The following is a 71,016-nucleotide window of genomic DNA, read 5'->3' as shown; positions in this document are numbered from 1 at the left end:
CAAAATATTATCTTTGTCTTGTTTAGCATAATCAATTTGCCTATACCATATTATGTATTACTATTCTATGAGTTTTGGGATTTGGGGGTTGCAACTTTTTCAACCTTGATTCAAACACATTTAATATTTAGTATGTTCTATATACTTAGATCATGCATCTTCTTGCTCTATAAATCCTCAAAATATATACTTTTCACTGATGAACACAGTTGAATTCATCTCGATAACATTGCTCATCTCCCGGACGTCGAAAATGCTAAGACATTTGATCATGTCCAATGTATTTTTGATAATTCGAATGGAAATGAACCAACTAATGCATATTTTATAGAATTTCAAGGAAAGGAAAAACGAGAAACAGAGATGGATTTATAAATTATAAGACCGGGAGAATGCCTTTTATGAGGTGTAATTTGACAAGACATTATTATTTATGTTACTCTCTGATCTGGTAGGTACATACATACAGTTTGTTTCATAGTCAATCTAGCCCATGTCAAGTCCATAAGTTTGAGATTTTGTGGGTTCCCACTTTTTTCAAACTTAATTGACTTTCTTTCTTTTATACTCAACAAAAATCTTTGATGACGTTATTATTCAATTAGATTTTCCCATAACTCTATCCTCCCACAAAGACAGAATCTCAAGTCTAATTATTCATATTATTTAAATGTCTATCATTCTTAAATTATTTAATAAAAAGCTCTATTTTTTTATAATGGAGTAAATTATTATAATTAATAGGAACTTAGTTGGCCTAATTTCATCATGCCACTCGTTGATAATCCCGATGACAGTCCTAATTTTTCAAACTAAACAACTATCGATCGTGTTGTTCAAATTATCGAGACGAATTAATTAAAACCCTTCGTTAGATTACTTTACAGTAAGATTTATATACAAGAGTGTCAAAGTTAAATATATATATATATATGTGATGCTAAAAATAATACAATAACAATGTGAGAAACAGAGAGAAATCTACAATAATACTTTTAACATTATACGCATTTCCAGAAGAAGAAGCTGATAGAATCCTGACATTTCAGATATCCATTTCATAACCCCAAAACAAAAAAAGGTACTCCCTATCATCAATATGGAAACACAAAACAAAATAAACCCTTGTCTCTGGTCTGATCATACGAACAAGATCCATTCTAACCGGCATACTAGGATTAATATTCTTCTTCCTATTTAACAGAACCAACCAACCAATAACCCCAACATTGAACTGGACTACAACTACTACTACTAATGATTTTACACCAAAAATTAAACCAGCAAATTTTTTTCTAATAATAATAATTTTAAGTGGGGGCTGTCGACTCCACGATGATATATGATGATGATGATGATCTAGGATTTGCTAGAAGAAGGCGAGGAGATGTTGAGATCAGGGATATTGTTGTTTGCTCCATTTGGCTTGACATTATTATTAGCCTTTGAGAGTTTCTGTTTGAGTTCAGACAAAAGAGCTTGGTTCTCCTGGTTCAGAATCTGTGCTTTCTTTCTTAGCCTCTCGTTCTCTTTCATTATGTAGCAGTTTTGCAGATACAGATTTGAATTCAGCCTTTCCATTTTCTTGAAAGTCTGGTACTGAAATTTCCCCCTGAAACCAAAAATAAAAAAATACATATATATTAGAAAATTTCTGGTAAAAAAAATATATTTTACCATAGACATGAAAGTTACTAGTACCTCTACAAAGGAAAAATTAATCAAACAGAGGAAGATGATGAAATAAACTAAATTAAACTCCTAAGACTAAATTTAGTGATTAAATAGAGGAAATGTAAGGAAGCAGACATAATGATTGAAGAATAGTTGTTAAATAAATCAGTCAAAAAATGGTCTCCTTCGGCTTACCCATCTATGAAAGCAAAGCATAATATTTTTATTTTTCGAAATTAAAAGTTAACTTACATAAATACAAACATATAACTATTCAAATATTACGTCAAATAAAAACTATTCAAATATCCACATATATATATGCACATTAAAATAAAAATCCTTTCAAAAAAAAAAACAAAAATTTCCTAAATTTTTCAAAAGTAAATAGCATTAAAAAAATGCCATTCGTTCCCTAAATTCCTAGGAATGAATGTCTGTTTGTAAAGACAAAGGTACTGATGATCATGTGTTCTGTTTCTAATGTAAGAAAAAACAGAGCATATAACTGAAAGAAGCTCAACAAATTTTGAGAGAAATGGTAAGTAAAGTGGGCCATTTTTACTCTAAACCATGTTTCCAAAAAGAAAGAAAGATCACCTTTTTCGGAGAAGAAGAAGAAGCTTTTGGGAGTCTGGGACTGGTTAGCAACAACTTTGTTAAGCCTCTGAATGTGTGTGAGTGAGGGATTATATGAACGATACAAGGAGAAGATGTTACTAATTTATACTAAGAGAGAGAGAGAGAAAGAGAGAGATGTTCTGTCTGTCTGTCTGTCTGACATAACAATCATGCATGGGTAAGCATGGAAGGCGGCCGGTTTGGGGCGAAGGGATTTAATGTGTCTTTGGTTTTCTCTTCTAGTAAAGCATCATCGACCCCCTTCTGGCGTCATGCCAATGATGATGTCCCTTCCTTTTTCCACTCATTTTCATTTTTAATTTAATTTATTTCCAGTTTAAAACAGAATCGATCGAGGGTCATTATAGTCATTAACCGTTAATAATATGATTTTTTTTTTATAATTAAGAATATGATTTAAGTAGCAGTAATTTCTTTTCTAGTAGCAGCAGTAAACTATAGCTTGACACTTCCATTAGACTTTAATTTTACCTTTTGTTTGGTGCTGTTATTTATTTTTATTGGATGACTTGTATTTGAATATGATTTTTTTGCAGGCCTCGACTTTATACCTACTGATACTTTCGTTTGTAAATTGCTCATATGATTTAGACGTAGACAATGTTGTCGATAAGACCTACAACTTTAACTATTTTAGGGGTTGAAAATTTCATCTAAAAATTATAATGTTAGAGTTGATCACTTTAATATTAATTTTAATACTATTTTTCCTCCGATATATAAAAAAGTACCAGTAAATATATTACTAATTACTGCATTCATATAAAATCTGATGAGGGGCAGAGTAAGTCATTTGTTAATCATGAAGCACAACTACATTTCTCACAAAGATATACTCCTTCCGTATATAAATCGAAACGTTTTCACTTTTTAAATTTATTAAAAAATTATATATCTACTCATTTCATCAAATTTGCGATGAATTTAAAAAATAAAAACCTCTCGAATCGGATAAAATTAAAAAAAAAAAAAAGAGGATTAATTACACCCATTTCTTTTTTCTACAACAATCAATAATAATGTGAGTTTTTGGATTTAGGTGACCTCGGAAAAAAAAATGATGATAAGTATGTTGGCTAAGTCGTCCCAAAAGATTCCGCAATGATGGTTTGGATTGGTTCGAACCCATCATCACAATCCCCGCATCCTTCTCCTTCCTTCATCATCAATATTTCTTTTTTATCGCTTCTGTATTTCACTTTCCAATAATTTTTATTGCCAGTAATTATTAATGCCATTTATTTTCTTTGACCCTATTATTATTAGTTCTAGTACTTACTGGATTCTGGATTTTTTATTTTTTTTATTTACCTTGTGATTTTGTGTTTTGTCTTCTTGTCAACTAAACTATTATTAAATACTTCTCATTTCATTTTATTTGTCTAAAAATATCATTTCATACAAATCAAAATAATAAATAAATACATATATTTTCATTAATTTATTTTTAACTATTAATTTTTAAATTTTTAAATTATAATTCACCATATATAAAATAAGAAATAGAATGATAAAATTTTATATTAATTTTATTAATAGACAAATATATTGAAATTTTTGAAAATAATATTTTGTATAAGCAGGAGTCATGTCACGAATCATACTTCTATATGTAGCTATAGGGGGCTTATTTGGAAATAAAATTCTTTAACTCATGGGGTAAGTAATTTTTCAGATTCACCATGACGGTAGGTGATGTTTATTGTACTATAGTAGTATATTTTAAATATAATGTAATTATGATATTTAAAGTGTCAAAATAGCACTCCCTCCGGATACGAATAATAATATTTTGATAAAAAAAATTTATCGCGTATAGTACTCTCTTCGTATATAATAGATTATTTTTTCAAAGAATATTTTTTTTAAATAGATGATGTTTTGAGAATATCAATACATTTTTTTATTTTTATTCTTTCGTTAATTTTATACACACATATAATTAATATTTTAATTGAAAAAAAATGATATTATAAAATAAAAAAAAACTTATATATTATAATTAATAATATTACTATGCATAAAAAAATGTGAAATATCATCTATTCAAATACGATGTAATAGTTGTTTTAGATTCCCAATAAATTTTTAATATAACTCGTTTGAATTATATAATATTTTATTTATTGAGGAGATAATATAAAACATTAGCTGAATTAATTAAGATAAAAGCAACATATAAATATCGTTAATATTAATTAATTAAAAATATAAAGAACGAAACTATTCCAAGACATGTACTCATAATACTAGTATAATCAATGAGTTAATTTTGTTATTTCACGAGTTTCATATTTCTACTGCCTGTTAGTATGGAAAAACATGTATTGCCAGCTAGATTCTAACTTAGCTGTCATTCTATGCCATGTTGGTAATGTTTTTATTTTACGTTTTTATCATACGTTATTATAATGATAAATTAGTAATTATTATCAGTATAACTTATCACACTGGTAATAAGGAAGTGTCATAAGCTAAGCATTTTTGAAAAATTGGTTATGGGCATGAAATTAAGCTGATTTTCCACCAAAAAAGAAATTAAGCTGATATGTGTGAGAATTACGAGTTCTCTTTAACGTGATCAATCATGATCATTAGGTGTAAATTTGTCATCGTTCGAAATCCCTCGTGGGGCACGTTCATTAGTCTAGTCCTCGACTGCGTTTAAGCTTAATCATCATAATTATCGATTTAATTGCAAGTTTACAAAGGCCAGATTTTAGAATTACATCACCACCCCTTGATTAATGATTACTTTGCTGTTTCTTTTATTTTATTTTTGTCCATTTTTGCCATGAATGAAAGAGAATAGTTAAATAAAACAGATACTAAAGAAAGAATAATATGTAAGCCGACGGAAGTAAAGTTTAAGGAGCAGATGATTGCAAGTGTAGTTAAATTTGGAGTCAATTGCAAATTTAGATAAAGTTTAGGGACCTAGATGTCATTATCCATTTATCCCTTGTTTCTTTGGCAAAAGAACCCAACTGTTATAAGAAAATCAGCCACGTGTAACGTTAACGGACATGTCAGCAAAATTAACAGTTATTTGACGGAATGAAGCTAACTGTTGGCCTTAACTAAAATTTGGAGCTCTAGGTGCTAGCGACTGTAGTTCAGGGACCTGGTTGTTATCCTAGCCAAACTTTGAGGAGCTATGGTAACATTATCCCACGAAATTTGACACATAGCAAGGAACCAAAGTGTATTAAGAAATTGGTGAGACGAAGATCCAATTTTTGTAAGTTAGTGGAATTCATATTTAACTAGTATATTAATTTGAATATAATTTTTTTAGAGTAGAAAAAAAAAATCTAAGTTAGATGACATGAAACTTTCTTTTGTGAGGCCGAATCTTCCTAATTTCATACACTCTGACCAACTTTCTGCAAGAACTACTTAACTTCAATTAGATATGTGTGGGCTCTCAACAGAGAGTTGGATTTTTTAATATTTTTTTTATTAATTTTGCCAGCTGCTTGCCAATGCCATTCATAAAAAAAACCTTTTAATTTCTGCCAAATAATAATAATAATAATAATAATAATAATAGAGAGTTTCCAACGTGATTAGTAATAACTTGACGTCTTCTTTCAACATGCATAATGAACTGAAATTAAAGAAAAGAAAAGAAAATTTTGGCCATTTGGAGATACACAACTTTTGAAATTACGGTATTACATAGTATTTTTCTCGTCTTAAATATATAATATTTTATTTTTTTTAAGTTATCAAATGCGCAGACGGTAATTAGTTTGAACATAATTTTGAATACCCGATACTAAAAATAAATGCAAAATATTCTAATACATCACTTATATTATTATAAAAATATGTTATCACAATTTATTGTAGAAAATAAAATTTTAAAATATAAAACAGGAAAATAAAAATGATGGAAAGTCAAACTTTTCAAGTTCAAAGTATGATTGAATGCAAATTATGGATGGGGGTAAAAAAAGGGTCTGTCAAAACGTGAAAGGCTGAGTAAATTTTCGGCCCATAAGTGAATCTTAGAGTAGGGTTATAATAAATCTGGTCAGAAAGAAAACCAATGATGGCAAACTCTAAATGAATGTAGTAGTAATAATAATTACGTACCATGGTCTCTTCTTCTTCCCCCAGTAAGTATAGCTTTTAATTAATCTTTTCAAACCCTCTTAAATACGGAGCAAATTTTCCTTTTTTACTTTTGCAGCAAGTAAAATTTTTTTTTTGGCGTCATGATTTTTATGAAGGGGTCAGTTAATTTCATGAATGAGTATGGCAGTGCTCTAGAGATATTTTTGCATGGCTACAGATAAACAGCATTCATGAATATCATTGAGTACCCATCATAACCATTATACAGTTTAATTAATACAGTTAATTATGCCATATACTGGCTGGTAATTAAAATCTTAAATATGGGCCTTGAAATTCAATTATTATTCATCCAAACTAAAAGGAAAAAAAGAAAGAAAGGAGATGATTGCTTCACCCTTGTAGACTATCATAACTCATAAGTAGTTCACGGTGTATTTTGATTAGTGGAGGCAATTAACCGGTCTGGTATGTATTCCGAAACGAATCGATCTATTTAGTTTAAAATCGATTATTAAGGCTAACTTTCGATTGACTTCGTAATCGGATTTGAATTAGCTAGCTTGGTCTCTAATAAATACACATAACTCTTGTATTTAAAAATTGAGGATTCATATGGCCGCTTCCACACGGTCTCTAATAATAAGGTATTCAAAATTCCGTTTTGGAACTTAAGATTGTGAGCTTCTACATCAAATAGACGGACGCTTTGATTCTTAACTCCAGTGGAGGCGGGTTGGTGCTGGTGTAGGTGGAACTTATTTCCGACATTTAGGGTCAAGATCAGTAAAAATTTCGTTCCTACAATTTCAATGTTAGTCCCTGATGAAATAAAATTTATAATTTGATAATTATTATTTTATATTGATGGAGCTATATATGGTTATGATTTTTTTTTTCTATTTTAATCTCTATATTTTCTAATATTATTTTTCTATCCAATAATAGTAACTTTCGTATCTTCTATATTTCTACCATTCTACATACCGTTTCTAGAAATGAACTTAAGTTTGGCCGATTTAATACTAAACCCTCTCGATAATTATCCTGTTCACAATTTTAAACACCCTAGTTAAATGAATCAAATGTCGAATCCCTTAAACCGATTACTATAACTAACTTAAAATATAATCTATTTAATTAAATTAAGGATTCAAGAACCTTTCTCTTACTACCATTAATAAAAAATAAAGTAAAAATTCATATGTAAAATTAAATTTGTCGTGTTATTGAATGATAACTTGTAAGTCTTTCGATTAGTACATGACCCAAAACGTCAAGACTCGAGCTGTAAAATCCAGCACCCAATTGAGGATATGACTCATCAAATAATTAATATTGGAAGTCCTTTTTAAACTTTGATTTAATGATAACACATAATTCCAATCCATTGCATGGCTAATGATGGTAAATTTAACATTATCATGGCTACCCAATTAGTGCTCTGAACCCTACACGTGAGCTTAGGGTTTAATAATAATTTTAACTTTACAAACTTTAAAATTATTTTAACTTTAGAAGTGTTGATTCTATGGGACCACATTCATCTTAAACCCCAATTTTGTTCAAACCCATATCCAATTTTTTTTAAAATTAATTTCTTGAGCCGTGCATTAAGATCTTCAATCAGCCAATACGTTCTTATGAAAATTAAAAGGTTGTCACGTGTTAATTTAATTAAAATTATATATTGAGGTTTTAATGGGCCATCTATGTTCAAGTCGCATTTTAAGCCCATAAATCTCCAGATGAATGATGTATGTATGCTTGTTTGATATTTAGGTCCTTATGTATCACTCATTTGGCTTAAAGCCCCCTTTTTGTATATGAAGTACCTGTTTAACTGTTTTTAAGAAACTTGAAGCCCCAACAAATGTTACCCGTGAATTATTGCGATCAATCTTATTTTTACGCTCTTTGATGGATTAAGCATAAAGTATTTTGTTAGTTTTATTTCTCAAGCATTCTCCGCCTAACTCTAGACACCTTAAAATACGTATCTTTTTTTTTTATTATTTTCAATAAAACTACATATTTTAAAGGGATTTGGAGCAAAACGGAACATACTCCAAAATATTTCGGAAAAAATTTAGGTATCATTAATATTTCTTTATAGGATATTATACATGCCAACGATTAAAACGGCCAAATCATGTATTATGGAATATGGGACCATCTTATCTTTAATTTGCATACTTTATTTACAATACTCATATTGGCAAAAGACCACAAATTTCATTTGCCTAAATTCCTGACTTTGTCGTCACAATTAGAGTTTTAGAGCAGATAAATTATGCACTATGATTAAAAAACATAATTATGAATTGAAAGGATTAATGTTCAAATTTTAGGGAGCATATAGAACCAAGTCAGATGTTATTTCTTTCCTTTAAAATATTAGCAACACAGGAAATGCGTACCACGTTGAAATGTGAGAAATATTCCTTATGATAAAAGATTGAACATGAGGTCAGTAATTAATTTTTTTAATTAAACCTATTAATGGAACCAGTTTTTTAATTAAACCGAGAAAGTCTGGTGTGAGCAACATGGGAGAGTAAATAATGCTTTATGGGGAAATATATATGTAGCCCAAAACGTACTCAGGCCCAACATAAGTTTAACTGAAACGCAGCTGACTCATGCGTTTTGATGTTCGAGAAAACAAAATTGAGCAATTAGAAAGACATTCGCCTAAATAAGGGTTGTTGAGACTTAACTCACGTAAGGTCGGTAAGGTCGATATGGAACGACATTCGACTAAATAAAGGCTCTCGGGAATCTAAGTACTGAAGTACCACTGATCATCTACCATGCAAGAATTTTTATTCAAAACTTAAATTACAAACAAACCAAGTTACATGACGATTTCAGCATAATAACAATTCACAATGTAATAATTTGCGTGGTTCAATTACAACTTTATTACATATTTTTTCTTTTTTCCAATTGTGGCTGGCATTCAAATTATGCATAAACCTAATTGATAAGCTATGGAAAAAACAATAGTTCCGGTTATAATTTACAAGCTGGGTTTGATGAGAGGCTTGTTAGCCAGATGGAGTCAGCAGAAACTGCCACGTCATCATCATTCCTATGCCATGTCCAAAGTGCATGAGTTGCATTTATCATTTCAAGCTGCCCATGCCCAAAGCTTGCTTCCCTGAAAATTGATATATCTGGTTTTGGATCTTGATACCTATATATTCAAACAAAGAATTATCAATTCAATTACTGATCAGTATCTCGGAATTTATAAAAAATTGTCTACGCTAAAAAAAAAAATAGTTCGAAAGTTACGTCACACGAAAGTAATAAGGATGAATCTATGTATAACCTAAAATCACACACATATTTATTCATAATAATAATAAAATACTAATGAAAATATAAAAATATATACGTTAGAACAAAATTATTTTATATATAATACGAGCTAGATTTTACGTCTAAATCCATCATCGGTGGCCAACTTACTTGCTAGCAAGACCTTCACGGTTGCCACCATCACCAATAGTGATATGGACTGGAGCACAATTGTCTGATTTTCCATTGTAAACGCGAGTCTGATCAGGCACGCCGAATATATATATATATATATATATATTAAGTTAAGGAAAAATCGATTAATTAAGAAGAAAAATAATATTTGAATCTAAAGAAATCAAGAAAATGTCTACTTACAAATCGTTCATATGCATGAACGTGTCCAGCAAACACAAGATCGACACGAGCTTGATAGAGCAACCTTCCATGGCCGCCTTCATATCGACCGATTCGGACTCGCCTTGATGAGCTTTGTTAGTATTGTACCATGGCGTGTGTATAATCACGACAATCCACGGCGTCTTAGTCCGATCGATCTTACTCAAATCCGATTGCAACCATCTGTATTGGTCCGAGCCAGGATCGAATCAGTGTAAGAGCCTAGCATGATGACGTGGACACCAGCGACGTTGAAAGAGTAGTATAGATTTGAAGTGGACCCACTTTCTTCGAAAGGCATGTGCCATCTGGCATTATAGGCAGTGAAAGAATTAGAATGGATTAATGGAATCTTCTCTACTTCGTGATTGCCTTGTGTTACCATCCATGGTCTTTGACTCGATAACGGCTCGACCAGCCGACCGAACGAATCCCATAATGGTTGGAAGAAATCAGCATATGATAAATCCCCTGGAAGAAGTAACATGTCGTAATTTGATTTTGAAATGTGGTCTAATGTTGACTTTGTCCAACCCGTTTGTCCTAGATCCCCTGCAGGAACAAATTGAACCGAATTAAATTTAACGAACCGGATCAAATAAATTATTGGACCAATTCAAGTTTGGATCAGAATTCATCAACATAATGATCCTCCTCACGGGCTGGTTCCGGTTCAATGAACCAACGGTTCAGAGTCATATTTTCAATGACCTAGTCATGAATCGATTCCTAGTGTTCTGGATCGGTTCAATGAACCACGGTTCCAATTAATATGAATTTTGAACCGTGCATACAGTTTATCTCCGGTTTAGGACCGGTTCAACGCTCTAAATTAATAAACCGACCATAACCCTTGATGTAACCTGTTTTTGTTCGGTTTGTTGAACCGACTAGGGTTGGCCAATCTAATTTTGGCTTGGTCAGGTTTGATTCGGTTCAGGATTCGAACCAGACTATGAGCAAGTCTATATATATAATTTATATATACTGTATATGTTTGTATACTGACCTACAACAGCGAATTTGATAGGAAAATTTGAAGGTGGAGTTTTGAAGGAAAATTCGGTCGAAGGATCTGAACCGCATCGATAATAATAGATACTGTTCGGTTTGAGTGGACCGATGACTACGTCATGAATTTCTCCAGATTTATAAGTAGTGTATTTGTACGAAGATGTGGACCCAGTTGCTGAAAGACTATTTAACCCCGGAGATGTTCCGTACACTATTGTTGCTGGAGCTGGGTCTTCCGTAATCCATGTTACTCTCATTTTGTCTTCTCCCACTACAGATATATGTACCTGTTAAATTTAGAAACACTTATGAATTAAAATTGGATGGTTTAAATTGGGCTGGCTACTCTGGACCGGAACGGACCGACCCAAATCAGCATGTCGACCGATTCTGTTAAAAAAACCAGTTCGTATGTATGCGTGCTGCTAGAAGAAACACTTTGTAACATGTATATAGTATTATAGCGTGTGTATTCACATACATACGCAAAGTTAGAATGCAAATACAGATCATGACATTGAACTAAATTAAGACAATCAGTCTAAAAAGCCTAACAAATTAGTTTTGTAGGTTTTTTTTTTTTTTTTTTTTTTTCTTTTTCCTAATTCCTAATACAAGCTACACACAAAAATTCCGCTCCTCCCTTCTCTCTTTAATCGATTCAATGTGTCTTGGATGGAAGAAATGTCTTATTATTAGGCCACACGTTTTCTAGGCTTTTCAAAGTGTTTATTGTGTTTTTAGAGTATGCTCTGGCTTGTTCCATTTGAGGTGTATTTTTTTGATATTTTTATTAAAACCGACGTCTTTTGAGGGTGTTAAGGTAGAACACAATCAAAATACACAACGAATGACTTTTTACGGTCTGAGAAAAAACATACAACTACCCCATAATGTGTATAGCAACCAAAACATCGACTTAATAGGCTATACTTTATGGCAATTCGATTCGTAACCATACTTAATGTCTAAACAGATGGTGATATTTTACTAACACTGTCAATTTCACGAATGAGACATTGATCCCAGTTTGTCACATGATGCTATATTGCAATACAAATTACGTATACCAGAATTGACTAGTCTATAAATTCAGGTTAGAGGGGCTCAATCATCACGAGTTAGTCCTAAGTTCGATGACTTATTTTAGATGTTGTCCTATCTAGTCACGATGTTACTCCATTTAAAGTCCTAGGAAGTGACCAAGATATTATATAGAGCCAATAATTGGTTGGTAGCACGTAAGACTAAAGATATTTAGAAGAATTAAAATAGTAGATAATAAGCCGATCAACTTAAATTTACTTTGATTTATTATTGGTAATCTAATTCGTTGTTAGTCGTAACCCAGTACTCTAAAATTTACTTACTAGGTAATTTCTTGCTTCTCACTCAACCTATCTTCCCCAGAAAACCTTATTCATTTACTGGGAAAAAAATAATCTAAAATCTCAAAATCCTACAGTGCTCGGCCGGCTGGGGATAAAAACCGACCCGGCTCCTAATTCTACCATAAAATTCCTAATGTTCGTTTTTTAGGGTCAAACCCACAACCTCCTAAATAAGTAAATGTCGGACCATTTGACAAATCCAGGAATTATTAATCATGCAAAACTCTCAAACAAAAAACTTTATGTTCGCTTCACGGAAATCGGAAATTATACCAAACGTTAACAATTCTTTGAACTGAAATAGATAGAAATGGACTTATACTAAACAAAAAACAAAATTAATTAAATATATATATACTACTATTAATTAATGAATAATACTATATGTATATTAATTGCACCTGTTGAGGAGAAGTGGAGCCACGATCTTCTGATAAAGAAACGAAGATGTTTTTCCGAGGAGGAGGCCGATCGTACGAAGAAACCTCAACAAATAACCCGAAAACGACGGCAATTAGTACGCAAAACGGCAGTACTACTCGTAACTCCATTTTCGGTGATTTAAGAAAAATAATTATAATTATAACAATGGCTTCTCAAATACTGTATCTGAAATATATATATACAGAGAATCGGAGAAGAGAAGAAGAAGGATTAGAATCCGTCTTGATTCTGAAATAAATATATATTCGAAACCCCAAAAGGAAAATATTAGAAAATGATGATTTCCTTAATTTATTTTTATTTAATTTTTTGTTTCCTCGTATGAAGTTTATATAAGGAATTTGTTAATTTGTTAAATTAAATCATTATTATGTGTTTCTAACTAATTACTTGCGTGTGTGAAACAAAAAAGGTAACGATCCAAGTTCACGGCATCCTCAGTAGTGATGCATGCGAAAATGGCTGTGGATGAATCTGCCACGTGGAGGATGTAATTAGGTTACACGTGTATGAACGTTACAAAGTATTTTCTGAGGTATTTAAATTAGGGAATTTATTTTTTTCCAGCTGTGAATTAAAATGTCATTTTCTTCGGCTGAAATTTAATTTTGTTTGCAAACAAACACCGTTGGCGTGAGAACTGACCTTTTTTGTTGCGTTCCATGTCGGACACGGTTTTTCCTTTTCAGTCCCTGTTCTCTTACATGATTTTCAATACAAAATCCACGATCTACGTGTGAATTCGACGATTACATCAATATATAAATATGTTAAAATTTACGCGATCAATAATAATATTATATCTAAAATACAACGTAAAACTTTGTATACATAATTTTTTATGGGAATAAGCTTATCTTTCTTGTAATATCTAATATCCGTAGATGACAACATCCATCAATACTATTGAAATCTTGCTTAGTAAAGAAACTAAATAAGTGGAGTACTTATTTTTCGGAGATTAAGTACTTAATTTACATGATTACCTAGGCTTTACGAGGTATTCATGATTTTGCTATTTTGATAAGTTGTTTTACGTGTTCCATGTCCTCATTTTATGTAATTTACTGTAAACACTGATCATTTTTTATTTATTTTTTATTACATAATAATTGTGCCGACTACATGAATCGAACTTCTAGACTCACGAATGGAGGAGGGAATGATCACCAATCGGGTGGGTGAATCTTAATGTGTAATGGTGAAAATTTTGAATGTTACTAAAGCGGACCTCACGATTCGGACATTTTGAATGTTTTTTGCTTGGATCCTATTGTTTCTCTCCAGTAATCTTTGAAATTGATTTTCTAACTTATTTCATGTGAATTTCCACGGTTTATGAGCCTACATGGCTAATAAAACCATAGAAGTTGGGCAAGTTAGAAACTTGTATTGAACGTCTTTCCCATCACTAGAAACATGTAAATTCATGTGACGAGCTTAAATTCATTTAACTTGCAAGCTAAATTCACTTCTTCTTTTTTTCCTTTGAGTGGTCTTTTAACAAATAAGTAGCGTGATAATACATTTATACTCAATATGTATGATGTATTGTACTTTTAATTAATTTCTTATGCTGAACAATAAGGTATGGTAATGGTATTAAACATCAGAAAATTAATAAATTAAGTAGAAGATTCGAATCACAATCGCATTATTCTTCTCGGCGGTGAAATTAAGTAGAGTTCTATACTTCTAATCTCGTATACGTCAAGCAATTAGCACACTAATTAAATAAAAATGTATGTACACATATATAAGCTTAATTAAGCGATTGCTTAATTATCATTATTTAAAAAAAAAAGTATTTATAGCAATTAAATTCCATGAAAAAAAGCATATCTGTCAGATACTCTGAAAGAGAATACGTACCAGAAAAAGAATTCCAAAGTCAACTTTTTCTAATTTGGGCTTGTCTTATGTTCTTGTTGGTCTATTTATGTTGAACAGTTGACTTTTTTGATACGGCTGAAGTAAGAAACCCATTTAGTAGTAATTGATTTTTCAAACTGGGCTAGTGGGCCTCACATTTTAATCATATGGCGGTCGATCATCCAATTTTTAAAATATCAATTTCGAGTCGGCTGATTAGACCGGTTCAATTGGAAAAAAGGTGTAAGTAAAACCCTAGAACCGAAGAAACTGTCTTTAAAGCCTCCCCTTCTTCCATCGATCTTCTCTTATTCATAGCCTCTCTTCTCTCTACTTCGATTTGTTATCGAACACTCTGTATCATTAATTGTAATTTTTTGGTATTTAACGTTGTCCATTGTTAAATTTCTTTCTCGTTTGATTCCAGATTTGGGTTTTTTTGAATCAAATTCTTAAGCTTTGTTTTTTTGGGGGATTTGAGATTGTTTGTTTGTGCATATGAAACAATTTTCTGGGTTTTATATGAGCATCGATGATGAGATAATCCAACCGTTATCCTTGCACTTTGATAATCAAATGAAGAAATATATGGGGTTTAATCTCTGAGATCGCTCGCTCTGTTTTTTTTTTATATATATATATTAAATTTCTGAATTTAGGGTTGGATCGATGATGTTAATTATAATCTGCGTTATCTATCTGAAAACTTCCACAATTATGGAATTGAAGATAATCTATACATAACTGAGATCCATTATTATGGGGACGTTCTATAACAGAACAAACTTTTTTGTCTTTGGTGTTAATTGGCCGGAACAAAATAATGTTCATTGGGACAACTCTATAATGTAAAATATAATACATTGGATTAGCGTGTCCTTCGATATCAGCATTAAGAGCGGTGTCGAGCGATGCTTGGGAGCGGAACAAAATAATGTTCATTGGGACAACTCTCTTCTTTGTCTCGCTTGTTTTCGTGCGATGCTTGGGAGGAGCGGTGAAGTGGTTGAGTCAATATGAGCGGTGTCGTGGAGGTATCGAACGGACGAAGAGGAATCTCGACGAAGAGAAACGGCGGCGCTGGTCGACATCCAACAGAAGATGTTCAAATCTGAGATGGCGTGGAGCGGTGTAGTCGATTTGGAAGAATTGACGGCGTTGTGGTCAGATCTGAGGTGGCGTGGCGGCGTCGAGTGACATCAATCTCTTTGTAAGAAGAGGCGGCGGAGAAGAGAACACCACTCAACTTGGTTGCGCACGGAGATCGAGAACTAAAATTTGAAATCTCTCAATTGACTCTGATATCATAATGAGATTGAAATCGTTGAGAGAAAAACTCGATTTTGTATTAACTTGATTTAAGAAATTACGAGAAAAACTCGATTTTGTATTAACTTGATTTAAGAAATTACATTTTTTATCTCCAGCTATTTATATTACAAGTTGTGGTGTAATGGAGATTTATTTAAAATAAAATAAATATTAAAAATATTTTATGTCCATACTATGTCTTTTAATTGTAATCTCATCTCAACCATGCTTGAGTGGTTATGTCCATGCTTAGATATGTCTTGTGATTGTCATCCCATCTTAATCATGCTTAGAATGGCTGTGTCCATACTTAGAGTAGTTGAAGCAAAGTGTGATGTGAAGTTTTTGGTAGAAGAAAGGTGTCGAAAAGATGTGATGGGCCGACAGAGTGAAGACGAAGCCCAAATGGGCTTAGGCGAGCTTTTGGCCCAACGTAGAGACGTAGAGAAGATTAGCAAAAAGGGCACCGTTTTGCTCTTTCATTCTCTTCTTCCTTTGTCCAACATCACTCCTCTTTTCAAAATACAATCCCTAATTTTCACCACCATTGTTCATCTTCTTCTCTTTTTCACATACACACAGATTTCAACAAGAGGTGAGGTGGCGACGACGCACAACTCGATGGTGGTCTGGGGAGATTGTCGGAATCGGAACGATCTGTATTGAAAAGATTGACGAGGGCAGTGAGATAACTTCAATGAAATTATGTTTTAGGCCTCAAAATATTTTTGTTTGTCAAACATGTCCTTATATTTTTCCTTTTTAATCTACCTAATGGAACAGATGAAATGGGGGTAATTGTAACTTAAATCATTATATAGGGATATAATGGTACTTATACTTATGTTCAGCCTTGTCCTGTTCATTATATACCAAACATAGAACGAAACAAAAAATTCTCCAATCCTATTCAATTCTGTCCAGTCCCATATTGTCCTGTTTAGTCTCGTCCCGCGTAACAAACGCACCCTTAATGCTCTTGTTTTCGTGTTCTTGTTGGTACTAATGTAAGAATTGATTGTATGTGGAACATTAATTTCATTCTAAACAATGATTAAGGAATTCTAGGAAATTAACAATGCTTTCTTTCTTTTTGTGCTTTGTTTTAAGAAGGATTAGACTGAGAGATTTAGAATCATCTACAAAGTATCCCCTTTTTTTATTTACAACTATCAGAAAAGATATTTAGGTAAATTTATACTATAATAATACTTTGCTATGGTAATTAGAGTAACTGAGTACTGAGTAAGGTAGAGTTTGATGAAGTAAAGTAAACGAAATAGAAAAATATAAATTAATTATATCGTGATGGGTTCACAAAGAAATTTAAAATAGAATTGCAATTTATCATTAGGCACAATCACCTAATTTGCATTGATAGAAAATGACAAAAGCTAACATCATGGGGTTTGCTGAGGGGTCGAAAGAAACTATTCCGAGGGCCTTTTGTAGTTAGTTCAGGTTTAGTCAAAATTGACTTGGCCCTGAAATCGAATTATGAAAACTAACTCGAGTGAAACTCGAAATTATCTCAACTATACCTAACAAGCCCGTCAGTTTAAAAGTATATGAAGAAGTAGGAGTATGAAGAAAAAAAAACAAAGGTAGAATGACGTAGTTTTATTGATGACGTGTGGGCATAGGGTCATATAAGCTGCCGCGTCCACGTAGGCTCAGGTGCTCGCCAAATATATAGTGAACGGAAAGAGATGGAGAGCGTGTGAAAATAATGGAAGGCATTAAAGAAAAATTGAAAGATACTAATGAAGAAGCAAAAAAGATAAGCGATGAAATCAACTTCCAAGATGTGAAAGTTGAAAAGGAGAGGAAGCTCGTGATGGAAGCAATGGCCGAGACGAAAAAGGCTCTCTGTGAGGCATTGCTAAACATCACAAACTTTTACCGAAACGAAGTTCTTTATGCTGATGGAAAGAGCGATGAGGACAAATTGAGGAAGAAAGGTTGGATCTTACTTGAGTGGAGGATGGGATCTGTGAAGGAGTTGGAAGAAATACTAGAGGCAAGGATCGCCAGGGAATACGAGGACTTGAAAGGACGCATGGGTTCGGTTGGGAAGTAATTATAAGTAGTTGTTGTTTTAGTGATTGAAGAAATCAACATTAATACATATGTTGTTAACATCATCCCGAGTCAACACACTAGGATGATTCAAGTCTCTCCATATACAATTCTCGTTTCCTCCATATTGAGGGGTGGACTACAGTCATGTGGTTTGAAAACAGAAGGTAAACATAAAATAAGGATATCGAAATCATAGTTTTCGATTTTCCTTTTTCATGGGACCCATATGTTTTTATGTTTTTTCGTTTTTATTTGTTAATATATTTTGGTCCTTATAAATTTTATAAATTTATAGTTTAGTCCTTACAATGTTTTTTCTAATTTAGATTCTATTGTTAAGAAATGATTATTTAATTTATATAATTCTTTCTGTATATCATTATTTTTAGAGGTTGATGGTTCCTCGTCTGATATATATTTAGTATTATCTTTGATTAGTCTCATACTTGGCCTACAAAATATTCGTTCTTTTGTTAATGTATTATCTATTCTAGGTACAGAACTTATTGGTGTTGTTTTTATTGTTCCTATTTTTGCAGTTACACCAAATAGATCTTCTAAATAAATTTTATCTTTGTCTTTAAATTGTATACTATGATGACTATTAGACAAAGCATATCCTATTTCATAAGTTATTGTGAATGGATAGTCTTCTTTTGCCATTAGATTATCTCTATAAAATTTATATGCTATTATTAATGATCTATCTAAATTTTCTGTACAGAGAGGTATTCCTAATTGTAGTGATACATTAAATTTTAATTTTGTATAAGCTAAGTTTCCATTAACTATTCCTATTATTCTATCTCGAGGATCCTGAATTCTGTCATCACAAATTGCTAACCTTATTGGTGAATTTATTCCTTCCATGAATGTTGATTTTATTAGGATCTGAACAGTCGATATGTGAATATAACCTATTTTATCTTTTTCTTCTTGTTTTATTTTTAATTTATCAATTTTTTCTTTAATTTCACTACCACTTATAATAGGTATACTAGTTTCTCCAGTTGTGGTTGAAATTTCTATAGGATATTCTGCAGTAATTTTTCCAAAGTAGAGAATATTTTTTCTACTTAAAAGATTTCTTAATGAATTTTTTATATCTTGTCCTTCTTTTAAGTTTAATTCTTCTTTTTTAATTCTTTTAATTATATTTTTATTAACTAGAATATCTCTTTTGAAGGAACCTTTTTCTTCTTGTAGATCTAAATAGTCTATAGTATTGATTGACGATGATGTTGAAGCTATTTCTTTTTCCATTTTTAACTATTGTAAAGTCTGAGCTGTTCTAGCATAATGCAGTAGAGATCAATTTTACGTGATAGTTCTGATCGTAAAATATTTAAAGCTCTAATATTTTCATTATCTAATTCTATAATAATTCTAAGGTCGTTAAAACACCTTTCTATATATTCTTCGCAGTAATCTATTAACCAATTTAGATCTGGGCTGTTTTTCTCTAATTTCATAACATATATTCCCTGTGCTATGTTGTGAATATAACTCATCTTCTGGCTCTGATACCAAAATTTAGCACGCGGATTAAAAGATCGAAAGGTTGGTTAATAAATAAATTTTTATTAATAAGATAAAAATACAGACGTTTGATTTAAATAGATTGGTCTGACCAATCTACTTCTAATTCTTCAGTGTCATAATACATATTAGTTTCATAAAGATATTCTAATTGTATTTCAATATGTGTTAATACATCCATATTTTCTTCTATCTTTTTGTATGAATTATCTATTAATGAAGATAGATCTGTTTCATATCTAGTTGATATTTCTCTTGCTAATTCAGAAGGTAGTATTCTTCTGAATGATATTTCTATTTCTTTGATTCTTCTTCTGTCTATTTGCTGTTTATAATCAGCAATTATTTCTTGTAATTGAATTATTTTTTGATTTGTTTCATTTTGTAAAGCAAATAATTCTCTAGTACTAAGATTTTCTAATAAAGATGCATCAATTGAATCTATAGGTGAATCCAAATATAAATTAAGTGTATTTGTTGGTGAATCCATACCTGAAGCTCTTGTGAATGTTTTTGCGAGCGCTTTTGCTGGTGATATTTCTTGATGCCTTGATGATAGATTGCTTGATGTTTTTTGTGATTGGTTGTAGTATTTTTATATGATGTTTGAGTATTTGATAGTAGAACAGACTTCCTACAAACGGGAAATCAAAACGTTTGCTTTGTTATCAACAAAGGAGAATTTTATTTCACTTCAGAAAACTCTGAGTCCTAAGTGAACCAGAGGGTACATATTTATACGCACAGAAAGTGGACTATATTCCACTTAATACCCCTAAATATTACATTATATGTTACATTATTGGTGCCCTTAAAAATTTACATAAGGGCTTACGTTACATACTCACTTATTGCAAGAAGACAATGGTGTCTACATCTTGCTTAGCTGGTGGATGGCATTGGATTCTCCTTTTTGCTAAGTGGTGGAAATTTCTTGTCTTCATCTTCTTCTATTATTGTGCTTGCTGTTCCTGTTGATTCTTTGTCTTCATTGCCTTTGAAAAGCATGCAAATTACTTCTCTTGTCTTTTGTGGTAATTTTTCTAGTGGTCCCGAGAAGTTATTAAATGGTTCCTCGAAATTTTGTATGGCTATTATTCCTTCATCAGTTATCTTCTTGCTGAATTTTGAGTATATGATTATATTTTCTGATTTGTAATTGATGAAGCGATGACTGTTTCCTCCTATTCTTGAAGTTTCTCTTAGCATTCCTGCTAGATATCTTCCATTTAATTCTTCGATATTAGTTAATTCCTAACAGAATTTATCCTCTCTAGGCGGATAATTTCCATTAGAGATTCCTAATTCTATTGCTGCGTAACTTGGAACGATAGCTCTTCCTTCATCAAATACAGGGAAAGAACTATATATTTTTACGTATATTCTTCTATTTTTTGCCATATTGTCTATGTAATTCCTAACAGTTTGGACTAGTTTAGGGGTGCATTCCGAAAGCTCCGTGGTGTTATCTAGATAGATAGTGTCTATTAGTCCATGGACAAAAAATCTGTATACGGTCATTGGATTTGCTCCCGGGATAAAAATAGCTTTTGGGCTAGAATTTATCCTGGCTACTGGGTAGAAATATTGGTTACTCATTTCTTTTTCTGTATAGTTGATGAGCATTGAATAACACTCATTAAATGTTAGTGGGGATAGTTGTTTGGCTCTGGCTTTTTCTTCTCTAGTAGGTATACTAGAGATTAATGATGGAATTTTTCCTATGGTGGTAAGCCTTCTTTGGGGAATATTTGAGGATGATGATGGGGAAAGAAGTTTGGATTTATAGTGGGGAATTTTTTCCTGGGCTTGATACTCCTCATAGGCTTTTTGGGCCTCTTCTCTAGTTGGGAATGACTTATGTTGAATATTGGACTGACCAGTGAGAAACCTTGTGCCAATGATCATAAACTCCTTTCATAGGGCCATTCAGTATTGTATAGTATTTCGTCTGGGATGACTTTGTAGTATCATATTATAGTGTTGGGGGAATAATTGCTGAGTCCTGCTTGGATGAAGATCCAATTGTTGTTGTTGTTTTTGTTGATACTGGGTCCACCACGCTTTTGCTAGTTGACTCTGATGGTTGGATTTTTCCTCCAAGTTGAATTATGGCTGCTTCAAGTTGAGCTATTTTCTTTTGTCGTTCTTCAATTTATTTTCTAATGATAGTTATCTGATCCATCATTCCTTTGACGATTTCCTCCATTCTCTTGTCAAAGTATCTGCTATGACGTTGTTTTCTGATTTTATGTATTTTATGACTGCCGGGAATTGACGTAGCTCTAGCTGCCACCGAATTAATTTTTCTTGATTGAAGTTGCTTCGAATTCTATATTTTATGAATCCTGTAAGGTATTTACTATCAGTACGGAGTTCAAACTCTTTGGGAAGAAGTTCAATTCTCCATTTTCTCATTGTTTTGAGACAAGCAAGTGTCTCTTTCTCATGAATAGGATATCTTTGCTCAGCTTCTGAGAAAGTTCCTGATATATATTTGCATAGTCTTTCGACTTGTTTATTTTCTGACTTTTTAGTCTGTATATTTAGTTTTGCTTTCATACAGCCAGCCCAAGTTTCTTGAGAGGCGTCTGTTTCCACAATCAGATTATCATCACTTTGCGGATTGTATAATTTTGGAAGATCTTTGCAAGCATTTTTCAGCTTGTCAATAGTATTAGTATCACAAACATCCCAAGTCCATGGGACTTTTGTACTTAATTTCTTTTGTAAATGTTTTCGCTCTTTTGCTAGAGACTTAAAAAAGTCTTGATCAGAAATGTAATTTAAAGATCCTAAAAATCTTTGTAATTGTTTTCTATCTTCAATTTTTGAAGGGAAGTTATTTAATTTCTTTATTACATTATCTTGTAATTTTAACTCTCCATTTCCTGATATGGTTAATCCTAAATAGTCTATTTCATTTTTAGCAATTACTGCTTTCTTTTTACTTAAAACTAGACCTTTTTCTTTTACTTTTTCTAGGACTATTTTTAGTTTTTGGTAATGGTCTTCTAGTGTATTACTTGTATAGATTAATATATCATCAATATATACTAAGCAGAAGTCTTCTAATCCTTTTAGGATTTTATCCATGAATCTTTGATAAATTCCTGGTGCTTGTTTTAATCCGAATGGTAAAACTGTCCATTGATAGTGTTTATGGGGAGGACATGTAAAGGCTGTTAATGGTTTAGTGTTTTCATGTAACCTTAATTGCCAAAATCCTGATTTAGCATCTAAAGTACTAAACCAATGACTTCCTTTAATCTTTTGAAGTATATAATCTTTTCTAGGTAATTTATAAGCATCTCCTATTGTTGCTTCATTCATTTTTGTATAGTTGATTACCATTCTTCTTTTTTCCTCGTTTTATTTCATTATGATTTTCTACATAAAATGCGGGTGCGGCATGCCTACTAGTAGATTCTTCTAGTATTCCTCTTTCTAGTAGTTCAGCACATTCTTTTGTGAATTCTTCAACATCAATCTTAGAATATGGGATTTTATTTTCTACATTGATTTCTTGATTAGGATCTTTCAATCTTATTTCTATTAACTCTTGGTTATTATTTTTATTTTGATCTAATGGATTATCACTACATACATCTTCTAATAAATTTTCTATATCTTTTTGTAAATCATCTGGTATACCAAGTCTTTCGTTAATAACCTTAAGTTTTTGAGTAATTTGTAGCTTATTTAATTTTACTAGTATCGGTATTTTTATAACTGTACTTTTCTGATTTTTATAAGATGGTGTAGTTAGTTCTATATGATGTAGGTACTGGCAAAATGGTTGATATAGTTTTAGGAAATTGTTTCCTATTATTATAGATAATCCTGATTCTTGTTGGTATATTGATGGTACTATAAATGTATAATTTCTTATTTTTATTTTATTAAAGAATGATGCTTTCCAAATGAGATGTTTACTACCATCTGCTATTGATATAACTAATGGTTTTTGAAGTTTATTCCATTGAAATGGGATTTTTGCCGAAGCAAAACATAAGGTTGCTCCTGTATCAATATATGCATCGTAAGACTTTTCTTTGTATTTTATTTCTATAAATGTACAATTCGGATTGGGTTTATTCATCTGAAGATGAATATTCTTCTTCCGAACTATTAGGTTGACTACTATCAGATAGTAATTCATATATTTCTTCTATTTCGGAATCTGAATCTTCTATTGGTTCTAGACAGTTTTCTATTGCTATATTTAAGATTTTTAGTTTTTCTTTATTTTCAGTCTTCTTCTTATTGGGACATTTGTTTGCATAATGGCCTTCTTCATTACAGAGCCAGCATCTACATGTTTTCTTATTTTCAGGACAATATTTTTCTTTTTTATATGGTAATCTTCTTTTAAAAAACTTTCTTTTCCTAAAGTTATTTTTCTTATAATTGAGTTTTTTATATTTATTTTTTGGAAATTTTCTCCATCTATATTTCTTTATAATTTTCCTTTTTTCTTTATTACATCCATAATTACCTGGTCCTGCTCGGCTATATAGTTTTGAGTTACCTCAATGACTCCTCCTAAGGTATTAGCTATTTTATTATTTGCTACTTCTGACATAAATATGTCTTTTATGGCTTTATTAAGTGGCCATGGTAATTTATTTAAGTAAGTTTCTTTGTGAGTCTCTCTAGATTCTGCAGGTAATTTATAATAATATTTTTGAAATTCACATGTATAGGGTTCTAAATCACACATATTGCAAATTTGTATGTTGTTAAGATGCCATAAAGCTTTTTCTGCTTCAGCAGCTTCAGTTGCTTTTTTCTTATCTACATCATCTTTTCCTAGGAATTCTCTATTTATGGTATCTACTAATGTGAAGAAAACTTCTGAATTTATTGTTTTTTCTCTTAGTAAGATATCTATTTGTGCTTGTGATAGAGTTTGTAAATAGTTTTTTACAGATCCTGTCACTTTGTAAGTAACAAAGGTCCATACTAGATTAGGATTAAAATTTTGAAATATTTTTTCTAGTTGAATTAATAATCCTGTATTATTCATCCAAAGAGTTAAAGCCTCTTCTTTATTTTGAACACAGTCTAGATTTAGAATATCTATATTAGTTTTAATTGATGGTGTATATTCGTCAGGAAATTTTTTCCATTTGTCATTTTGTTTAGTATATCCTTTTTCATTCATATAATCATTATGATAAAATTCTCTTCTTCTTTTATGACCTGAAGTTGATTCTGGAATTTCCTCTAGTTTCATTCTAAATGGTAAATCATCTTCTGATTCGTACCCATATACTACTTCTTCTTTATCATCATCTATATTGTAATTTTTATGCTCATAAGTTTCTTTTTCTTCTTCAATAATTTTTAGTTGGGATAGAAGTTGCCTTACTTCTGATATTTGGTCCGATATATTTTCTTGTTCCATTATACTATTCTACGAGGTAATCCTAGAGTAATTATTCTTTTGGGTTTTGTGATAATGATTTCTTGTTGGATATTCGGGTATTGAATTATAGATTTTCCTTTTTCTGAATTTAGTTTTTCAAATTTGTATAATTCTTCGTTTAATTTTTCTATAATATCTCCCTCTTCCTGAAAGATTTTATCATTCTGATTTTCTAATAGATCTTTGATATTTTTAAGACAATTTTTTGATTCATTAATTTCTTGATATATATCTTTTGATTTTTGTTGATTTATATATTCATTTATTACGGAAAACGATTCTTCAATGGTTTTCTTATTTTCTATTATCATATATTCTAAATTATTTAGTTTTTCATTTAATTCGTTTTAAATGTCTTTTAAATCTTCTTTTATTTTTGTAATATCTGATGTTATTGCCATTACGTAGTTTCCAATTGTACTTTTAGCGTTTCTAAAGTTTTCAGATATTCTTTCTCCTCTTTTAATTTTCGTCTAGTATGTTCATATTGATCTATAAGATAGCCTGCGTAATGTATTGTTTTCATCCTATGATGTGCTTTTATTAATCCTTGAAAATATTGTATATTGTCTTCATAAATTTCTATCATGCCTTTAGATATTAGTATTTTTTGTTTTAAATCGATTAATTGGTTACGTAAGACAGAATTCATAATGAAGGGACTATTTTATTATTTTGTCAAAACTTGAAAGCACTTTTGTAAATGGGTGAAATAATTAAATAGTATGTTTAATTGCATAGTCGAAAACTATGTTTTCGACTTTGTTCTTCCCTCATAATCGTAAACACAGAATTCGATCTTCTTATTTTTGTTTACATTGTCCGCAGACATCAATAATTTTATTTACAGTTTATGTTTTCTGTTTATTTTTGTAAATAATTCCCATATTGAGACATTGAACGTGCTGTTCGGAGAGTCATTTGCCAACAAGTGAACTCAGTAGGCACGACTTCAGGGGAGACATGCTTTGTATAATCGTTAAAAGACTCTCTGCCGCTGAGCATCTTCAACATTCTTTCCAACCCATCGTCGAACCGACAACGATCACCGGCAACCGCCACAAAAAAGTTATGAGTTGAAGCCTCGCCATGCCGGAGTATATATCAATCATCCTCCCACAGCAGAGACGGGAATGAATTTTGCTACCAAGACGTTTCCGAGGAATGTGGTCGTGGCTTCAGACCTGGTAACCGACCGACAATGGCTGATGAAGATAAAGACACAGTTTAATAGGACCCTAATGGTGCGTGACGTCTTTGACAGACCTATTACGCATCTCTACCAACTCCTTACAATTTGCACATGAATCACCATGAAAAATTACAAGCTCCGCAATATGATTCTTGAGATGTGGATTTTTAAAATTATATCACAACCTAAATAACTAACTCTTACACTTTGCACATGAATCACCGTGAACAATTACAAGCTCCACAACATGATTCTTGAGATGTGGATTTTTAAAATAGTATCACAGCCCAATAACAAACTCCTTACATTTTGCACATGAATCACCATAAACAATTACAAGCTCCACAACATGATTCTTTAAGATGTGGATTTTTAAAATTGTATCATAACCCGATAACTAATGTAGTAAACCTATATGGATTTAACTTGTGTTATCTCTCTCTATCGATCGTCACGACATAATAATAACATGGATGTAGCCATGCATGTAAAATGCATATATTTTCAATTATAAAAGAAAAAAAATACATTATTTAAGGTCCAAAATTTAGGTTAGGCTCGGATATGACATACACGATGTATATTTTTTTGTTAGATCATAACAAATGGTGTAGCAACTGGTGTGAACCATATAGTTCTCGAAAGCCCAACATGTATTTGGACTATTACATACGCGAATGAGATACATTAATTAGATGGTTAGTAAATATTGGTTTGACGTCCGAACGTTTAATAACTTAATTTATAAAATTAAAAAGTAAAAGACTCAAATGTAGACGGTGTCAGTCAGCACCATGATCGAATGATTTTTTTAAGGAGATAGTCGCGACTTGAGAGTTTGAAACATATATTAATCGAGGCTTTTAAGTATGTTTATTTTATTTTTTGTACTTAAAAGTATCCAACAATCTAAGAAACAAAAGAATTATATGCATACATTGAGTCATGCTCATGGATAAAGAAGATTCCTAGGATATCCTAAATAATCGTGCCTTGTTGAATTTGTGTTCGAAAATTTCCATGTGTCATCTTTGACTTACACATGATCTCTCAATGTTTCCAGATCTCAAGTTAAACATTTTATAACAGGATGAAATTTCTAGATATACAAGTAATAAGTTCAATTGGCTCCACCCGTAGACCTTCGTAGCCTTGTGGAATGTAATTAACTCGGAGGTTAAAGGTTCTAATCTCAGGATATATTGTCACAATTCACAGTAAAAAAATAAAAAGTTCAATTGGCTGCGTTGCAATTATATTTGAAAACAAATTAATAGTCATATCATGTTCGAGGGAAGATGACTAGAAAAATGATTGAACTTGGGATTATATTCATGTGGACAATAGTTTGCCAGAGAGCCACCTTAAAATTTACCATTTTAGCAGAGATTTAATAAATAAAATAAAATTAGTTTCATATATATACATACATACATATAGTTGTAACTGAAAGCATATCCAAGAAGTTATCTTGTCAATGGAGTTACTTGACGCCATTGCAAGCTAATAATATAATAATAACATTATATGATCAAGACCCATCTATTATCCATCATTTCTTCTATTTAAAGCATGGAAAGAAATTCCTTGATCATAAATCTTTCACTTGCAGTAGTCGGAAAGCCCTGAGCTTTACACAATAGCAACCACAAAGCAAGAAATGGAGAAGCAAAGACGTCGGGCATTTCAACGACGTCGTTTGTTACCTGATCTCATTCTTATCACTTTCCTACTTTTGCCTCAAATATTTCTCCTCCTAATTCCAAAATGTCAAGCACAGCTTATCGACAAGTCTGCCCGACAACCTCCCCGGCCATTTGTTCATACTCCTCACACCCGCTCTGATTCGGATCCTCAACAGGTGCGGTTATTTGAACTTAAACTTTTGGATAAACACGTTGATTAATCAGTTTGTTGGAATGAATATGTACATATATTAGGTACACATTTCGGTTGTAGGGAAAGAGCACATGAGAATTTCATGGATTACGGAAGACAAGAATGTAAAATCGGAAGTGGAGTACGGAAAGGAAGCAGGGAGATACGAGGCAAAGGCGGAGGGGACACATGATTCATATCATTACTTCTTTTACAAGTCAGGTAAAATACACGACGTCGTAATCGGTCCGTTGGAGCCAAACACCATCTACTACTATCGTTGCGGAGGCCAGGGACCGGAATTCTCTTTCAAAACTCCTCCCTCAGCTTTCCCTATTCACTTCGCCATTGCAGGTAACTATGATTCGAACAAATTTATTTACCTCCGTGTAAAATTCGACAACTATTTTTGGACGAGGTAATAGACTTTTTTTGCATAGTAGAATTTAATATCTCTTGGATTTGATCACTCTGATTTTTAGACGAATAGAATTTTGGATATACTATTGGATTCGATTCATAACCTCTAGAGTTTTAAATTTAATTTACAGCTAATAAAGCTCACGATCTATTCAAGTATCGTTTTAATCAGGTATTGTTTACTGTTTAGTCAATAATTGACTTGGGCCTGAAATCGAATCATCAAAACTAGTTCAAGTGAAACTCAAAATTATCTCAATTAACCTAACAAGCCCGTCAGTTTCAGGATCAAAGATATCGACCCAAAACCTATTTTAAACCAATTTCATCATATTCGTGCATCTTGATTCGAACCCACTAGTTTTGGCCTTTGGGGCTTTGATTTGGTCTCGGCTAATAGTGTGGCCAACAAGCTAGCTAATTTCGCCCACGATGTATAAATGTATTATATGACATGATATTTTGCCTTTTGATTTCTCTCTTCTTCTCTTTAGAGATTCTATCGGCATATTTTAGACATATTGTACTTTAATTGTATGAATTGTATTATTCTTAAAAATGATAAAATGTTAAAATCCAGTACGATAGTTAACTTACAGGAGAATTTACAAAAAGTTAGACTAGACTAGTGCTTGAAGCTAGAGCAACATGTAGCTGCAAAGTTACCTAATAAGCAAATAAAAAAGAAAAATATTTATAAATCAGGACTAATTAACCCTACATATGTTTATCTATAAATTGCAAGGTGATTTGGGACAAACAGAATGGACAAAATCAACCTTACAACATGTGAACAATAGCGAGTACGATGTTTTCTTGCTTCCCGGAGATTTATCGTATGCCGATTCACAACAACCTTTGTGGGATTCATTCGGGCGCTTAGTAGAGCCTTACGCAAGCAACCGTCCATGGATGGTGACAGAAGGGAATCACGAGGTCGAGACTTTCCCAATTATATATCCTCATGGCTTTAAAGCTTACAATGCACGGTGGAAAATGCCTTTTGAACAAAGCCGATCAAATTCCAACCTTTACTATTCATTTGATGTTGCCGGCACTCACATAGTCTTGTTAGGGTCTTATACGGATTTTGATTCCGATTCGGAACAGTACAATTGGGTTAAAGCTGATTTGGGAAGTGTGGATAGGGAGGAGACGCCGTGGATTATTGTGCTATTACACGCGCCGTGGTACAATACAAATACGGCTCATCAAGGCGAAGGGGAAAGTATGAGAAGAGCTATGGAGGAGTTGTTGTATAATGCAAGAGTCGACTTGGTTTTCTCCGGACATGTTCATTCCTATGAAAGATTTGTAAGTCATGGTCTCTCTTTGTATGTCTTTAAAGAGATGATGTTAAAAAGTCAAAGCGTCGTCTACTTTATAATTACCCCTCCATTTTAAATAGATGATGTTAAAAAGGCTAAACATCTTTAACGTCATCTATTTAAAGACAGAGATAGTAATTGAGCTTTCTTTTACGAAACAATTTATAGACGAGAATTTACGACAATAAGGCTGATCCATGGGGTCCAATTTACATAACAATTGGGGATGGAGGGAATCGAGAAGGACTTGCATTAACGTGAGTTCTCTCTAGCTTGACAAAATCTATATCATTAATGATGTGCGTGCATTTGAATTAACTATATAGATATTAATTGTTTGTTTGTGACATTAATTATGAAATGTCAGTTTTAAGAAGCCAACATCTCCCCTGTCTTTGTACCGAGAATCAAGCTTTGGACATGGAAGGCTAAAGATAGAGGATGGATGTCGCGCGCATTGGTCATGGCACCGGAACGATGACTCTAATTCAATCATCGCCGACGAGGTCTGGTTGGATAGCTTGGCCACTTCTGAAGGTTGCCGTGCTAATAAAGAAAACATTCAAAAACCTACAACCTATAATCATGTTAAAGATGATCTGTAAAGTACAACTATATAGTCGAAATGTATTGCTTCAACTTATTGTGAAAGTGTTTTCCGAGTGGATTTTGATTAGGAAGTGTGATTTTGATAAGCTAATTTCGAATTGGCCAAACTTTGATTGATATTCTTGTTGTAAAAAGGCATTATTGAATTTAATTTTTTCTAATTGCTTCAAATATAAATCCCTCGGTAAGAATTAGGAAATAAAGTGTTCTACCAACAAAAATTCAATTTAACAGGTAAAAAATATGTAGTAATCAAAAATCAAAATCAAGTTTTTAGTTAGAAATGGATGATTATCCTCAAAAAAAAAAGTTAGGAATGGACGAAAAGTTGTATAACAATAGGAACGTGAAAGAACGAAAGTTATTACTAAAATAATATTAGAAACTTTTGGGAAATAAAATGAAAAAATTAAGGACCGTTTAGCTCCACCAACATTCTAATAAAGATCTAACTATAAATTTAATTCTATGAGGGATGAAAAGTTAAAACGATAGGCTCGAAATTCCAAACGATCCCATATGCCGGAACTAGTTTCATAAGCATTCGTAAATCTACTCAAAGAGATGAGAATTGAAATGATCATCCATCTCAAAACGTAGGAGTGCCCGAAGTTAAGTTCCGAAGTGAAATTTTTACTAACCAAAACAGACTAACAGCGACGCTCAAAATTTAACGGGTATAAGTTAACGTTACTCACTTCGCCGTCTAATGAATCTCTCTCTCTCTTAGATTTCACATATGGAATGGAAGTCTAGTTGTCTTTGACGTCAGCAACCTTCTAGAAGACATTTTAAAAAGAAAATCTAAACAATTACGTCATAATTTCTTTGATTGGCTACATTCCACGCGCTGACACCTCAACAATTCGAAAAGACGGAGCCTACTTTTGTAACTTTGTTGTATTGTACAAAAAGATGAATGAATCTACACGAAACCCGAACCAAACCAAACTCGCATTTCCAATTTTAACCCCAATTAACATTTCTTTTTACAAGCACCAACGACAGACATCAAAATAAAAAGTTTTTTAAAAATGCAAGAGAAAAGATAGACAATATCTTCAAGATGAACGGTCCTGATCTCTTGATCAACTGATAATCACCATCATATCATTTCATGCAAACGATCCAACGGTGGAGATTAAATCAAATCTTCTCAAGCTTCTCACCTTTAACCACAGGATTAGCTCTGGCGATCTCTTCTCTCCCAAGCTTCTTGTAATCAAACGTGCAGTCGTGCTTCTCCGGATACCTGTGGGTCCCACAGAACGTTGTGCCGCACCGGCACTTGAATCCGGTCAACCCCACCCGTTTCCGGCAGACTAAGCACCTGTTTGGTTGAGACGACAACGTCGTCATCTCAGACGCTACCTCCACCGCGGCCGTCACGGCGGCGGTGGAGAGTTCCGGCAAGGTCAAAACGGAGGAGGAGGAGACTTCTGATGATGGGGATGGAGAGAAAACGGAGAGGGTGGCCGGAGCCGGTTTGATGAAAGAAGTTTGTTCGTGTTGTTGTAAATCACGGTAGCATTTAGAGCAGAGGTTCATGGTGGCGGCGCTACCGAAAAAGCCGCAATTATTGGCGCAGAGACGGTGGCCCTCCGGTGGTGCTTGACATCTGTGTTCCTCAGCCATCGAATTAATCCTTAATTTTGTTGTGTTTCGATTGAAACGAATCGAATATATAATACTGGACAAAACGCCCTGTAAATCAAAACGAAATTAAGAAAATCATTAGCATAATTTTAATTAAACAGATCTGGTTTATAATAAACTCCGTTCGTTTCGTATACGTAACGGAACGGAACGGAAAAAAAAAACGTACCAGAAACAGAGCGTCAACAGATTCTGGGAAATTAAGAGAGAGAGAGAGATAACGAGGAAGAAGAATAAACAAGAGAGAGCAGAGAGAGATATATGAGAGAGTGATGGGAAAAGGACAAAAAGGTGAATAAAATTTATTTATTTATTATCTTTATTTTAGTAGTGGGATTAAAAAAAAAGTTTTAATTTAAAATGGAAAATTAAAAAAAGAAGGAAAGAATTAAATAAAGGGAAGGTTTGAATATTTTTCGTCGTGTTTTTTTATCTAAAAAAATAATTTTATTTTTTTTAAAATAAATTTTTTGTATGAAATAGAATATGTTCCAGACGATGGATTTCTTGAAATTACCCTTTCCTCAGTAAATTTTTATGAAATATTTATTAAAAGATCGAGCCTTTTTTTCCGTTCGAGGCGTTATCCAGCTTATAAAATCCTCTTCGAAAAACAAAGTGAAAGAATACGTCCAGTCTAGTAAGTTTTCATCTTGTCAAGTTCCAGCTATTGAGGAAGAACAATTCATATCCCTGAATATCCCAGCAGAATTGCCGCGCCAGTGACAACAAGATGGTTACTCACACCTTCATTTCGGAATGGTTCGTATTTGTCTAACCCTCCATGCACGAAAAGGTTTAACAGTTACAACGAGGATTGCATTACTAGACTCTCGTCTAAAACAATACCAGCAGACATGTATTGTGACTATTCAGACGACATTGAATGCAGGAACAATGCTCGTTACATTGTTTCCAAACTTCAACGTCTCCTTGAAAGATCCAAATCTTTTAAAAGCCTTAAAAGTGCAACTACAGATGGTAGGAACAACGATGCAAGAGAAGAGCGTGGTTGTAACGCTGCACCACCAGATCGTCTATAGAGTACAAGATCATGCCCTTGATCTTGTCCTACCCTCGTCAGACGAAGCACTCTTCTTAGAAGTGTCCTTAGTCTCCCAGTCTCCAAGTTCTATTTAGATTCCCCGACAAATCTCTAGAGAAGAACTTCTCAAGAAATTACCAGAATCATGGGTGGCCAGCTATGAAAAGCTGCACCAATCCATTCACTCTCCAATACAGACGACATAAGTAAGCTATTCTTCACGCGAAGATGGCACGACGGAGATCAAGTTCGAAAAACCTAGATCGTCCTCTTTTCGGAGGCATCTATTCACGCAGTTCTCGTTAGAACTCCCTGAACCAGAAGGACCATTCAGAGCAGGAAGATTTCAGCCCATCCGTTTCTAAAGGAATGGACTGCCAGTCTATCCTTTCAAAGATGAAGACGATCACTGTTATTTTGACATCTGCTTCTGCTCCCATTGTCTCGACGACAACAAAACGCCTGAGGAAACAAGGATCAGGAAGCGAAAGCAAAAAGACCCGTTATATCGACGATATCTTGAAGGAGATCTATCAGTCGGTCCGCTAGGCGAAGATAGCTATGAGTTCATAGTCAATTACGGAAGCCCTGAAAAGAAAGTCCCAACAAGGAGACCTTACGGTTGCAAGCCTGTGACTAGTCTCCTCAAAGAAAAATCAAAGCCTCTAAGCTGCTACACAGAGGCTCTCAAAATTCTCGATGATAGACATAAGCTATCAAAAGCTTGTCATCAATCGGTGTCGTATCAGCCGATTCAGGTTCAACAACCGGTCGAAGTCATGATGTTCAATCCAGAAGATTTCCCTCCACTAACTGATTTCAAAAAGAATGAAGTTGAGCATACGCCGAAAGTTATTGCTACTATGGTTACAGCAGGAGGACCAGAACCAATCCAGCAAGCTGAGAAAGTTTTGAACTGGCAAACAGAGAATGCCATTGCACAAAACCGTATGCTGAAAAGCATTAACAGCAAAGTTGAAAACTTGACGGCTAAGCAGACAATTCAAGCTAACTCTGTACAATAGATGATAAATGAGATCCATGCAAGACTAGATAGTCTGCATGTAGAAATGCTTTCTATGACGCAAAAGATGCTCGTGAACACTAGTATCTTTAGAAGCAAAGAAACTGAAACAGCTAGTTTGAAGAATCAGTTACGAGACTTACAGAGAAATCTTGATCAGATGAAGCAGCAGCAAGAACCAAGGACAAGTGCCGAAACCCTATTGTTTGGACAATCAGTCCTATGGTATTCAAATTACCAGAGTCCCCAAGGACCCTCAAACACTTCTTCTCAATTAGGGTTCTTGTCAAAAGACCCTTCGTTAACTTCGAGGTATGGAACAACATCACTCAATCTATTTCCCCCTCAATACAAGGCACAAAGAGCTAAATTACAGAAACAAGCTAGAGAATCACAACCCTCCTATTACCAACCCAGAAAACTTTCATCGTCCCCTTCTAGCCAAGATTCACAAGAAGCCAACCCTATTTACAATAATCCTCCCAAACCTCCCGAAAGACAAAGTGACCTTGGTATGATAGAATTCTCAATGACAAACCTGTTAAATAATTTAGCAAATCGGACCAAGCCAAAAGCACCAGACCCACCCAAACAACCAGTTTACCCCCTACAGCCAACCATAATCCCTCACGTAAGCCAAATTCATGATTCAAGTATAGAAGATTTTTCTACTAAATTAGATGTTGAATCCAATTCTAGTCTACCACAACAATTCATGGCAGGAGATACCTCAAATAATGAACCATATGAAGAAGTTGTTGACACTGATGAGGAAATGTCTCCTCAACAGTAAGCTCCATCGTCTAGACCATCATCAAGCATGAAACAATATGCTTCCAAAGTTCTTGTCTTTACTTTGGATGATATTCCATATCATAAGTGGAATAATCGACTTGATGAATTTCATGCTTGGTTAACATCAGAAGCTCTATCTGCACCAACTCCAGACGTTATAAGACAGTTTACTGCTCGGTTTTCAGGAGCTCTTAAAGATTGGTGGATTTCACTTGGTGAATACAGACAGCTCATGGTTCTACATGGGAGAATTGCACCGATAGTTTCTCGGTCAGACAGGCCATTTGACCGAAAGAATTCGAGAAGAATCCTTTGCAGCTAAATGTTGCTCGCTAAAGAAGCATGATCTTGCAAAGCATTTCGAAGCTCAGGCAAAAAGGTTCTATCATCTTGATGGAAATAACAATTCAAACTTGAAGTTTTTCTATCTCTCCTCGATAGACCCATATCTTAGCCAGTAGGCAGTAGCATACATGCGAGATCAGAAGATGGAAATCAAAGATGCCACTCTTAGTCAAATTCAGTAATGTGTTCTCAAAACTCTCGATAAGTTATGCAAGCAGAAAGAATTCTTGTCAGAGTTTATGGATAAGAAGAAAGATCTCTCTAAAGTCTGTTCTAGACTAGATCTTTCGATCAAATGCCCCAAATCCAAAACTTCATGCAGTTGCGATATCAGGAAGAAGCGTCATTTTCGGAGATATAAGAAATTCTCTCCTGACAAGTTTCGAAAGAAGAAATTTTCAAGATTTCGAAAGAGAAAATTCATCAGGAAGAAAACTGGATTTTCTAAGTCTACTCGATGTTTCCTTTGTAGGAAGGAAGGATATTTTGCAAAGAATTGTCCAAATAAGAGTAAGAAGAAGACGCAACACTTGGTTCATTCTATCTCGAGCTTGGCACCAGATCTTGATATCGATCGCCATGATCTTGAATCTATTCTATCCTATGATAGTGATGACAAAGATGCTATTTGTGGATACTCAGATTCTGAAGAAAGCTACGGCCCAGATTCGGACGACAGAGATGAATGTTACAAGATCCGTAGTCCACAAAAGGAGATTCAAATTCCTCATGTCCCGGTCACCATTTTCGACCCTGAAGGGATCAATGATCCAGTTCATGTCATTGCATTCATAGACACTGGAGCTCATACTTCAATTCTTAATCCTAAAGTTCTTTCGACAGACATGTGGCTACCGTTCCAACAGGAATTTAGAGTCGTAAATGCTGGTTCTCTCGTCATTACTCTCAAGTCAAAGCCAGTTATCATTGAGCTCTTTCCAGGATGTCGAGTTCAAACTCAAGTTCTTGGATCAAAAGCACCAGGAAAAGATCTAATCCTCGGATGGGATAATTACTTTGCTTTCAAATGTAATTTTGACATTTCTCCCGAACCAAGAGGATTAAAATGGAAAATCCTTTTCAAGTCTTTCACAACGATCCCACAACTTTTCTCCTTTGAACAAGCCATAACCGACGAATTTGAGAATATTAAGTCAAATTTCATCGCACGATCATGTGCAGACTCTCATACTGACTTCCTTCAGAAGTGTAGTAAACCACTCTGGTTGAATCTAGAGTTTTTTGTCAAGTTGTCGTTCATTTCTAATGTGTTGACTACTCCAACGAAAGCCAGTCATGCAGAAATGTCACCTGATCTACTCAAGCAAGCGAATGAAGAATGTGAACAGCTAATCCAACAAGGATTAGTTGCTCCAACGAACTCCTCGTGGGCATGCAAAGCTTTTTATGTCAACAACAGAGCGGAGCAAGCACGAGGCAAGTTACGACTTGTGATTGATTATAAGCCACTGAATGAATTTTTACAGGATGTTAAATTCCCTTTGCCAACGAGAAAATCACTTCTCCAGCACCTCTCATGAGCTATAATCTACTCTAAGTTCGACCTCAAGCATGGATTTTGGCAACTAGGAGTTCATCCAGATGAACAGTACAAGACCGCCTTCTGCCTACCTAATCGTCACTTCAGTGGAAGGTTTTGCCGTTTGGACTCAAGACGGCTCCCTCGTTGTTTCAGTAGGCGATGCTCAAGATTTTCAGACCCATTTTGCATACGACCCTTATCTACATAGATGGCATCCTTATATTCTCTACATCAACTGCTGACCATGTCCAACTTCTCCAACAGTTTCAGTCCATTGCAGAAGAGTATAGAATAATGCTCTGAGCCAGGAAAAAGGTGTTGGCCCAGCCCAACATTGATTTTCTAGGAGTCCATATAATAAATGGGAGATTCGCACCTCAAGTCCATTTGGCCAAGGAACTGCTCACTTTTCCAGAAGATAACCTGTCTGAAAGGCCGGTTTAATAGTTCTTAGGTGTCATCAATTACCTCAGCGACTTCGTCCCGAAGTTGTCTAAATTAACTCAGCCGCTCAGGAAGATGATATCGAAGAATCCTCCAGCATGGACAAACAAAAAAACAACAGCAGTCAGGTCCCTAAAGCAAGTCATCCAAGAGCTGCCACCACTTAAGATTCCCTCTACTGGGACGCGCATTGTTCAATTAGATGCAAGCAATAAGTACTGGGGAGCAGTACTTCTCGAAGAAGTTGATAACAAACGACAGATATGTGGATACAAAAGCGGTCGCTTCAAAGATTCGGAAATGCATTATCATTCCATGTTTAAGGAGATCCTAACAGTCAAAAGAGGCATAGAGAAATTTGAATTCCACCTAATTGGTCACAAGTTTAAGGTCGAAATGGACATGTCTTCCTTTCCAAAGATGCGACAGTTCAAATAAAAGGTGGTTCCACATCAACAGCTATTATGTTGGAGTGAATGGTTCTCGAAATATGACTTCATATCAGTCTATTTAAAGGGAACGAAAAAATATTCTAGCAGACATGCTCAGCCGAAAACTGATAACTCTCATCAACCCAGTCAATCTCATAATGTCTATAGAAGAAATCTCTTATTCTTCTGTCCAGTCATCATCATCCAACCCAGGACAGTCCAGTTCTTCAGGTCTTTATGACTTTGAAAATAATCTTCTTAATGATGCCAAAGAACTCATCCATTCTGAAGCCCTTCTTTAAAAGGCCAAACACAAAATCTTTTGGTATCAATCCATGATCCTCCAAGCCTTTGGTCCCCATAATGATTTTATTAGTCCCTTAGGTATTCACCCAGACTATCTTTTTGCTCACCTCTTCCATTTCAGTAACCTTGACATGTCAGAAGAAGTTTTGTGCTTCCTTTGGTACCTATGTTCCATTTATACGATAGGTGTTCACTTTGATATCCCTATTATCTACCAATACACTTCTAATACCAATCCAAAAGGATTCTTAAGAAGCCTTGCTACTTTTCTCACATGGTTCCAACCTCTAGTCACGTGGAACAAAAGGTTTGTCAGATCGGCAAAGAATGTGATGCCAACTCTCACTTCGAAGAAGCTGAAGAAAGAATACCTGGAAAGCACGTCATCCTCATTCAATTTGGTTCTTTCATCGACCGATCAACATTAATCCAAGCTCAAAGAAGGTCTATGCAATGCCAATTGTTCGACTGTACAAAGATTACCGTCATGGGATCACTCCTTCAGTAAATCCGCCTGATCAAAAAATCTATGAAGATTTTCAAGCAGAATCGTTTCGTTTGAATCACACCAGGTAGACTTTCCTCATCCCATATAAGAATCATTGGCAATACTATCCGTTTGAGTATCAGCAAAATCTAGATGACGATCTCTTGGCGTTTCAAGAAAAGGAGAAGATGATAAGACATGCTCAGCAAGATCAATAGTCTCGGCAGAAAAGTCAAAGTCCGGCCCAGTACGATCTAAACGACTCATTACCAGGCTACTCATAGGATTCACAAGACGATGTTATGACAGATTGGAACTCGAAGTTCTCATGGCCCAAGGATTGGATCTAAATAGCGCATCAGGCCCAAGTCCAACAAAACAATCTCATACGAGCCTAAGTTATTCATGCCCAAGCCCTGATTGTCCAAGAGATTCATTTGGGGTCTATGAGTTTGGATGCTGTCAATATCATATCAATGAGTTCGAGATGAACCACTAAGTTAAAGGAGAAGATGACGCGATGTCACGAAAGGATGGTATTATGTCTTTATGTATAATTATTGAGTGGTATGTGAAATTATTATTGTTTACTATTTTAAAAGATAGCGACTGCGTCCGCATGTTTAACTTTCACAGAGTTTTGTGGGTCTGTCCACAACTTTTGCAACTTGTTTTCTTATAAATAATTGCACCAGTAGACATCACTAGCAACAATAGTGATCACTAGTAGGATCACGATCTATTTCCTATTGGTTCCGTGGGATTTTCTTATCCCTAGCTGTCGGATCCAAAACACTATAAATATGTGTGTATTAGCTGAAGAAAGGGCATAACGGAATAACTCCACTCCTCCCTCTCTCTAAATAAAATTATGTCTTTCTAAATCTTTTCTTCCACTTTCCATTTCCATTTTTAGTCTGCATATATGCTTCAATACTTAGCAGAATAATAATATAATAGTTGAGGTCATAAGTCCGCTAATTGATTGAGAAGGGGTGTAAGGGTCAGTAGAAGCAAAGTTTCGGTTATATACAAACCTCTTTAGTTTTCGTGAGGCATTCTTATGAGAGGATCACCGTCTGACAGTGGGCTTGATTGGCGTCAAGGCAAGGCCGCAGCCACATAAGTCGCCCTTTACTAGACGGTGAACCTCAAAAGTAAGACTCTCGCGTTGCTGTCGTAGATTTGAATATTTCTACTTACCGTTACATCCCCTATCAATCGATTACTGGAAAAAAGAAAATAAAAAATATCGAGAGGACAGGCCGGAGGTGAGCCGAAATGGAAGTCCAGCCTTTTGATAGATATGTTAGCAATTGCAACAAATCAAAGCGCGGCCATGGGAATTCATTAGTTAGAAAAGTATGTTAGTAAGCACTGGCCTCGGTTTGTAAATATATCAAAACCTTCATATTATTTATTCATTGTAATGATTTAGTGGTAGATATTCTACGTATTTAATAATTTTTTCGATTTACAATCACTTCCATTTGTATAATTTTGTCATTATTTAATGAAATTAAATACAATGTGTTACTATTATGAATATTTATTGACATTAAAAAATCTTCCAGAAAAGTAATTAACCATCGGTAAAAAGGATCGAAAGGTTCCTAATATGTATTCCTCGAATTGTTTGATCAGTTAATGACCCAATGTTATAAGAGTATCGGCCTAAATTTCGCACATATGCAAGATATTGAAAATCGGATTCTTAAATTAAAACGGATGAAGAGACGTGAAATGATGGTAGTTACATTACAAAAATTCCTACTATTTTTAAAATGTGAATTTCAAGAACATCAAATAATCTTTTTTATTAAAAAAAATTGTGGGTTCTTCTGAAGGTAGGTGAGTTAATAATTAAGTATGATAAAGATATGGTAGAATATATTATTTTTGTTCTAAGCATTTGTTGTATTATTAGCTGTATAACTGTATATTGAGTCAGCTTTGGAGAACAATTTTTTTTTCTTGGTACAATAATAGCTCTGGAGAACTACTACAATAAAGATTGTTGGAAGGTTGGCCAAAGTGAACGAATCATTGAAGACGGCATGGTTCATGATTGATTTTATTTTATTTTTAATATAAAATTTTTAGTAATTAATCCTGCTTTGTCGGCACATTTTAAACATTAGTAATACTTAAAGATAAGATAATCTAACCAATTTCATTACTAGTATTGCTTTCAGTGATTTACATAGCCTAATTCCGTTAATAACATCTTCACCTAAAATTAACAATTTTGTTAATTTGGAAAAGCAATTTACTAATCTCTCTTTCCTTGTCGTTTTTTTTATATAAAATGTATAGGAGAAGCGGCGATGAATTAGACACGAAAGTAATAACTTTTTTTACCATGCGGTCAAATTTTATTTTTACTACGGCTTTTGGTTTCTCTGTTGCGGGACAACTAATAAGCCATTAACCACTAAATAACATTGGGCCAGATGCATGCGATAAAATGAAATATCGTTTTTTTTTCTTTCCATTTCGCTCTCTGTTTTATTTTCATGTTGCTTTGAAAGCGACGGTATACTCATCTTTGCGCTCGAAAATATCTGTCAAAGATAATAATGTCAGATGAATGGATGGTATCTAGACTTTTCCCAAACTTCCATTTTGCCCCCTAAACGTTAATTTCTTACGTTTGGCTACCTGCAACTTTTGTTCCGTTAAACAAGTCACTACTTGCCGTTACGGGAAGCTGATACAGGAAATTACATATGTATTTTAAAAAAAAATTAGGTGAATATTTTATTGAAAAAGGACGGAAATGTGAACATTTGTGGTTGGACCGGAAACGTCCGGTCTAAAAACTTAATCTCCGTAATTAAGATTAATCAAAATCGGGTTTGGGATTTCCGGTCAAAGGCTAAGATCGGGTTTCCCATTCCCGGTCAAAGCCTTTGACCGGATATCCCATTCCCGGTCAAACTCGTCCGTGATTCCGCCGGCCCGATTTGATTAAATCACGATTACGGAAAATCTAGGCCGAATTAGAAAAATCTAAAGCTACCATCGTGTTCGTATCGAAGAAACGAGTCGAACGGTACCGGACTTGAAGCTCGACGTCGCCGAAATATCGTCGGCCCGATTTGATTAAATCACGCTTACGGAAAATCTAGGCCGAGTTAGAAAAATCTAAAGCTACCATCGTGTTCGTATCGTCGAAACGAGTCAAACGGTACTGGACTTGAAGCTCGACGTCGCCGGAATCGGCGAGAACGGCGAAAAACAGAGCCTGCGACGAAGAGGAGAGAGAAAACGCGATCTGTTGCGAGGAAAAAGACGCGGTTCGAACCGAATCGGTTCGGTTTTTTTAAACCAGTTCTAATGTCAAATTACCAGCGTACCCTTAATTGATGTTCAAAGACTGTTTTACCCTTCTGTTTTTAAAATAATTACAGAAAAATTAACGCGTCAGATTTTTGGTCAAAGGCTACTTTTGTCATTTCGCACTTTTAAATCAGACCAGTTCGGTTCATTTAAAACCAGTTCGGTTCAGTACAGAACCGGTTCTCCCGAACCTAAACTTAGAACCAATCATTTATTTTTAAATCTTCCGAACCTAATATAACCTAAAATATATGTTCCGAACCTACGAAATTTTTACAGTAATTACACGTAATTATTTAGAAACAGATTATGTAAAAATATTATCAAAAACCGGTAACGCCGATTCCGGTTTTAACTAATTAATCACCTCCGTAATCGCAATTAGTCGGACCGAAAACGCCATTTCCGATCCGACTACTTCATGTTCACCTCCGGTCGAAAAAGGACACAAAAGTATTGTACCCGAAGCTGATAACGACGGAGTTGTTTAATTAATGGTCCTAAATTCTGACGTGGCATTTCAAAAGTCTTACTTAACAATTTGATAGTAGGCCCCGCGTTCTCTTGACAATTCTATTCCGTGTCAACGACTCAACGCCGTTTTCCACTCTATTTACGCTGTATATATCTAACTAGCGGTCAAAAAAGTCAGTCCAAAAGGGTTAAGAAAATTGAAAGAACTGGTGATGACTGGTGAGTGATCCGTCATGTATTTCCGTTTATTCAATCAATGATGATCACTGTTCATGATTTGTACTTAAACCAGTAATGATTAGCAAGTTAGCTGCTCAATTCAATAATACTACCTCTGTATTCGGACGGGTTGATAAATAGATTCATCCAAACATAGACTCATTAAACTCATCGTATTTTGTAGCGTTTTTAAGAAACAAAATGCACAGTGCACTTTGTGCCGTTCCTAGAAACCCCATGAAATAATGAATCCAAAAAGTCAAGCCTCGTCTTCGGATGTCGTTTTGCCTAGATATATTTTTGAATGACAGTAATCATTATTATTATCTTTATACATTAATTTTTAAATGAATCTAAAAAGTCAAAACGAAATCTATTTGAAGACGAGTACTATATTTGACATGAAATAGGTTGTGGCTTTTGTAGTAAATTAATGTTGGTTACTCTCGAAAGCTATGATGAATTACATTAGTGTCATTCGAAGCTGGCGGAGAAGGCATGTTACCTGGAAAACTCTGTTAGTGTTGTTTATGGGTCAGCTGGCTTCTTTTGTGCTTGCACTCACAGACTTTAGCTCTTCTCTCGTAGCTACTCTTGGTAAAAACATTGCTCTACAAATTTCATGCTACTCAAATACCGAGTAGCATGAAAGTTGTATCCTTTTTTTCACCCTACTCAATGTTGAGCTTGGCTGAATTTAAATAAACTTAATTGGTTTTTTTTTTGGATGTGATATATCTATCTGCTTAATTCCTTCTAGGTGTGGATGCTCCGATTACTCAGACGATTTTCACATACTTCACCTTATCTATTGTTTATGGTGGCATATTGCTCATGAGGCGTCAAAAGCTTCTGGTAACGTCACTTAAGTTTCCAAAACATCATGTATTGTGAGACAGAGGGAGTGATTAATATTAATCTGCACGCAGGTTCCTTGGTATTGGTATTTGCTCCTGGGGTTTATTGATGTTCGAGGGAATTTTCTAGGCGAGAAGTATAATTCAATATCCCTTTTGTTAATTTCCATTAATATTAGTCCGTTTTAATCATAAAACATTTCGTTCATATGTTTTGTTGCAGTTAACGAAGCCTACTAGTTCCGTCACTGACAAGTGTGACACTGCTGGACTGTTGCACAATTCCATGAGCGATAATCCTCACTTATTTCATACTCGGCTCTTGATATTCTCTTTGGCAGTATTTCGGTGCCGTTCTTTCTATTGGTGGCCTTGTTTTAGTATTTGTTTCTGATTCAGGAGTGGGTGGTGGAGGAGGAGGTGACTTTTCTTTCTCATTTTTTAGTACATAAGCGATAATATATATAGTTACCATTCATTTTGGAGGGTGAGTCTTGGCATAATCTGATGCTCTTTTGTGGCCTGAAGGTCACATTTTCGAGTCTCATAAACAACCTCTTTGAAATTGCAAGAGGAAGACCCCCCAAAGCTAAGGGAACCTTAGTGCATTAGTTAGCCGATTGATAAGTATTTCGTTATTTGCATCCATTAATTGTCAGGTGGTAAGAAACCATTGGTCGGCGATGTACTTGTTATAGCTGGGACAGTTCTCTTTGCCATGAGCAATGTTGCTGAGGTATGTTAAGACCTGTGTTCGTGTGCAATGTATATACACACACACTGTATTAATTATTTCGTCACATTAATTCTTGGTATGTTTCCTAAATATTCAGGAATTTTGTTGTTAGAAGAAACATCTTGTTGAAGTGGTAACCATGATTGGAGTTTCTGGTTCATAGTCAGCGCAGTTCAATTGTACCTTTCCGCTACCCTTTTACTAGTGTAACTTGCAAGACAAGATAGAATGTGTACCTTAGTATTCCTCAATTAATCATTGATTGCATAACCCCTTTTTTTTTTAATTTTTATTTCCAGATCCATATTAGAGTTGAAGACTCTGGAAGCAGTTGCATGGTCTAAAGACATTGTAAATAATCTCTCTTCCCTTATCTATGAGCTGAAACTACTTTCTTGTAGGCCAAGGAGAAGACTTTGAAAAGCCAGCCTATGTTACTCAAGAAAGATGCCTAAAGTGACTTGTATTGATTTCAAAGTTAGTTTTTGATGTCACTGTGATTTTGAACTTACCGTTGTCGATTTCGGTTTCCAGGTATTAGCTCTTGTTGGCTATACTGTGTCGGCCTTTCTGTTTTATACTCTGACACCTTTTGTTCTCAAGGTAAGGTAATTAGAGTGGCTCATCTAAACTAATTGTTTTCCATTTTGGAGAAACAACAAAGAAAGAACAATTGCTTATTGTTTGTGTTGATTTTCTAAAACAGTGAGGTGGAGCTGCAATGTTCAACCTCTCAATGCTGACGTCGGATATGTGGGCAGTCGTTTTCGAATCTTTCTTTGTAAGCAACATGTATTATTTTTTGAGAAATGTTCTTGCTATCATTTCCTTTTTCTCACAACCTAAAGTATCAGTTGACATTTTGAATTAATTGTATATATTTGCAGGTTGATTGGTTATACTATATTGCTTTTGCTATAGTGGTCATTGGACTTATCATTTATACAACCACGGGAAAGGATCCTGTAATTGTACCACTACTTCAAGAGGATGGAAATCAAAATAGTACAGATTCAGAATATCAACTTCTCCCTGACACTAATGAAGAACAATCTACTCGAGACTCGTCCAATTCACTTCATCGAGTACAGTTATCCAAGGATAATTATAATCTAGAAGCATGATGTCATAAAAAATATGGCTTTCACCAGGCAGACAGATTTGAGTGGACAACTCTATTCATTATATTCTGTATAGAATTTTACATCCGGCACAGGTGCCGGATTCATTATCTGTCCGGCAATATTCGAGGAAATGTATACTTGGAATGTATCATATCTCACATGCCCGGCAATACTTGTCGGCAGAGACTATTCGGCTGATATTTTTTTGTTATGCCATACTTGGCTTGAGACTATTAGGGCTGATATTTTTTTTGAAGCTTGTAATTTCATTAGTATGAAAGGTGCAATAATCGTCTTGTTCATTCTAGCGAATATAAAAATAAATGAGGAAAGCGAATTACCCTACTCGAAACGTAATTTACAGTGTCTGAGCTTTATGTTTTATATTCCGACGCCTTTTGTTCTCAAGGTCAGTTAGAATTAACATATGCATGAAGAAAACAATTATCCCTCCTACCATCAGATTTACGGGAACATTAATGGGTGGGGAACTATTGTGTTTGGGGACAAATTCCCTTTTCCTAGCTGTAGATACATTGACCGGCATCAAACCTGATCAAAACAATTATATGATTGTACATAAGAAAATGCATAAACATTATGAACAACCCTATTCAATACTTTATGACTAAACCTTAAGAGTTCCATCATGATCCATTGTTTTATTCGAGTAGATAAATGAGACTTACACTCATAATTTGCCCAACCGATTTGTTGCCCATCCGAGTCGTGAACAAAGATTTTGTCTTTTAGAACAAAATTTATACAAAAGAAAGAGAGCATAAGATACAAATATTAAGCAAAAATTTAGCTTAGAGAATTTCTACAAAAGCTTATTCATGTACCAACTACACAGGAGCTCATCATGTGGTAAAATGAGGTAAAAAAGTTATTTTCTTTTGGTAGATTAAGTTGTGGTAAAATTCCGCAAGTTATACAAAAACTTAGAAATATGAACAGTGCAATTCAATAAATCAGAATGAATACCTCTTAAATTGTAAGATTATTATTTCTATTTAACATAAAGCCAAGTCACCATGTGGCATCACCACCCTGCATCATGTAGATTTTTCTGTAAGATATTTGATAACATCACCATGGCCAGAGTTGAACATATAGTGCTTGAGAAAGAAACAAAAGATGTAGACACAATAATTCTAGAGACTCACAGTAGTAGAATAGTGTAGAATCAGACAAGGACGAAGGTAGAGTAAAAATTTTAGGTGTTCAAATTTTTTTTTACAATAAATATAAATTTTTTACACTTTATTAACTTTCATTAATATATAATGTTGGGAGTTTAAAATCTTTTATACCACCAATATAAAATTTTTAGACTTCATTAATTTTCATTAATATACGAATCATATATATTTAATATATAATATATAAAATATTTTTCCCTAAAAATTTTATACTCCATTAACTTTCACCAATATAAAAAGCATGAATAGAGTAAAACTTGGAAGGAATAATAAAACAATGATTTTTGTCGAGGTCAAGAAAACTGCGGACAGATTGTGAAACATACGACTGAGGAACCAAATTTATCAAATTATATCAAGAAACTGTCATGGATATATCTTGAACAAAAACAAAGTTTATAAGTTCCTTAGTACCTAGGAACTTACAACATTGACAAAAATATCATAAGTTGCTTCGGGAAGGTACGCCAAAGTTGTCCCTGAATCAATTATGGTTCCTTGATCGATGGATGTTTCAAATTCTGATGAGCTAATAGGTAAAGCTTGACTGTTGAGAGAAATGCTCAATAATTTTACATTATAACGAGGTTGAGAACATGAAAATAGTCCGTCACACTTATTCTTATAAGAAAAGGGCGAAATTAGAGTAAAAATTTTGGATGTTCAAAACTTTTTATACGATCAATATAAAAATTTTATATTTTATTACCTTTCATTAATATATAATTTTGGGTGTTCAAAATATTTTTTAACCCAATGATATGTTGTGGCCCAGAAACATCATATTGAAAGAGCCATTGACGACAGTCTCTTCTATCTTAATTCTGTATATAATATGGTAGGCGATCAGAATACAAACCCAAAAACACCGATGACTGAACGAAAGAACTTGGTGATTTGATATGGTATATATCTACCTCAAATCAGCCCCAGCTCTCTGTTTTAGCATTTCCAATTGAGCTTTGATAACTAGATGGCTCTGGCCTCGGAGAATCGATCAAGAGGCGCATCGAAATCAAGCGGCTTGACAAAGTTAGTGGAATAATAATAATAATTGAAATAGCTTGCATTGCAAGCTAATAACTAAGAGAACAAAATTTCTTGGATCATATATGTCATTTCTAAGCTAAAGTCAATATTTATAGTACTTACTGTTCCGGCACAAGTGGAGTATACACAATATTTGGCTCTACAACAGTACACAAATTATGCTTTAATAACATGCAAAAAAATGAAAGATACTTTTTATTTTTTTGAATCTAAAAAAATAAATTGAATGATATGAAAAAACAACATTACCCTCTGAGAGACAAATGATAGCTTCCTTTAAGGGGAAATCGACGATTCCCTAAAAGCGCATCAATAAGTCTTTCACTATCTCGCCTTCTAAGCTCACTCACATTCCTCTCGTGAGCCGCCGGAATTCCCCTCTCTAGCTCTAGAATACGAGGAATTCCATGAGCTGCCACTGCCTCCCACAACAACATGGCAAAAATAATTAACCTCATTTGGATTTTGATTTTGATTTTGAGTTTTAGTTTCTTCTGGTTTCTTTTCGATGAAGAAAGGTTCAAAAGATTGATAGCAGTAGAGTAGAAAAAAAGAGTAAAGGGAATGCTGGGCAGGGTTTTAGATAGCCGGCCGTTACACCCAAAATGGGGACGTGAAGAAGAAGAGTGGTCATTGGACTTATCATTTACTACTATACAACAACGGGAAAGGATCCTGTAATTGTACCACTACTTCAAGAGTTTGGAAATCAAAATAGTACAGATTCAGATTATAACACTAATGAAGAACAATCTACTCGAGACTCGTCAAATTCACTTCATCGAGTACAGTTATCCAAGGATAATTATAATCTAGAAGCATGATGTCATAAAAAATATGGCTTTCACCAGGCAGACAGATTTGAGTGGACAACTCTATTCATTATATTCTGTATAGAATTTTACATCCGGCACAGGTGCCGGATTCATTATCTGTCCGGCAATATTCGAGGAAATGTATACTTGGAATGTATCATCTCACGTGTCGGCAATATCCGATTGGAGCTATGTAAGGTTTTATTCTTCCAGATTATGCTACATATCTCAAAACTTCAAATTCATCAAAGATGAGGATTATAGATTTTTGCCCTGCATGCTATGCTTGGCTTGAAACTATTAGGGGTGATCCTTATTTTTCTGAAGCTTGTAATTTGATTCACACGAAAGAGATGATAATTGTCTTGTTCATTCATTAGCGAATATAAAACGAAATGAGGAAAGCTAATTACCTCAATTGAAACGTAAATTTATTTCATTTTCCCAATTTGATTAATTATCAATCCAAACATCTGAATAATTCAAATACATTTCTATCCCTTAAATCTATTCATGTTTTACCAATTTCAAATCCAAAACCCCCAATTTCTTTTCTAGCCCAATTGCCTACTATAAAAGGCAAAGCACATAACATAAGAAGCGGTTTTGTACAAATTTTCCCAATCTAATTTTCCCTCCTTTCTTCCACTCACTCGAAAACAAACATGGAACCGCCACCAGTCCACCACCACAGCAACCAATTCCGACCACCACACCCACCACCGTCACTACCGCCGCTGCGCCTATACAAATCGAACCACCATCTCAACCGCTACCCGTTTCCACCATTTTCGCCCCTATACCTTTTTCTTTTTATTCTGGGAATGTACATAGTAGAAAACAATTCCTTCAAGGAGAGTGGATTTCCGTCGGAACTCGTATGTTCGAAACTTATTCAAGCCATCAAAGTACTTAAGGAGCCCAAAATTGATTATAATCTTATTTAATTTGGCATAAGATCGACACCCAATCCTTCCTAGGAGAATCCAAATCGAATTTAAACAAAGTACAATGAAGAAGAAGAAATGATGATCGAATTTAGCAAAGGCAAGAAAAACTCAGTCCCAAGGTTCACACTTTTGTCCATTTCGTTATGTCTTAGCAATAGTATTGTATTTGTTATTGGATGTTTGATTAACTATATAGAGTACTATTTTCTCAGCACGTACGGAACTGTACCTAACGGTCAATATATGCATCCAAACATGGTGAAGAAATTGAAAGATCTGGTGATGACTGGTGAGTCCGTCACGCATTTCGCTTATCTAATGTTGACCATTGTTGATGATTTGTCTTTAATGATTAAATGCTTAGTTTTGCAACTGACAAGTATAGATGGCTGTCTTGTAAACATAAACAAAGAAGGGTTGCAGCTTAATTTAGTCCTCTGAGAAAGATTACAAACATAACTGGAGTAACAAGCTGAAATTGCATATATTTCGTGGCATTTGTAGTTTTTAACTGCAAACTACGTAAACACTACTAAGCAACTAGCTATTGATTCAAATTAATTCTGGCTTTTGAAAGCTATGAATCACGTTAATGCCATTCGCAGCTGGTGGACAAGGCATGTTACCTGGAAAACTCTGTTCGTGTTGCTTATGGGTCAACTTGTTTCTTTTGTGCTTGCACTCACGAGTTTTAGCTCTTCTCTCATAGCTTCTCTTGGTAAAAATTACATTGCTCTACACTTCTGGTTTTCCCTTTTATTTTAAATATACATACTGAGCTTGTGATGTGAATGTGACATATTTATAATTCTTTGTAGGCGTGGATGCTCCAATTACTCAGACGACTTTCACATACTTGAGCTTAGCTATTGTTTTTGGTGCCATATTGCTTGTGAGGCGTCAAAAGCTTCTGGTAATTACCCTACTTGTTACGTAAAGACCTATACATGTAGCGAACGATTTATAGTCGTCTCCACTAGACATAGAACATCAAAATATTTTCATCTCCCAACCAAGGTTGACTTCTGAGAAACTCAACAAAACTGATTTGGTGAATGTAGATTAGTTACTGCGTGCAATTAATTAATTAATAAATGTGCAGGTTCCCTGGTATTGGTATCTGCTCCTGGGTTTTGTTGATGTTCAAGGGGGTTTTTTAGGCGAGTATTATTGAATCCATTTAATTTGTGATATTCCGTTTTGGTATTAAAACATGGTTTTGGTCGTATGGAGTTACAATAATGATTATCTGGGAATTAAGGAGCATTATATTATATGTTGCAGTTAACAAAGCGTACCAGTTCTCGTCATTGACAAGTGTGACACTGTTTGACTGTTGGACAATTCCATGGGCCATAATCCTCACTTATTTCTTACTCGGCTCTCGATATTCTCTTTGGCAGTATTTTGGTGCTGTTGTTTCTATTGGTGGCCTTGCTTTAGTACTTGTTTCTGATTCAGGGGTTGGTGGGGGATCAGGTGACTTTTCTTTCTTAATTTTCAGTCTAAGTGAAAATATATATATATATATATATATAGAGTTAACCATTCATTTCGGAGGGCAAACCATGGTGCAACCGGTTAATTAGCTGATTAATAATTTCGTCATTTGTATGCATCGTCACTCAGATGGTAAGAAACCTGTGGTCGGAGATGTACTCGTCATAGCTGGGACAATTTTCTTTGCCCTCAGCAATGTTGGTGAGGTATGCTAAGATACTGTGTGCGTGTGCAATATATATGGGAGTCAGTGTGTGTGTAACTGTGTTTATATATACTGTATTAATTATCTCTCCTTCCTGGCGTGCTTCATAAAAATGCAGGAGTTTTGTTGTAAGAAGAAAGATCTCGTTGAAGTGGTAACCATGATTGGAGTTTTTGGATTCTTAGTCAGCGCAGTTCAATTGTAATACCTTTCTTCCTTTTACTATCGTGATTTGTAAGACTTGGACGAGAATAGATAGAATGTCTAACTTTCTTAATATTCCTAAATTAATCATTAATTTCACCATTTTCTTAAGATCCATATTAGAGTTGAAGAATCTGGAAAAAGTTGCATGGTCTAGAGACATTGTAAGTACAGTAAGCCAGCCTAGGCTGCCTAGCTATGTCAACTCCAGTTCTATAAATTTCAAAGTTAGTTTTTGCTGTCATTGTGATTTTGAACTTACTGTTGTCATTTTTTGTTTCCAGGTATTAGCTTTTGTTGGCTTTACTGCGTCGAGCTTTCTGTTTTCTACTCTGACGCCTTTTGTTCTCAAGGTCAGTTAGATTTACCGCTCTAAACAATAAGTAATTGTTTTCCATTTTGGATGAACAAACAAAGAAAAATTGCTGATTGTTTGTGTTGATTTTCTAAAATAGTTAAGTGGAGCTGCAATGTTCAACCTTTCAATGCTGACGTCGGATATGTGGGCTGTCGTTTTTCGAATCTTTCTGTACAAGCAACAGGTATTCTTTTTGACAAGTGTAATATTGTTGTTCAAATACTTACAAGTTAGGCTAAATTAGTTGGCATTATTAATTTGCAGGTTGACTGGTTATACTATATTGCTTTTGCTGTAGTGGTCATTGGACTTGTCATTTATACAACAACGGGAAAGGATCCTGTAATTGTACCACTACTTCAAGAGGATGGAAATCAACATAGTACACAATATCAACTTCTCCCTGACACTAACGAAGAACAATCTACTCTGAGACTCGTCCACTCAGTGAAAGCCAATTTCTTGACATGAAATGGCTTTCACCAAGCAGACAGATTCGAGTGGAAATCTCTATTCCTTACATGATGAATAATTTATAAATCGTCATGTGTCATCAACTTACTACACTTTCTTAAGAAGATATTAATTAATTAATCAAAATATCATCCCTTTGGAGCTAAGGTTTATTATTCTAGATTATATACTACAGATCTCAAAACTTCAAACTCAATAAAGATGAGGATTCTAGATTTTTGCCTTGCCATGCTTAGCTTGAAACTATTAGGACTGGTATTTATTTTTTTGAAGCTTGTAATTTCATTCGTATGAAAAGTAGGGATAATCGTATTGTTGATTCGTTAGCGAATATAAAACGAAAAACGAAATGAGGAAAGCGAATTACCTATATCTATAATATATACTAGTACTACTATTTTCTCAAACTGCTCAAGAATCAACATGTACGGAACTGTACCTAACGGTCAAACTATGCACCCAAACAGGGTAAAGAAACTGAAAGTGCTGGTGGTGACTGGTGAGTCCGTCATGCATTTTGTTTATTTAATGTTGACCATGGTTGATGATTTGTCTTATGATTAGATGCTTAATTTTGCTACCGACAAGTATAGATGGCTGTCTTATAAACTTAAACAAAGAAGGGTAGTTGCTTAGTTAATTTAGACATCTGAGAAAGATCACGAACATGGAACATGCTGAAATCGCGGAATCTTCAATATTATATTGACAGTTTGGTTGTGGCACTTGTAGTTTTTAACAAATGTAAGCATAATTAAGCAGCTACTAACTCAAAGTTTGGTTTTCGAGAGCTTAATTGCAACTATGAACGTTAATGGCATTCGAAGCTGGTTGACAAGGCATGTTACCTGGAAAACTGTGTTCGTGATGTTTATGGGTCAGCTTGTTTCTTTAGTGCTTGCACTCGCCAGCTTTAGCTCTTCTCTGATTGCTACTCTTGGTAAAAGCATAGCTCTACACTTCTTCTGCTTAATTGGCTGACTTTAATTTAATTTAATTGTGGTTTTTTGTTTATTTGTTATTTAGTGATGTGATATCTCTATGATCTGCTTAATTCGTTGTAGGTGTGGATGCTCCGATTACTCAGATGACTTTCACATACATGAGCTTAGCTATTGTTTATGGTGGCATACTTCTTCTGAGGAGTCAAAAGCTTCTGGTAATTACCTTGCTTGTTACTTCAATACCAATGAGGTCGTTCCATTAGAATTGCAGGGAGTATGTAGCAAACTAAATAGTAGTCTCCACCAGACATAGAACATTAGTCAGATTCTTTAATTCTCTTCTCCCGACAAAGGTCTTCTGAGAAACCAATAAAACATTTAGAAAATGTAGATTAATTACCGTGTGCAATTAATTAATGTGCAGGTTCCTTGGTATTGGTATCTGCTCCTGGGGTTTGTTGACGTTGAAGGGAATTTTCTAGGCGAGTATTATTCAATCCATTTAATTTGAGATATTCCTTTTTGATATGAAAACATGGTTTTGTTAATATGGAGTACTTATAATGATTATCTGGGAATTAAGGAGCATTATATAATATGTTGCAGTTAACAAAGCATACCAGTTCTCGTCACTGACAAGTGTGACATTGCTCGACTGTTGGACAATTCCTTGGGCCATAGTCCTCACTTATATATTCATCGGCTCTCGATATTCTCTTTGGCAGTATTTTGGTGCTGTTGTTTGTATTGGTGGCCTTGCTTTAGTACTCGTTTCTGATGCAGGGGTGGGTGGAGGAGGTAACCTTTCCTTCTTTTCTTTTCCAGCTATTGGATTTTTTCTTTGCATTTTCGGAAGCATCTATACTTACTAACAGTACTCTATGGTTTTCTATTGTTGTATTTTACGACTTGTGTTAACGTGCTGTTGTACTTGTATCGATCCATGCATGCTTTTTAATGCTCCCTCAATTCCAAATTGGACAAACATCTTGGAATGGAGAGAGTAATTATATATCTTCACTGCACATTTGATTCTCATATATATGCATTAATTATCAGGTGGTTCGAAACCTGTGATCGGCGATGTACTTGTCATTGCTGGGACAGTTTTCTTTGCAATGAGCAATGTTGGTGAGGTATAGGCTTAAATCTTCAATACTGATATATGCATCTTCTGTACCTGATACTCTTCTTTTAAAACATAATTATATCCCTCTCATGGTGTGCTTCCTTCCTAAACATGCAGGAATTTTGTTGTAAGAAGAAAGATCGTGTTGAAGTGGTAACCATGATTGGAGTTTTTGGATTCATAGTCAGCGCAGTTCAATTGTATCTTTCATTATCCTTTTGCTTTTGTAACTTGCAAGACAAGATAGAATGTCTAGCTTAGCTTAGTAATCCTAATTAACCATTGATTATTTCACTGCATAACCTTTTTCTTAAAGATCCATATTAGAGTTGAAGACTCTGGAAGAAGTTGCATGGTCTAAAGACATTGTACGTAATCATTCTTCCCCTATCTATGAGCTGAAACTATGCACTTTCTGGTAGGCGAAGAAGAAGCCAGCCTATTGTGATTTTGAACTTACTGTTGTCGTTTTTTGGTTTCCAGGTGTTAGCTCTTGTTGGCTATACTGTGTCGAGCTTTCTGTTTTATACTCTGACGCCTTTTGTACTCAAGGTCAGTTAGAATTACTGATCTAAACTAATTGTTTTCTATCTTGGACGAACAAACCAATAAAAATTGCTTATTGTTTTGTTGATTTTCTAAAACAGTTAGGTGGAGCTGCAATGTTCAATCTCTCATTGCTGACGTCGGATATGTGGGCAGTCGTCTTTCGAATATTTCTGTACAAGCAACAGGTATTAATTTTTGAGAAATGTAATGTTGTTGCTCAAATACTTACAAGCTAACCTAAATTAGCTGACATTATTAATTTGCAGGTTGACTGGTTATACTATATTGCTTTTGCTGTAGTGGTCATTGGACTTGTCATTTATACAACGATGGGAAAGGATCCTGTAACTGTACTAGCCATCGAGGATGGAAATCAAAATAGTACAGAATATCAACTTCTTCCTGACACTAATGATGAACAATCTACTCGAGACTCGTCCACTTCATGATGTCCAACGATAATTTGAATGTAACTGCATTTCTAGAAGCATTCTGTCTTCAAAAGTATGGCTTTCACCAAGTAGAAACAGATTCGAGTGGAGAACTCCATTCCTAGCTAATAGAATTCTCAGAAATTTACAATGTAATTTGTTTCTTTTTTAGTAAATATGATTTTATAATTTTATTCCATATCAAAGGAGGCTACATTATTGAGAGAAGAGGGTAAATATCCTTTCTCATTACGTTTTCGGTTCGCTAACGAATGAGCGAGATTATTTTATTTCCACTGTACAAAAGAAAATTTACAATCATCAGAACAATCGATATCTTCTCTTATAGTATAATATATACTTACTTGATCAACAAGACCTATTTTTTTTCTTTTTGAATGTATCATCCATCACATTATCAATTTACTACACTATCTTCATTTTCCCAATTTGAGTCCAATTTCGTGTTAAAGAAGCAATTTAGCCTCGGAAGATCCTATTAAATTTTAAGAAGAAGAAGAAGGAGAAGGAGGAGCAGGAGGAGGAGAAGGAGGAGAAGGAGGAGGAGGAGAAGATCGAATTTAGCGAAGGCAAGAAAAACATATACGGTACTGTACCTAACGGTCAAAACATGCATCCAAACAGGATAAATAAAATTGAAAGAGCTGGTGGTGACTGGTGAGTCCGTCATGCATTTTGTTTATTTAATGTGGACCATTGTTCATGATTTGTCTTTAATGATTAAATGCTTAATTTTGCAACCGACAAGTATAGATGGCTGCCTTGTAAACATAAACAAAGAAGGGTAGCTGCTTCTCTGAGAAAGATTACAAACATAAATGGAATACCTAGCTGAAATTGCGAAATCTTCAATATTATATTCTACAACCATTTCGTGCATTTGTAGTTTTTAACAGCAAACTATGTAAACATTATTAAGCATGTAGCTATTGATTCAAGTTAATTCTGGTTTTCGAAAGCTATGAGTTATGTTGATGCCATTCGAAGCTGGTGGACAAGGCAAGTTACCTGGAAAACTCTTTTCGTGTTGTTTATGGGTCAGCTTGTATCTTTTGTGCTCGCACTCGTCAGTTTTAGCTCTTCTCTCATAGCTACTCTTGGTAAAAACATTGCTCTACACTTCTTATTATTACTCACGTAATACTGAATACTATGTGTACTTCTTTATAGGTGTGGATGCTCCAATTACTCAGACAACTTTCTCATACTTGTGCATAGCTATTGTTTTTGGTGCCGTAATGCTTTTAAGGGGTCAAAAGCTTCTGGTAATTACCTTGCGTGTCACTCAAAACCGAATGTGCTCATTCCATTAGAATTGCACAGCTCCAAACAAACCAGAAATCCTATATACGTAGTGAACGAAATAAAAGTTTAGTGAATGTAGATTAATTACTCCGTGCAATTAATTAATTAATGTGCAGGTTCCTGGTATTGGTATCTGCTCCTAGACATTGTTGATGTTGAAGGGAATTTTCTAGGCAAGTATCATTGAATCCCTTTTGTTTCCAATATTCTGTTTTGATCTTAAAACATGGTTTTGTTCATATAGAGTTACAATAATGATTATTGGAATTAATTAAGGAGCATTTCATACTATGTTGCAGTTAACAAAGCGCACCAGTTCTCGTCACTGACAAGTGTGACATTGCTCGACTGTTGGACAATTCCATGGGGGATAATCCTCACTTATTTCTTACTCGGTTCTCGGTATTCTCTTTGGCAGAATTTTGGTGCCGTTGTTTCTATTGGTGGCCTTGTATTAATACTCGTTTCTGATTCAGGAGTGGGTGGAGGAGGAGGTGACTTTTCTTTCTTATTTTTGAGTATAAGTGATAATATAGATAGGTAACCATTCCTTCTGGAGGGCGAGCCTTGACACAACCGGTTAATGTCGCTCCTTTGTGGCTTGGAGATAATTTTGATTATTTCGCCATTTGTATGCATTGTCACAGAGGTGGTAAGAAACCTGTGCTCAGAGATGTACTTGTCATAGTTGGGACAGTGTTCTTTGCCCTTAGCAATGTTGGTGAGGTATGGTCAGATCATGTGAGCGTGTGCAATATATATATATATATACCTATATATATACTTTAATAATTATCTCACATTCCCGGTGTGCTTCCTGTTGTAGAAAAGTTGGGTCAATCCAACTTTGACCAAATATTGAGGAGGGATCCACTAGGTATAAAATTCGGGAGATGGTCCGAACTTGTTCTTCTCCGCAAGGAGATGAAGTTCGTATATTCATAAGCCTTATTTGGTGATGAGATGAATATGAAATAGCTAGCCAAAGTTGTTATGTTGAAACCAAGTGGAATGTGAAGATTCACAAACCCACATTGGTCATGCAATAAAAACACAAGCTATTTATATAGTGTAATGTGTTAGACGAGTGTAACTTGACTTGTCACTCTAGTGGTTGGGCCTTAGTTTGGGCCTGGGTCTTGGACAAAATTATTTTTCGATTTTGGTCCGGTTCAATTGATTTGGTTCGATTCAATTGATTTGGTTCGATTGACGCTGTTAGCTACAACAGTTGGATATATATATATATATATACATTTGTCAACAGTTGGATATATATATATATGTATATACATTTGTCAGAAGTTTAAAAAGTTTTCTGTGAGCTCCTGAACCAATTGGAAAATGGTTTTCTCTTCCTTTCTTATCGTGTCAAGTCTAAGAGAGAGTTTAACGATGTTCCGTTCCGTTGTATCTTGGGAGACGGTTGCCGTAACGTTGTGCGTCAGGCATGTATTTGGAGACGGAGTAAATATTAGTTTTTGCTGTCATTGTAATTTTGAACTTATCCTAGTCGTTTTTGGTTTCCAGATATTAGCTTTTGTTGGCTTTACTGTGGCAAGCTTTATGTTTTATACTCTGACGCCTTTTGTTCTCAAAGTCAGTTAGAACTATTCAAATAAACTACTTCGTATCAAAATACACATGTTGTTTTGCGTTTTGGATGAACAAACAAAGAAGAATTGCTTATTGTTTGTGCTGATAGATAAAATTGTATTTCTAATTGAAATAGTTAAGTGGAGCTGCAATGTTCAACCTCTCAATGCTGACGTCGGATATGTGGGCAATCGTTTTTCGAATCTTTTTGTACAAGCAACAGGTATTATTTTTGAGAAATGTAATGTTGTTGTTCAAGTACTTACAAGCTAAATCTACATTGCTTTTGCTGTAGTGGTCATTGGACTTGCCATTTATACGACGACCGGAAAGGATCCTGTAACTGTACTGGCCATCGAGGATGGAAATCAAAATAATACAGAATATCAACTTCTTCCTGACACAGATGAAGAACAATCTACTTGAGACTCGTCTACTTTATGATAACAAAGGAAAAATTGAATGTAACTGCGTTTCTAGAAGCATTATGTTTTCAAATATATGGCTTTTACCAAGCAAACAGATTCGAGTGGACAACTCCATTCCTAGAAGCATTCATTTTATGATGAATAATTGTACATCCTACCAGATTCATCCTCGTTATTCTAAGAAATTTATAAAGTACTCGTCTTTTTTTGAAAGTCTGACAAAAACCTTAAATCATTTATTACCAACGTCTAATCGGATAAGTTTAGCTACACTATCCGATAGCTTATGTAATGAAAAACAAATAAAAGCAGCCAAGGAAGTAGAGTTCAGTTTAGCCAAAGAATCGACTACTTTACTCCCTCCTCAGTCCTCATTTTACAAATGAAAATAGATATGAATCAAAAAAATTAACCAAGAGACTTGATCCGATCAACCAACAGCCCTGGAATTGTCAAGCTAGCACCATTCGGACGCAGCTCACGGATAAGAACCTGGCAGACACCTTCTAAAGCAAGCAATGGAACCTGCATACTTCGCGCCCAAGCAATAGCACGCCGAGCCGCAATACACACCGCATGAAGTGAATTTTCCACAGCACCTAGATAGGCCGACTCAGCATTCACAACAACACCACTACTATCTCGGGCCATGAATCCAAAACTTACTCGAACAACATGTCTTAATGTATCATCATTATCAACAAGCCGAAAATATTTATTAGAAAGGACAACTTCGAATTCTTGAATATAAATATAGACATTATTGAAATTACCTCGTAAGTCGTTTTATTTTCCCAATTCGAGTTACCAATCCAAACCTGTGACTTATTCAAATACATTTCTTGCCCTAAATCAAATACCATGATTGGAGTTTTCGGATTCTTAGTCGTTTTATTTTCCCAATTCGGATTCCCAATTTCTTTTCAAGCCCAGTTGCCTACTATAAAAGGCAAGCACATAAGAAGCTTATTGTACAAAATCCCAATCTAATTTTCCCTCCTTCCTTCCATTCACCCGAAAACAAACATGGAACCGCCATCACAGCCACCAATTCCTACCACCGCCACCGCCACTACCCCAGACCCCTCCACCGCCACTTCCACCACCGCCACCACTAGCGCCGCCTCTCCCAAACAAATCGAACCAGCGTCTCAACCTATACCCGTCTCCACCATTTCAACCACTACACCTTTGCCCTCCTCCCCAAATCCTAACCCTAACCCGGCCACCACCGCTCCCACCGCCACGCAGCCAATTCCAAAACCCTCTATACCTCCGCCACTGCAATCTCAGCAATATCAACAACCTCAATCTAGCCTCCGATCGCCAATACCAAACCCGACCCCAACATTTCCCAGAAACTGGCCACCGAGCTCTCACTCTCACTTCAGCCAATTTTCTAACCCCTCGCCTGGACCCACTTCGCCCACTCCTTCGGTTTCCGCTCCTTCGCTGCCTCGTGGTGGCATGGCCATTGGTGTACCCGCGTCGCATCCAAGCCCGTCTCCTTCACAGACTATGTCATTTTCTGGCGCTTTCGGACAGCAGTTCGGTAGCTTGGGGCGTAGTGGCGTCAATGTGTCGGACTCCGTCTCTAATTCTACAAATTCACAGCCACAGGTTCGTTGTTTTCAGTGGAATGGTGTTTTGGTCCTTTTTATGCTTAGTAAAGTAGTTGTACAGATATCTGGTTTGTATAGTTTTAACTCTTTGTCATTTTTATTTGGTGTTTGAATTATTTAGATTAGACCAGGAATGCCAGCAATAGGGATGACGGGATCAATGGCGCAAAATTCACAAATTCGGCCAGGTGCCATCGCCATACACCATCAGCAGAGACCGACACAATCATCGCCAACTTCTCTTAGACCACCATCTCCATCAAGCAGCCAGCCCATTACTACCCAGGTCAGTATTTGATTGCATTTATATCTCCTGAGACTCTTTTTTTAATCATCTTTGATGATGTGCATCTTTGTTTGCTATCGTTTCGAATGATACCCATAGTGCAAGCTGTTATGTATCTGTCTGAAACTTAAAGTAATATGCAGGTTTTATTTTATGTACGTGTTGTTGCCTATTTTCCCACTGTTCTCGTTTTCTTGCAGAATTTTCAGGCTCCCGCCACGTTGAGACCAGCGATGAGTTCTTCTGTTTCTCCAGGAGGTTCCACTAGTACATCACAAAGTATGCAGTCCGGAACATCTGTGAATCAACCTTGGTTACCCTCTGGGACGCAAGGGAAGCCGCCTTTGCCACCTCCCTCATTCCGAGCACCGACACCATCCATGCCCCAAAGATCTCATATTCCTCAGCAGCAGCAGCAGCAGACTGCACCTGCTACTCTACAGCAACACCAGATTTCTTTGGCACAGACACCATCGCTATCACCATCAAGTCAGCCACAAGAACAGTTTGGGCAACAAGCTACTCCTGCAAGATCCATAACCAATCAGCTACAGATGCAGAGAGGTCAAGTTTTGGGAAATCAGAAGCCTTCTACTCCTCCAGTAGTACAACATGGCCTTACCCAACCAAGTCCACCACATATTAGAATGCCTAGTCCTGAGATTGAGGAACCCAGTAATCGGATTCTTAGCAAAAGAAGCATCCATGAGCTTGTTAACCAGGTCAGTTTTGAGCATTTTCCTTTTTTTTTTAACTGTTGCATATTGTAGACACTATACACCTTTACTTATGATTGAACTATCGTGCTTGTTGGACAGATTGATCCATTAGAGAAGTTGGATCCTGAAGTTGAAGACATTCTTGTCGATATTGCAGAAGATTTTGTGGATTCTGTGAGTATTTAGCCTTTCATTTCCAGTTTAGAGTTATTATATCCGAATACTTTTATCCTTTTTTCTCTGAGGATAAATTGCTGGAGCCAAATTACTGCTGTTTTGTGTTTTTCTGATGTTCTCAACTTCTCATCTTGTCTCATCTTGGCTAGATTACTACATTCGGTTGCTCATTGGCCAAGCATCGGAAATCGGATACATTAGAAGCAAAAGACATACTATTACATCTTGGTTAGCTGTGCAATAAACTCATCTGATATTCCTTTTCAATTTTTTAATTATGGATTGCTTAAACTTTTTCCGGATGTAATTTGGTTCAGAAAGAAATTGGAACATAACTCTTCCAGGATTTGGCGGTGATGAGATAAAGACTTATAGAAAACCGGTAAGGTTTTGTGGGTTGTGATGGTGGTTTTGGGTACTGGATAAATACTCTATAGCCTTTCTATTACTTGACTCTTTATCTCTATTGTGATTGCAGCTCACTACTGATATCCACAAAGATCGGCTTGCTGCAGTAAGTTCTGGACTACATTTTTCATTCTTGTAGAAAAGCATGCTGTTATTTTGGCTTCATGAAATCACAAAGAAAAAAGTGTTTGTTACATGTGATTCATTAGGCAATCTTGCCACTTCTTGTGATTCTCATTTCACCGCAAAGAAAATGTGCAGATAAGGAAGTCTGTCGTAGCAACTGAAGCACTCAGTTCCAGGAACTTTGCTGGGACCATCAAGGGTAACACTGGAAAATCGATTGGCAACATCCTGGGGTCTCCAAATTTGAAATAATTCGTGAAGATTCAAGAAAACATTTTTTCGATCCTAGATTTTGGAGCCATTTTGATAACACAAAGGTATCTAACATCTTACATGTGCAAAACTTATGCTTTCACAAGAGCCTCTTTGTTTTCATAGAAACAGTTTACCAAGCATTAGGCTCTAATATGTGCTTCTGTCTACCGAAAGTAGGCATAGTTCTTCTAACAATGAAGGTTGAAGAAACTGCTAGGTATCTTTTAAACAGTGGATTCTCGTTCTGTAAAGATGTTGGATTTTTTTGAACTTTTTCGGCTTTGCCATTTTCAGATGGTTCGACACTTCTGGACTTGCTTTAATCCCAAGTAACAGGGTCGATGTTTCTTGATAGATGGAAAAATTAAATTCGATTAAAATTAATCAGATATGGAGTATTTTTATTTATTTTTTAATAACATGTTCTTGCACATGCATAAATTATATGGATGATATTTTGTTGGTCCTGATCTGTCCTTTTATCAGGCACTTTGACATGTGAAATTGTGTGATGTGCTCATCTTCACCAAATGGCAAATCGTAATTCTGAATTGAATATGCAAACCCTTTTGCTATTTTTTTTAATTTTTTTTCCCTCATAAATATTTTGCATTTTTTTCTTTTAAAAAAAAATTGCACCAATTTGATTTTTTTTCTTATTTTTTTTGAAAGTCACCAATTTGATTTTTTGTTGTTATTTTTTGCATAATGTCTCTCAAAGTTATTGTCTACGCCGAGAGCCGCCACCGATGCAAAACTGACGGAGCGTGTATTACACGTAGAATAACGTCAATCTTTCAGTTAGTAGTATAAGAGGGGAAAAAAATTGGTAAAAAAAACATTATCCCCTTTTTATAGCGATTTACGATTATAAGATAAGAAATGCTGGAGAGTAGGAATAAAAATCAACAATCAGAAGTCTACACGTGGTAGAAGAATGAGATAATTTTTACTCGCTGTTTTAATTTTATTTTGTTCCAATTATGTCCTTGCTCAACCTTTTTTTACGTGATAATTGACATAGTTATTAATCAATTAATCTTTTTCCTTATACTCTCTCCTCTGTGATGAACATTCATCATGAAATCCAGAATTTGATTGATCAGTGGAAACGCTAATAAATTGATGCCTTCAATCATTTTAATCGATATTTCTCAAATGAAAGTAAAAATTAATTTTTTATTCAAAATATCAAAAATTACATGATGCTTATCAAAGCTTTAAATTGCTTACATTAAAGAATCATAAACCAAACAAAATTTTACAAGATTCAAAAAAATAAAAAGCTCTAAACAATATAAGTCTTCCGCAAGCGTTGAACTCAATCGTCAATTTCTCATCCCAAAGGTTTTTTATTTTCTTTTTGAAGAAACAAAATTTTATTTACTTTAAACAATATCATGGTGATTTGAGGTGATCGTGATAGACAATTTGTGAAATGGCTGTAATTTCGGTGTCGAAATTTGAAGAATCGGGGGCGATATGAAGGAATTTTGATGGATAAATTTGAAATAAAATAAAAATAAAATCAGTAAATAAAATTGATGTATTATTTCTACCGCATGTATTATTTTTGCTATTTTTTCTTGGTTTTTTTTCCTAACATTTCTATTATAAAATATCCAAATTCAAGAAAGATGGATATCCCCATCCACGTCTAGGATTGTAGTATCCAATGACATTGACAGTCGGATATCCTACGTCGAATATACCACGTGTCATTTGTCGATTGGCTCAAAAACAGAAAACTTTTGTTCCTCCATCTACTGAAAATCCAAAAAACAACTAAAATACCGACGAATTCAAATTGTAGACATATTCATATATATAAACCAAGAAGACTAATCTCATCCATTGTATTAATTCTAGAATTAGGCCTAAGTTTAATACATGTGCGACTATATATAATAATTATAATAATAATAGTTCACCCATAAACAATCAATCTCTCTCCTTTATTTCTCTCTCTCTCTTCTGAAAATTCTGTAGAGGAGAGATTGATTGTTAGGTTTGTCGTGTGTGGTGAAAGAGATGGACGGTGTGATCGAGATTCCCCACCACGATACGGTTGCGAATGGTCAATGCGACGGCGTTTTGGCTAAGCCTCAAAAGCTCATTATCGATACTGACCCTGGAATTGGTAAATTGCTCTTTTATATGTGTTAATTTAGTATGATTGAATTAGATTTCTCTGTTTCAATTTGTTAAAAAAATATTTATTGGGAGGTCAATGGTGTAGTTTGACTTGTTCTTTTTTTCCTGGACAATGGTTTGTTATTGATCATTAGATGATAGTATGGCTATATTCATGGCATTGGAAAATCCTGAATTGGAGATCTTAGGCCTTACAACTATTTTTGGGAACGTGGCCACTGAAGATGCCACACGCAACGCCTTAATTCTGGTACTTGTGTGTTGTATTTTTTTTACCGTGATGCATTCTAGTTATTGATGATGATTGAGCTCCATCATGATCGATTTCCTTTACTTTTCGGTTTGCAAAAGCACAGTGTGAGATTGCGGGACGTCCAGATATTCCTGTCGCTGAGGGAAGCCCTGAGCCTCTTAAGGTAATCACCAACCAACTTGAAATTGAATTTCATCAACTCCCTACTTGTATCATTTCCGATCTAAATGGTTTCTTATGACTACCATGTCTTAGACAATGTCGTATGAAAGTTCAAATTTGTTATACTAGTAGCTAAGGTTGGAATGTTTGCTGTGAGGATATGGCCATATGTTTGTTAGTTGCTTCTTGTTTCTGCTGCATATTGTGCCTTTCGGAAAAATATCTGTGCATATATTTCATTTGAAAATTAAGTTTTAGCTGCTTACTTCAATGAGAGAACTTGTGCAAATTCTTACATCCACCATTATTCTTCTTAAAGGGAGGAAGGCCCCGTGTTGCTGACTTTGTTCATGGTTCTAATGGGTTGGGGGAAGTTAACCTACCTGACCCAAAAGCCAAGAAATCAGATAAGAGCGCTTCTGAATTTTTAGTTGATAAGGTCTCTCAATACCCTGGCGCAGTATCTATACTCGCTCTTGGACCACTAACGAATCTGGCTTTGGTAAGCTATTTCTTATTTGCAGTTCTCTTATTTATATAGTAGTAGATACCAATTTCCTAATTTTTTTGAGTTATAATCAGGCAATCAAGAGAGACTCTTCCTTCGCAAGCAAGGTTAAAAGATAGTCGTACTTGGTGGTTCTTTCTTTGCACTCGGGAATGTGAATCCTGCCTCTGAAGCAAATGTGAGTGTTGGATTTCAACATATTTTTCTGAGTTGATTGTTGTGTTGTCTAGTTGCACCTTAACTCTGAACTTTTCAAATGTGAATGCCTGTAAACATATTTTTCTGAATCCGTGGTCGTGTTATCTAGTTGTGCCTAACTCTGAGCTTTTCAGCTGACTGACCAACTTTGAATGTAATCAGTAACATTTCATTTGTCCGAATTTTAGATTTATGGAGATCCAGAAGCAGCGGATATTGTATTTACGTGTGGGGCAAATATTGTGGTTGTTGGCATCAACATCACAACTCAGGTTCAGCTAACAGGTACAAATTCTTTCTTTTCTCCCCCTTCATATAGTTGTCTTTTGTCAAATAATCATTAACTCCTGTTTTCTTAGATGAACACCTGCTTGAATTGCGGAAATCCAAAGGAAAGCACGCTCAGATCCTATGTGACATGTGCAAGTTTTACAGAGATTGGCATGTGGCGTCTGATGGTGTCTATGGTATAATTTTTTGGATCTTGAATTATTAAAAAGTAAAATATACTTAGTTAAGTTGTCCACATGGGAGTATGATATATTCGTGTAACTATATGCACAATTTGGTTTCAGGCATTTTCCTTCATGATCCTGTTAGTTACGCTGCCCTGGTTCGGCCTGAATTATTCACGTATAAGAAGGGTGTTGTGAGGGTCGAGACTCAGGGAATCTGCACAGGTCATACACTAATGGATCAAGGACTAAAAAGGTATTGAATGCACTATTATCATTATTATTATCTTTCGCACTTTTAGGATGTGTTTGTGGCTCCATGCTCCAAACACTAAACAAAGACACTCTTTCTCGCTCTCCTCATTTTTTTCGTTTCTAATTGTGATAACGTTATATGATGCAGATGGAATTCGAGTAATCCGTGGTCAGATCATTCCCCTGTTTCAGTTGCATGGACAGTTGATGTTGATAAAGTCGTTGAATATGTTAGAAACTGCTTATCGAAACCATGAAAGCCACTGAATTCTTTTCAATGACTTTGGGCTTCTTCCTAAAAGCCATGCCTTATGCTCTTCCTACTGCTAGAAACTCGAATCTTTTCGTGTAGAGCGATCACATCGTCTTATCTCTTTTTTTTTTTTTTGGGTACATATCACATCGTCTTATCTTTGACAACGATGAACATGTATTTATTTTACTCTGTACCATAAAAGACAAATTCCATGGAAATATGAATTGAATTCTCTCATTTACATGTAATCTCACTATATACTAATTGATACTGGCCTTCTAACCAAGTGCTACCAACTAAGGGACCTCCAAAAGAGTTTTTATGACGAGGTCTGATTTTTGGACTTATTATTACATGGACTCATTAAATTCATCGCAGTTCGTTTGATGAGTGTTTGTTTAGAGGGGTCAATTTCTCACACCTGTCTTTTATGACACGGGGGCTTATAAATCTATTATTATCCCTCTAAACTCTTTTCTTTCTTGTACCGTTGTACTTTCAATAAATAATGCAACATTCAAAGATTTGACTTCAATTTCCAAATTGGTAAAGTCAAATTGCAGAACCTAAACCAATTTTAGACGTTTTGACAAACAAAAAATGAAATAAAAATGGAGGTTACCTACCTAAAGCTACTTCTCAACTGTGGCTTATTAATAATATCCACTTAAACCAATCCTAATTCACCATATATCTACTCCAAAACATTAAACATGTCGTTTTTTCAATATAATTAAAGGTAGTATTAAATAACATTTGCATATATTCAGCCCTGCAACCAACATTTTCTAACTACAAATTAACCTAAAAATAAGAAAAAAAGCAGTTAAACAACTACTATGACTCGATATTTTAGAGTAGTTTTTTTGCAACCACACCAAGAGAACTCTCAATCTCACTCACCCACTACATTAGTACATTATATAGCTTCAAAAATACTAATCTTTTTAATTGTATACTACTATATATTAGTATAGCCTTTGTATAATTAATCAAGAAATTTAGAAATGGCGTGTGTTTCTGCATCCACTGAAATGGCTGAGAAGATTTCATGGTACTGTGCCTTGTTCATGACGCTACTACTGGTTTTGAGCTGCTGCGATTCGAGCCAAAACACTAACGAATTCGGCAGCGAAGGAATTATCCAGACAACGACGACAAAGGCAATGATGAACAAAGTTTGCGATGAGATATATGTTGTGAAAGAAGGAGAGACGTTGCAAACAATAAGTGAAAAATGTGGAGATCCTTTCATTGTTGAAGAGAATCCACACATTCATGATCCTGATGATGTCTTTCCTGGTTTGGTTATCAAGATTACTCCTTATAAAGCCAGATGATTAAGAGTTTTGCGTGATTTCTCTTTTCCCTTTCGTGGCACAATCTGAAATATTTGTGATACGATTTTGTAAAAATGGTCATACGATCAGATAATCTTTATATTGTATACATTTATTCATTGCATAAAGAACCATTTTTCTGTTAGACGAAGTCATGTAGAATTGTTGTACGTTGTAGTCTAGCTTAAGTTGGGAACGTAAAGCACTTGTTAAGAATCGAAATCGATCAACAACCAACTCTTCATTGACCTCATTTTCCACGTCATGTGTGAGAGAAGATTGATTTTAACACTAGTCAACATTTTATTTATATATTAAACAAATGGAATGTTAAATATAACTCTCCTATACTAATATTTTTTATGCCTAGTTGGCATAAAAAGATGCTTAATTAATAGTACTAGTACTATTAAAGTAAAAATAAATAAATTGAATTCTATTTATTTTTTCACTCGTCTTGTCTCATTTCAATCTGATTCAGTTTAACTTATTTTGAATCAAAATATACCTAACTCATAGTATTATTTAACTTTAATGAAATAAATTATATTTTTATCATTAACTATCAATTTATCACTATAATATAATAATCACATTTCGATCACCTACCACTTAACTACAATATAATTTTTAATATTATTATAATTATTAATCACATTCTGATCTTAAAATATTACTATTTTTGTATATAAATAATTGATATTTTTACTATTTAAGTTCATTATAACTTTGATGTATCTAGACAATAATAATGACTAAATATATTAAGTTTTCAATAAATCTAAAAAATAAAAACGTCATCTATTTAAATACGAAAAGAGTACATCTTCCATCTCAATTTCCATATCTCAATTGTATTTTAGTTTAAGTCTCTGTTGACATGATTCATATTACTAAATTATAACATATATTGTACTAAAGTAGTAGATTAGTTTTTTTTAATTTTTACTTTTTATTGATATATGATAAAAATAAGAAATTAAAAAAACTATACCTTTAGAGAGATCTCTTATGTCATTGAATCTTCATGTACATCTAAATCGTGTACATTCGTATACATTTTACATGTCATTTATCTTTATACCATAAATCAACAAACTTCAGTTGAATAAAGAGAGGCAAAAATTGTCAAAAGAAAAAGAAAAAGGGAGGAATGTACTCGGATGCACACGATCTGAATGTACATGAAGCACGCCTCCTCTTATATAGCAGCCCCAATGGCCAATAGATTAACGATTTGCTGATCCAAGCGACCAAGCCCACGTCAAAAATCATAAAAAGAAAAAAAAACCACGTCAAAGACGAAACCTTTTCAGTTCTGACTCGTTGTTAGAAATCGTCAGTTTGAGCATGTTGGAATGTATTGTTAATTGACTCGAACTCGAAGGTTGTGGTCCAATCAATTATTGACACGTCACCTATAAATTACAAACACTCGCTTCAGACTTCAGCCTACTTCCAGAGCATGCCATTGCCGACTTTTTCATTTTTCTCACCCGCGGGTGATCTTATCTATATACACTTCCCTATGAAATTGAAATTCACGCTCTTTTTGTTTCTTTTCTCAAATTAGTCCTTGGACTTTAGTATATGACAAATTTCACTACGTTTGTTAAGTAAAGAAGTGATGAGGTCAATCAATACAATTGTTTCTTCCCCTTCGATAAATTAATACATCTAATTTAATTACTCCATTCCTCACATGTTATGTTACTTTTTATGAATCACATGTTGTGTCGTGGAATTAAATCTTCACATCTTATTAATTGATAGAAATGGACAACAAATTAGATATATTATTATGGGTATATATCACAACAACAACAAGCCTCAATTTTATCGTGTGAAGATATTAATATATGTTATTTTATGGTAAGCCAGAATATACCAAATTATTTCCTCATATGGCCTTAAGCACAATAAAAAAAATATACTATAAATTCACCTTTAATTATGACTATTTTTTTTATTTTTTTGAAAGGATAATTATGTATATTTATTTATACTATTTCGTTAAATTTTTTTTGAACCGCATTTCGTTAATTTTTTGAAACAAAAGAAGAAAAATATATTTCACAGTCTCATGTTACGATCTCTTTCTATTAATGAATGGATTTACTTCTAAAATACCAATCGCGCGCTCATTTAAATTAAAATAAAACAAGGACTTATTTAAAAAAAACAAAACTGTGAGGTCGGATTTGTCATTCCACATTACAGCATCATCTCTAAATAGAAGTGGAGTTTCAGCATGCTTGCAATCATAATTCACAAAAGTCGTCCTTCATTCAATTCACTATATATATATATATATATATATCCTCTGACCTTCGAAAAATTAATTCAATATATTCAGTCTCCAGTCAATATATTTCAATACATTTATAATATATATTATTTCAATATATATATATATATATATATTTGCTGTATAGTTCTCTTCTTCTCCAGAAAGAATCATGGTCGCCGTCACTAATACACTGTTATCTTTCTTCTTCCTAATAAATTATTCTCTTCTCTCAGGTTTCATGTTCATGCTAGCTAAATCAAATTTCTTATTTATTTTATGATTTGTTGATAATTATACATAAATACATCTAACTCAAATTCATGTTTGTTTTTTGTAGTGCAAGCTGGATCATCAGAATATAATAAAAATAATAATAAAACGACAAAGACGTTGTTTGTGTTTGGAGACTCTTATGCAGATACAGGGAACCAAATTTTCGGAAATTCATGGACAGTTCCTTATGGTATCACCTTCCCCGGAAAACCCGCCGGCCGTGCTTCCGACGGTCGTATCTTGACTGATTACGTCGGTACGTATGTAGTTTGTGTTACTTATTCAATTTAATTTAATCGTAAGTAAAGCTAGAAAATAATATTATGAGATAAAATTCTTGTGTGCATATTGTATTGTATACCACATGAACACTTGTACATACGAGTAAAAACTTTGGCACGTCTAATATTTTAGACTCACGAAAGATTTAATTATATTACTGCATCTTATGAGAATTATGAATCTTTAAAGAAATATGTCAAAAAATGATATTTTATTTTATATAAATATCGAATATTATACTTATCAAATTCTGATACATGTAATTAGTACTTACGTGTTATACAATATGGACGTATTAATCTGTATAATGTTTCTGATTATGCTGATTTTCTCTTTACCATTTTAGTTAGTGATCAGCCTTTCCTTTTCCTTCCTTTAGATTTTCTGAAG

General features: G+C 34.5%; 10 protein-coding genes, 2 non-coding genes and 1 pseudogene across 12 annotated transcripts; 10 read left to right on the top strand and 3 right to left on the bottom strand.

Moving 5' to 3' along the window:
- Positions 1–9,414: 9,414 nt before the first annotated feature.
- On the bottom strand, positions 9,415–13,021 carry LOC139882757 (probable purple acid phosphatase 20). Its single transcript, XM_071867034.1, is given in 7 exon segments — positions 9,415–9,598; positions 9,877–9,965; positions 10,084–10,145; positions 10,148–10,315; positions 10,318–10,656; positions 11,114–11,405; positions 12,911–13,021. Coding segments are annotated over 6 exon segments (1,104 nt in total). The 5' UTR covers positions 11,376–11,405; positions 12,911–13,021.
- Positions 13,022–15,348: 2,327 nt separating this feature from the next.
- LOC139882769 (small nucleolar RNA snoR26) lies at positions 15,349–15,439 on the top strand. Its single transcript, XR_011771809.1, has one exon. It is a non-coding gene; the product is annotated as a small nucleolar RNA snoR26 (small nucleolar RNA).
- A 46-nt stretch (positions 15,440–15,485) lies between these two features.
- Positions 15,486–15,581, top strand: LOC139882770 (small nucleolar RNA snoR27). The gene has a single exon (XR_011771810.1). It is a non-coding gene; the product is annotated as a small nucleolar RNA snoR27 (small nucleolar RNA).
- An 8,270-nt stretch (positions 15,582–23,851) lies between these two features.
- LOC139882765 (uncharacterized) lies at positions 23,852–25,167 on the bottom strand. The gene is made up of 2 exons (XM_071867042.1): positions 24,479–25,167; positions 23,852–24,071 (listed from the first exon to the last, which is right to left on the bottom strand). Exons 1-2 carry the CDS (start codon positions 25,165–25,167, stop codon positions 23,852–23,854), a joined length of 909 nt encoding a protein of 302 aa, XP_071723143.1.
- A 3,014-nt stretch (positions 25,168–28,181) lies between these two features.
- On the top strand, positions 28,182–37,021 carry LOC139882764 (purple acid phosphatase 22-like). Its single transcript, XM_071867041.1, has 6 exons — positions 28,182–28,241; positions 28,321–28,612; positions 29,424–29,992; positions 30,175–30,263; positions 30,374–30,543; positions 36,042–37,021. Exons 2-6 carry the CDS (start codon positions 28,351–28,353, stop codon positions 37,019–37,021), a joined length of 2,070 nt encoding a protein of 689 aa, XP_071723142.1. The 5' UTR covers positions 28,182–28,241; positions 28,321–28,350.
- On the bottom strand, positions 31,762–32,250 carry LOC139882766 (zinc finger A20 and AN1 domain-containing stress-associated protein 4-like). The gene has a single exon (XM_071867044.1). It carries the CDS (start codon positions 32,248–32,250, stop codon positions 31,762–31,764), a length of 489 nt encoding a protein of 162 aa, XP_071723145.1.
- A 6,163-nt stretch (positions 37,022–43,184) lies between the features above and the next one.
- Positions 43,185–45,443, top strand: LOC139882763 (uncharacterized; annotated as a pseudogene).
- Positions 45,444–50,042: 4,599 nt separating this feature from the next.
- On the top strand, positions 50,043–52,201 carry LOC139882762 (uncharacterized). The gene is made up of 10 exons (XM_071867040.1): positions 50,043–50,181; positions 50,282–50,376; positions 50,566–50,623; positions 50,748–50,942; positions 51,093–51,169; positions 51,287–51,369; positions 51,485–51,536; positions 51,657–51,725; positions 51,828–51,914; positions 51,995–52,201. Exons 1-10 carry the CDS (start codon positions 50,043–50,045, stop codon positions 52,199–52,201), a joined length of 1,062 nt encoding a protein of 353 aa, XP_071723141.1.
- An 807-nt stretch (positions 52,202–53,008) lies between these two features.
- LOC139882761 (uncharacterized) lies at positions 53,009–55,939 on the top strand. The gene is made up of 11 exons (XM_071867039.1): positions 53,009–53,144; positions 53,269–53,363; positions 53,573–53,630; positions 53,755–53,946; positions 54,208–54,284; positions 54,395–54,477; positions 54,594–54,645; positions 54,761–54,829; positions 54,925–55,011; positions 55,093–55,176; positions 55,769–55,939. The coding sequence occupies exons 1-11, from the start codon at positions 53,009–53,011 to the stop codon at positions 55,937–55,939; spliced, it is 1,104 nt and encodes a 367-aa protein (XP_071723140.1).
- Positions 55,940–56,239: 300 nt separating this feature from the next.
- LOC139882760 (uncharacterized) lies at positions 56,240–58,605 on the top strand. Its single transcript, XM_071867038.1, has 8 exons — positions 56,240–56,378; positions 56,449–56,556; positions 56,700–56,756; positions 56,883–57,077; positions 57,233–57,309; positions 58,114–58,186; positions 58,316–58,402; positions 58,475–58,605. Exons 1-8 carry the CDS (start codon positions 56,240–56,242, stop codon positions 58,603–58,605), a joined length of 867 nt encoding a protein of 288 aa, XP_071723139.1.
- Positions 58,606–59,633: 1,028 nt separating this feature from the next.
- Positions 59,634–62,552, top strand: LOC139882759 (transcription initiation factor TFIID subunit 12). Its single transcript, XM_071867036.1, is given in 9 exon segments — positions 59,634–60,227; positions 60,351–60,515; positions 60,659–61,237; positions 61,334–61,408; positions 61,561–61,639; positions 61,729–61,793; positions 61,890–61,925; positions 62,081–62,262; positions 62,495–62,552. Coding segments are annotated over 9 exon segments (1,833 nt in total).
- A 1,745-nt stretch (positions 62,553–64,297) lies between these two features.
- On the top strand, positions 64,298–66,442 carry LOC139882767 (uridine nucleosidase 1-like). The gene is given in 10 exon segments (XM_071867045.1): positions 64,298–64,340; positions 64,489–64,604; positions 64,711–64,770; positions 65,089–65,271; positions 65,352–65,385; positions 65,388–65,455; positions 65,664–65,760; positions 65,835–65,942; positions 66,051–66,186; positions 66,334–66,442. Coding segments are annotated over 9 exon segments (903 nt in total). The 5' UTR covers positions 64,298–64,340; positions 64,489–64,496.
- Positions 66,443–67,448: 1,006 nt separating this feature from the next.
- LOC139882758 (uncharacterized) lies at positions 67,449–67,781 on the top strand. The gene has a single exon (XM_071867035.1). The coding sequence runs from the start codon at positions 67,449–67,451 to the stop codon at positions 67,779–67,781; it is 333 nt and encodes a 110-aa protein (XP_071723136.1).
- The last annotated feature ends 3,235 nt before the right edge of the window (positions 67,782–71,016 follow it).

This window comes from Rutidosis leptorrhynchoides, unplaced genomic scaffold (genome assembly GCF_046630445.1).
Source record: "Rutidosis leptorrhynchoides isolate AG116_Rl617_1_P2 unplaced genomic scaffold, CSIRO_AGI_Rlap_v1 contig306, whole genome shotgun sequence".
NCBI lineage: Eukaryota > Viridiplantae > Streptophyta > Magnoliopsida > Asterales > Asteraceae > Rutidosis > Rutidosis leptorrhynchoides.
This window is presented reverse-complemented; position numbering and strand designations above follow the sequence as displayed.

Excerpts from the sequence above, each read along its gene's own strand:
- LOC139882765 (XM_071867042.1), bottom strand. The coding sequence starts at position 25,167 with ATGGAACAAGAAAATATATCGGACCAAATATCAGAAGTAAGGCAACTT. Across the intron at positions 24,072-24,478 it reads AACATACAAATTTGCAATAT|ATGCTGGCTCTGTAATGAAG; the intron begins GTGTGATTTAGA and ends GAAAACATGTAG.
- LOC139882764 (XM_071867041.1), top strand. The coding sequence starts at position 28,351 with ATGAGAATTTCATGGATTACGGAAGACAAGAATGTAAAATCGGAAGTG. Across the intron at positions 30,264-30,373 it reads CGAGAAGGACTTGCATTAAC|TTTTAAGAAGCCAACATCTC; the intron begins GTGAGTTCTCTC and ends ATGAAATGTCAG. Across the intron at positions 30,544-36,041 it reads TAGCTTGGCCACTTCTGAAG|ATCTTGATATCGATCGCCAT; the intron begins GTTGCCGTGCTA and ends GCTTGGCACCAG.
- LOC139882766 (XM_071867044.1), bottom strand. The coding sequence starts at position 32,250 with ATGGCTGAGGAACACAGATGTCAAGCACCACCGGAGGGCCACCGTCTC.
- LOC139882762 (XM_071867040.1), top strand. The coding sequence starts at position 50,043 with ATGAATCACGTTAATGCCATTCGCAGCTGGTGGACAAGGCATGTTACC. Across the intron at positions 50,182-50,281 it reads TTCTCTCATAGCTTCTCTTG|GCGTGGATGCTCCAATTACT; the intron begins GTAAAAATTACA and ends AATTCTTTGTAG. Across the intron at positions 50,943-51,092 it reads AGGGGTTGGTGGGGGATCAG|ATGGTAAGAAACCTGTGGTC; the intron begins GTGACTTTTCTT and ends ATCGTCACTCAG.
- LOC139882761 (XM_071867039.1), top strand. The coding sequence starts at position 53,009 with ATGAACGTTAATGGCATTCGAAGCTGGTTGACAAGGCATGTTACCTGG. Across the intron at positions 54,646-54,760 it reads TTGCATGGTCTAAAGACATT|GTGTTAGCTCTTGTTGGCTA; the intron begins GTACGTAATCAT and ends TTTGGTTTCCAG. Across the intron at positions 55,177-55,768 it reads TGGGAAAGGATCCTGTAACT|AAGAAGAAGAAGGAGAAGGA; the intron begins GTACTAGCCATC and ends TTAAATTTTAAG.
- LOC139882760 (XM_071867038.1), top strand. The coding sequence starts at position 56,240 with ATGAGTTATGTTGATGCCATTCGAAGCTGGTGGACAAGGCAAGTTACC. Across the intron at positions 57,078-57,232 it reads AGGAGTGGGTGGAGGAGGAG|GTGGTAAGAAACCTGTGCTC; the intron begins GTGACTTTTCTT and ends ATTGTCACAGAG. Across the intron at positions 57,310-58,113 it reads CCCTTAGCAATGTTGGTGAG|ATATTAGCTTTTGTTGGCTT; the intron begins GTATGGTCAGAT and ends TTTGGTTTCCAG.
- LOC139882758 (XM_071867035.1), top strand. The coding sequence starts at position 67,449 with ATGGCGTGTGTTTCTGCATCCACTGAAATGGCTGAGAAGATTTCATGG.